The 72089-nt window shown below is 47.8% G+C and overlaps 2 protein-coding genes across 3 annotated transcripts; one reads left to right on the top strand and one right to left on the bottom strand.

The window, feature by feature from the left end:
- Nucleotides 1-27867: 27867 nt before the first annotated feature.
- Nucleotides 27868-71767, bottom strand: RTF2 (replication termination factor 2). Its single transcript, XM_075571619.1, has 9 exons — nt 71610-71767; nt 70612-70706; nt 69265-69358; nt 67007-67143; nt 65168-65246; nt 33902-34015; nt 32943-32997; nt 32710-32796; nt 27868-29379 (listed from the first exon to the last, which is right to left on the bottom strand). Exons 1-9 carry the CDS (start codon nt 71676-71678, stop codon nt 29195-29197), a joined length of 915 nt encoding a protein of 304 aa, XP_075427734.1. The 5' UTR covers nt 71679-71767; the 3' UTR covers nt 27868-29194.
- LOC142466518 (putative beta-1,3-galactosyl-O-glycosyl-glycoprotein beta-1,6-N-acetylglucosaminyltransferase 7) lies at nt 42214-49619 on the top strand. Of its 2 annotated transcripts, XM_075571617.1 has the most exons (4): nt 42214-42634; nt 46490-47513; nt 48492-48587; nt 49255-49619. In XM_075571617.1, the coding sequence occupies exons 2-4, from the start codon at nt 46538-46540 to the stop codon at nt 49482-49484; spliced, it is 1302 nt and encodes a 433-aa protein (XP_075427732.1). In that variant the 5' UTR covers nt 42214-42634; nt 46490-46537; the 3' UTR covers nt 49485-49619. The 2 variants fall into 2 exon arrangements, with proteins under 2 accessions (XP_075427732.1, XP_075427733.1); XM_075571618.1 differs by lacking the exon at nt 42214-42634 and having other exon boundaries at nt 46257-47513.
- Nucleotides 71768-72089: the final 322 nt, after the last annotated feature.

Here is a 72089-nt window from a genome sequence, read left to right as displayed (position 1 = left end):
AAAGGGGAGCGGAGGGGGGAAAGGGGAGCGGAGGGGGGGAAAGGGGAGCGGAGGGGGGGGAAAGGGGAGCGGAGGGGGGGAAAGGGGAGCGGAGGGGGGGGAAAGGGGAGCGGAGGGGGAAGGGGGGGGAGGCGGGGGGAAGGGGGGGGGAGGCGGTGGGAAGGGGGGGGGAGGCGGTGGGAAGGAGGGGGGAGGCGGTGGGAAGGAGGGGGTAGGCGGTGGGAAGGGGGGGGAGGCGGTGGGAAGGGGGTGGGGAGGCGGTGGGAAGGGGTGGGAAGGCGGTGGGAAGGGAGGCGGTGGGAAGGGAGGCGGTGGGAAGGGGCGGTGGGAAGGGGGGGGCGGTGGGAAGGGGGCGGTGGGAAGGGGGGGGGCGGTGGGAAGGGGGGGGGGCGGTGGGAAGGGGGGAGGGGAGGCGGTGGGAAGGGGGGGGGGGAGGCGGTGGGAAGGGGGGGGGGAGGCGGTGGGAAGGGGGGGGGAGGCGGTGGGAAGGGGGGGGGGAGGCGGTGGGAAGGGGGGGGGGAGGCGGTGGGAAGGGGGGAGGGGAGGCGGTGGGAAGGGGGAGGGGAGGCGGTGGGAAGGGGGAGGGGAGGCGGTGGGAAGGGGGGAGGGGGCAGTGGACAGGAAGGGGGGGCAGTGGACAGGAGGGGGGGGGCAGTGGACAGGAGGGGGGCAGTGGACAGGAGGGGGGGCAGTGGACAGGAGGGGGGGCAGTGGACAGGAGGGGGGGCAGTGGACAGGAGGGGGGGGCAGTGGACAGGAGGGGGGGGCAGTGGACAGGAGGGGGGGCAGTGGACAGGAGGGGGGGCAGTGGACAGGAGGGGGATGCAGTGGACAGGAGGGGGGGGCAGTGGACAGGAGGGGGGGGCAGTGGACAGGAGGGGGGGGCAGTGGACAGGAGGGGGGGCAGTGGACAGGAGGGGGGGGCAGTGGACAGGAGGGGGGGGGGCAGTGGACAGGAGGGGGGGGGCAGTGGACAGGAGGGGGGGGGCAGTGGACAGGAGGGGGGGCAGTGGACAGGAGGGGGGGCAGTGGACAGGAGGGGGGGGGCAGTGGACAGTGGACAGGAGGGGGTGGACAGTGGACAGGAGGGGGGGGCAGTGGACAGTGGACAGGAGGGGGTGGACAGTGGACAGGAGGGGGTGGACAGTGGACAGGAGGGGGGGGGCAGTGGACAGGAGGGGGGGGGCAGTGGACAGGAGAGGGGGGGCAGTGTACAGGAGAGGGGGGGCAGTGGACAGGAGAGGGGGGCAGTGGACAGGAGAGGGGGGGCAGTGGACAGGAGAGGGGGGGCAGTGGACAGGAGAGGGGGGGCAGTGGACAGGAGAGGGGGGCAGTGGACAGGAGGGGGGGCTGTGGACAGGAGAGGGGGGCAGTGGACAGGAGAGGGGGGGCAGTGGACAGGAGAGGGGGGGCAGTGGACAGGAGGGGTGGGGCTGTGGACAGGAGGGGGGGGGCTGTGGACAGGAGGGGGGGGGGCTGTGGACAGGAGGGGGGGGGCAGTGGACAGGAGGAGGGGGGGCAGTGGACAGGAGGGGGGGCAGTGGACAGGAGGGGGGGCAGTGGACAGGAGGGGGGGCAGTGTCACACACACACACACACACACACACACACACACACGCGCGACACCTACCTGTACTTCCGGCCGCCGCCATCTTCTCACTCGGCACCGCGAGGGAGGAAGGGGGTCCGCCATCTTACGCGCCGCGTGGCAGCCTGTTCCCACGCCGGGGAGGGAGCTGAGTGGAGCGGGAGGGAATGGAGCGGGAGGGAATGGAGCGGGAGGGAATGGAGCGGGAGGGAGGTGAGTGGAGCGGGAGGGAATGGAGCGGGAGGGAATGGAGCACGAGGGAGGAAGGGGGTCCGCCATCTTACGCGCCGCGTGGCAGCCTGTTCCCCCGCCGGGGAGGGAGGTGAGTGTAGCGGGAGGGAGTGGTGTGTAGCGGGAGGGAGTGGTGTGTAGCGGGAGGGAGTGGTGAGTGGAGCGCGAGGGAATGGAGCGGGAGGGTGGTGAGTGGAGCGGGAGGGAGTGGAGCGGGAGGGAATGGAGCGCGAGGGAGGAAGGGGGTCCGCCATCTTAGGCGCCGCGTGGCAGCCTGCCTGTTCCCCCGCCGGGGAGGGAATGGAGCGGGAGGGAGTGGTGTGTAGCGGGAGGGAGTGGTGTGTAGCGGGAGCTACACTGTGTGAGGTAGCGGGATAGGGGGAGGGACATTGGTGGCATGGTGTAGCGGGGTAGGGGGCCTCGCGGTCTGGTTGCGGTAGGGAGCTGTGTGAGGTGCAGGAGATGAGGCGTGCTGTGCGGTTCGCGGGAGCTACACTGTGTGAGGTGGCGGGATAGGGGGAGGGACATCGTTGCCATGGTGTGTGAGTGGAGGCCGCGGCCTCGCGGTCCGGTTGCGGGAGGGAGATGTGTGGCGTGGAGGGGAGGGGGGGTTTGAAGAGGCAGTCTGCAGTGTTTGGTGTTGTGTGAATGTGTGTGTGTGCTGTGTTTGTGCGTTGTGTGTAGATTCTGTACCTGATTCGGCAGTCTGTGGTAGCAGACGTGAAGGTTTTGATAGCTGTGAAGCGTGGCCCCAGAGCAGGTTGAGGATTAGAGGATTAGGTGTTGCAAAAGCAAAGCGTTCCCAAAACTCAGTGAGGGGTGGGACAGTGTGGAAGTATTAGGGCAGTGGTTCCCAAACTTTTTCGGTTCAAGGCTCCCCAAGGCAATCAGAATTTTTTCAAGGCTCCCCAAGGCGATCAGGATTTTTACGCGGCGCCCAAAGTAAAAACAAAGGTGTACATACATACATAGGTGTACAAACATACCTAACAGTTGCAGTGCGCAGTTGGTGTCTCTCTCAGACACTCTCACTCTCTCTCACACACTCTAACTCTCTCTGACCTCACTCTCTCTCTCTCTGACCTCTCTCTGACCGCACTCTCTCTCTCTGACCTCTCTCTGACCGCACTCTCTCTCCTCACTCTCTCTCTCAGAACTCTCTCTCTCTGACCTCACACTCTCTCTCTCTGACCTCACACTCTCTCTCTCTGACCTCACACTCTCTCTCTCTCTGACCTCTGACCTCACATTCTCTCTGACCTCCCTCTCTCTCTCTCTCTCTGACCTCACACTCTCTCTGACCTCACACTCTCTCTCTCTCTCTGACCTCACACTCTCTCTGACCTCACACTCTCTCTGACCTCACATTCTCTCTGACCTCCCTCTCTCTCTGACCTCACACTCTCTCTCTCTGACCTCACTCTCTCTCTCTCTGACCTCACTCTCTCTCTCTGACCTCACTCTCTCTCTCTCTGACCTCACTCTCTCTCTCTGACCTCACTCTCTCTCTCTCTCTCTCTGACCTCACTCTCTCTCTCTGACCTCACTCTCTCTCTCTCTCTCTCTGACCTCACTCTCTCTCTCTCTGACCTCACTCTCTCTCTCTCTCTCTCTGACCTCTCTCTCTCTCTCTCTCTCTCTGACCTCACTCTCTCTCTGACCTCACTCTCTCTCTCCCTGACCTCACTCTCTCTCTCTCTGACCTCACTCTCTCTCTCCCTGACCTCACTCTCTCTCTCTCTCTCTGACCTCACTCTCTCTCTCTCTCTGACCTCACTCTCTCTCTCTCTCTCTCTCTCTCTCTCTCTGACCTCACTCTCTCTCTGACCCCCCTCTCTCTCTCTCTCTCTGACCTCACTCTCTCTGACCTCACTCTCTCTCTATGACCTCACTCTCTCTCTCTCTCTGACCTCACTCTCTCTCTCTCTCTGACCTCACTCTCTCTCTCTCTCTCTCTCTCTCTGACCTCACTCTCTCTCTCAGACACACACAAATAAATACACACATAAATACACACACACACACACACACAAATACACACACACACAAATAAATACACACACACACACAAATAAATACACACAGATACACACACACTGATGCAGATACACACACACACACAAATAAATACACACAGATACGGGGGGGTGGGGGAGGGTATGGCTGAACGGCCCGGTCCCTGCACGGGGGAGGTCAGTGCTGCGGGGGCCTGTGCCACGTGGGGGGAGGGCCGGTGTGCTGCGGGGAGGGAGGGGGGGGGGGGGGTGACGCTGCAGTGCTGCTGGGAGACATCTGTCTCCCGGTGCTGCTCCTCCAGCGTGAGCGCCGGGCCTCCCTCTCTCAGCGTAGGCAGCTCAGCGTCGCTGAGCCGGGCTGAACAGATGCACAAAGCCCCAGCATCTGTAATCAACGCGGCTATAGTTCCTCCGGCCTGGGACATAGTAAGCGCTTAGGTGCTGCTGCTCGCTCTTGCTTGCTGCCGCTCGCTCTACCAGGAGCTTTTTGCTGTCCTGGCAGAGGAGACAGCAAGCGCGCTTGGGAGGCGGGTATCACTGTGTGTGTTTGTCACTTGGTAGCTGTGTGTGTGTGTGTGTGTATATTATATAATATTTTAAACATTTAAAAAAAAAAGACATGTGAGAATAAATTATTAACATTGTGCAACTTTGATAAATATATTCACACACACACACACACACATCACACATATATATATACACACACACCACACATATATACATATATATATATATATATATATATATATATATATATACACCACACATACACCACACACACACACACACACACACATTATATATATATATATATATATATATATATATATATATATATATATACACACACACCACACATATATACATATATATATATATATATATATATATACACCACACATACACCACACATACACCACACACACACACACACACACACACAATATATATATATATATATATACACCACACACACACACCACACATATATACATATATACACACACACACCACACATATATACATATATACACACACACACCCTGCAGCCCGTTTTACACACACACACACACACACACACACACACACACACACACACACACACACACACACACACACACACACACACACACACACACCCTGCAGCCCGTTTTACACACACACACACACACACACACACACACACACACACACACACACACACACACACACACACACACACACACACACACACACACACACACACACACAGAGTCTGGTGGCTTTGTAGTTGCAATGCCGGCTCTGCTTCCCCTCAGAGGGTTTTTTTTTTTAAATGAGCTAGCAGCCCTTGTTTCCCGCTGCTGGCGGCCCTGATCGCGGCGCCCCTCTAGCCAAGCCTTTGGGAAACACTGTATTAGGGCATTGGTGTTGGACGCAGGCCAATGAGAGGTGTGCGGGGGCGGGCATTGGACGCAGGCCAATGAGTCAGTGAGGGGTGGGACGCAGGCCAATGAGAGGTGTGCGGGGGCGGGCATTGGACGCAGGCCAATGAGTCAGTGAGGGGTGGGACGCAGGCCAATGAGAGGTGTGCGGGGGCGGGCATTGGACGCAGGCCAATGAGAGTCAGTGAGGGGTGGGACAGTGTGGCATTGGTGTTGGACGTAGGCCAATGAGAGGTGTGCGGGGGCGGGCATGGCCTGAGCCGGAGTGACAGGCCCAAGGTCCAATGCGATTGACCCTTGGGACGCAGACATACACTGATTTCACAAATATATAGTACATATTATACATATATCTTTTATTCTCTATTTTGATATACATTTTCTGTTTTGGTTGTTTATATTTATGTTTCATGTTTCATGTATTCACTTTGCATTTCCCTCATGTTTTATTCCTCATCCCTCCCCTATCCAGCCCTTAAGAAGTTAACCATTGTAGCAATCAATTAAAATTCAGGTGTTTTTAATGTTTTTCATCTAACACTGGCTTATATATAGCTCTTTGTCAGCAAAGCTCTATCCCCTGAGGAAGTCGCATATCGCGACGAAACGCGTAGGGAAGGAGCTAGCATTGGACATTATTATTATCTCCATCTATTTCTGAACTTTATATTGATCTGCCCGGTTTGGAGCGAGTCCGGTTATACTTTGCATGTAGCATCGGTGCAGGGAGCTCGCCTGCCCTGTCAGCATCCTGTGGTGCCGGTGGTTACGTACTCTCGCGGGATCTCGCTGCCAGGGGGAGACTGGGTGCGCGCGCGTCTTCCTGGTTTCCACGGCAGGAGTGTGATAGATCTCGCCGACGACATCCATCCACGGAGGCTCCATTGGGTGATTGTAAAGACTTGATAACACTGCCTTATTTTTATCTTGCTAAATGTAAGTGTCCGTGATCTATCTGCAGATCTATCTGCATGTACATGTTTATTATTAAAATACAGTATCATGCTATATATATATATACACACATATATATATATATATACACACACACACAGTATATATATATATTTTTTTTATGTATTTATTTATTTTTTAATATATGCAGCTTCTAATTACCTTTATTGTAAACTAATTACCTTAGCTGTCGATCGATTAGTTCTCCCGTGATCGATCAGCAAAGATCCGGCTTCCCAGGGTTCGCTAAATGGCCGCCTTTCAGTTTCAATCAATCCTTCCGTCAGTGTCACTCAGCAGCTACAATGTATCCGGACATTACTAAGGTAACATCGTCTGTTGTTCACAGTTTGCAGCTCAAACTGCTGGGAACGTTGGCAACAAAGTACCACAAACAGGAAAGGGCTGCAAAGATCTTGCACTGCTGGGGAGGTGGTATAAAACCTGCTATAGAAATCAAAGCATGCGTAGTATATTAACTCATTAAAAATGGAATCTCAAAATATTGAGAGGGGGTTCAGTCCCCCCCCATTTCTTCCTTCTCCAGTTCTTTTCTCCTTTTCCTTCTTTTTTTCCTTCTTCTTTTCCTTCTTCTTTTCCTTCTTCTTTCCCTTCTTCTTTTCCTCCTCCTTCTCTTATCTCTCCTCGTTTTGTCCTTCCTATGAGGACATCAACTAGACAACGCTACTAGAGAAGACCCTGAACCACAGGACCAGAACTGACACACCTCTGACTATACGACGAGAGCTACGATACTATATGGTGCACCGAAAAGCAACTCACTGTTTTTCTACAACCCCCCATGTCTGTATATGAAACCATTATACTGTGTATCGCTCTGTTCAATGCTCATGGATGTGATGTGCAACCCGCTGTCGCAATAAAAATATTTGTAACCCAAAAAAAAAAAACGGCATTAAAGAGTTAAATAATAATATAAAAACGCAGTAAGTATTATCTAATACTACAGAACTGATTTTATTCAAAATAAATAAAAACATGTAGGATATTGCTTTGTATGCTCCTTTTTAATGTACATGTATCCGTGCCATCCAATGCTCTTCTCCTTCCTCCTACATTGTACTGTGCCTCGGCGTATGTCGGCGCCATACATATAAAAAAGACATCATACCCTTGCAGCGGACGAGGCTGGAAATGTCGGGTGCCGGTGACATGCAGGCGCGGGGTTAGTACAATTCCTCTGGTTAAAGTCTGCTACATAGGAGGTGTAAAGAAAACTGGGCTTCACTTAAACGACTCCAAACCTTCATTAACGACCCTCACGTTTAATTAGGTAGAAAACCCTGTGTTTATAGCAGATGAAAGGGCCACATCCATCTTTTTTTTTTCCCCCTACTAACTCACCGCGGCAAGAATATAATTAATATTTTCTATTTATGCCCAATTATAAATATACACATGCATTAATGTGTGTGCATGTACACACAGTGAGCAGGGGAACACCATCTTTAGGCTGACGGGTCAAAGGGCGCAGTATAATGATAGCGTGCAGCGATGGAGCTAATACCTGATCTCCTTTCTAAAAGGTGGGTGAGCAGGATTGGGCAACTCCAGTCCTCAAGGGCCGCCGACCGGCCAGGATTTCCGGCTATCCCTGCTTCAGCATAGGTGGCTCAATCAGTGCCTGAGTCAGAATGATGGCACTACCTGTGCTGAAGCAGGGTTAGGCTGAAAATCTTACCTGTTGGTGGCCCATGAGAAGGGGAGTCGGCCTCCCCTGGTGTAGAACAATGTTCCCCTGCCACATGGAGAAGAGATTTTATTTTAAGGTGCTGGTTATGGTCCATTGTACAGAACGAAATCCACAAGTAATTATCCCACTGGCTGAATAAATTCAGACCGGCTAAATCTGCATTATTTCTCAGGGCGAACATTCTGTTACAATTTACAGCTTTGAAAGTGTTTGTATGCTGGCATCGGGGGATTTTAGTGAATGTATTCACAATATGTACTATTTATGGATTTAACTTCTTGCACAGAGACAAGTGCGTATATACGCGATGCTGCAGTGGGGTTGGAGCAGAGTTGTGTATATGTAAGGACAGTTTCTTCTATCAGTACGTTAGATGTATGCCACTTCAGATTATAATGAGATGCATCACATTCTGCGTCTCTGTCCCAGCTTGCACCTTGGGGAGAGTCAGTAGGAGGAGTTGGGGGGAGTTACATGGCGCACAGGTTATAATGAGATGTATCACATTCTGCGTCTCTGCCCCAGCTTGCACCTTGAGGAGAGTCAGTAGGAGGAGTTGGGGGGAGTTACATGATGCACAGATTATAATGAGATGTATCACATTCTGCGTCAGCTTGCACCTTGGGGAGAATCAGTAGGAGGAGTTGGGGGGAGTTACATGGTGCACAGATTATAATGAGATGTATCACATTCTGCGTCTCTGCCCCAGCTTGCGCCTTGGGGAGAGTCAGTAGGAGGAGTTGGGGGAGTTACATGGTGCACAGATTATAATGAGATGTATCACAATCTGCGTCTCTGCCCCAGCTTGCACCTTGAGGAGAGTCAGTAGGAGGAGTTGGGGGAGTTACATGGAGCACATTTAATTTTTACAGACACAGTTACTGTCCAGGTGAGCTTACAATTCATGATTTTGGTGCCTGAGGCACAGTGAGATAAAGTGACTTGCCCAAGGCCACAAGGAGCAGACACCGGGAATTGAACCAGGTTCCCCTGCTTCAAACTCAGTGTCATTGGTTACAGTCAGTGTCTTTACACGACTCCTCTGTTAAGGCCGACTGATCACCTCTCACTTCGGGTTAAAACCGATAAAGACGGGAAATGAAGCACCATTCGCTATCGAGTTTCACCTCTCGGAGCAGCTCGACCACAGGTACGAAGCAAAAGCGACACCAGGGGAGTCTAGAAATTAAAACAAAGTGCGCCAATAAACGCCAAATTAAAATGCGTCCATATTTTTTCCCCCACTAAAAACTGTTTAAAAAAAAAAAAACACCATAAAAAATAAATAAACTATGAAAAACAGAAGGTTTAAGTGGCAAATGCTGCATCAAATCCCTACCTTAGAAACGATGCATCTTGTTAACATTTATTAATACGATGCAAACATGCTACAAAGTGTCAGCTCTGGTTTACATTGGCTCCAAATGCAGGCGATGGTGGCTAGAAGCTCGGGCCTGATAAGAAGCCAACCCCTGTAAAGACAAGATGCATATGATTGATAACCTATAATGGAGAACAAGTCTGGAAAACTCCCTGGGGGGAAGGTTTGTCCTGGTAACCTCTGATCCCTTCCTCCTGACCTCTTCAATTTAGAAGATTAACCCTGCAGTGTCCATTGGTTCTTAGGGTCACAATATCAGGTCTTCTCATGACTCTCTTTAGGGTACTTAAATCCCAGCATTATTAAATCACAGGGTCATCTTGTATTCAGAGGTATATGTAAGACAAGGACACGAGATACTGTAGCTTTTTCAATTCAAGCAGCATTCCAGTTTGAAGGGGACCCTGTGATATTCTGCGCATGGACACGTTCAGTGTGCACTGAATGCTGATATTCAATATCTCTATGGAGCCTCATGGATAATAACACAATGTATAGAGAACCTGAAGGGCATCGATGTGGCTTGTCAAGGGTGCTCAACTCCTGTCCTCAAGCCCCCCCACAACAGGTCTGGTTTTCAGGATATCCCAGCTTCAGCGCAGGTGGCTCAGTCCAAGACTGAGCCTCTGATTGAGCCAACTGTGCTGAAGCTGGAATATCCTGACCTGTTGGGGGGTGGGGGGTGGGGGGGGTTGAGGATTGGAGTTGAGCACCCATGGGTTAAGCGATTGGTTTTGTATATTATCAGTCACACTGCTGTCGTGAGAGACTCCCCTCGCCCCCCAAAAGTGGGGGGTGCACTATTACTCTACTAGTGAGGGTAAACAAACAATGACAAAGTATAGGCTCCTGTGGAGAGGGAGAGAACATTTCTAGTGCTGAAAAGTAGTAGACCTTGGCTAAAATATTCGTCCCATGTCCGGATGTCTTTATGTAACGTCATAAATATAGCGCATCATTTGTTCATTAATGTTGACGCATTGCATCATGTAGATATAATGTACAGAACAAACTCCCTCTAACTGATTTGCGCCCCACCTACGGATTTCATGCTTCCATCAAAGCGCATGATATATAGGTAGGAGGAGAGCGGAGAAATAATCCTTTTTGGTAGCTGCACACCTAAATAATCCTCTACTGACCGTTCTCACCCTCACTCATACATCAGCGAGTGTAACAACGCACCACACAACCTTATACACAAAACAACTGATACATATAATACGTAATAAAGTATCAGCGAGAAAATACTAATCAGTCATTAAAAGGGTGATTGGGATTTATTTTAATAATAAACGAACATGTAAATAAAATAAAATAAAATTGTATTTTATTTACATATTCATTTATTATTAAATAAATCTTAATCACCCTTTTAATGACTGATTAGTATTTTTTCACTGATACTTCATTATGTAAATGTATCAATTGTTTTGTGTATAAGGTTGCTTGGTGTTTTACAGTCACTGATGTATACTAGGGTCAGAACTTTTAGTATAGGATTACTTACACCTACCCAAAAGGATAATTTCTCCTCTCTCCTACCTACATGTAGAATACATCATTGATAAAATGATACAGAATATAACTAGCATCCATAGATTAGTTTAATTACCCATGGTTAGTGTCACATTATTTATAATGACCATACTGTGAAAATAACACAGTTTCTTAACTTATATAATGAAACATCCGTGCTGTGTCAAATACATTTGAGATAACCTTGAGATGACCTTGCACATTAGACTAGTGACCCTTTCATACCAGACACTGAAAAGGTTAATGCATTGAACACTATAATGGGACACCCATGTGAAAACGTAGAGCGACATTGGGCAAACCGCTTCGTCTTTGTATGCCGTGTCTCGCACAAATTAGACGCAGACACATCGACCCACAATACCACATACCAGAAACTCAACAAAAAAATATATGAACAGGTATGACGATCATTCTGCCCTAAATTGAAAATATATTGCTTAAAACAGCCACTCTTGACCCTTCGCCCATTTATCTTCAGGGGTAATTTACCTGGGGACGGCCCGTCACTGATTGATGTCACGGTTCACCTTTGTCTGTACACAAAGCTTTTACTCTGTGGCCACAGTATTTTTTTTTGAGCCTGGACAGGTATCCACGGTTAAATCCCATAAAAGGACACCAGATATTGGCATGTAAATGAGAACGAACCTCAAAGGAAAACCGAATTAACATATAAATACACTATTTTCTTTTCTGACTTGATTGTTGTCTTTAAAAAAAAACAAAAAAAAACTGAGCTTTCAAGGTTTCTCAGTTTCATTATTTTGGCAGCTTTTAAAGGGATTAAGAAGTGAACAGACTTCCACAGGTACAATATGCAGCCAATCCCTCCTCTTTTCCCCTGATTGCTGGCAGTAGGGCAGTTTGCGATGATCCCAAGTGGATGAAACCTTTATGGACAAAGAAGTATTTCTTGAATTTTAGACATTCATACATTAAGACTAGCACATAAAACAATCACTTGTGGTGCATTTACATGTCTATGTAATTATAATTGTCTATGTAACCCTGTCAATTTAGACCAAAATGGTAAACTTTGCAAATTATTGCTAAACGATATCCTACATTTTCAGTGTACCTAATTTGAGAATATTTTTGGCCCAGTTCCTTCAAATTTGATTGTTTTGTGCACTTTTTTCCCCCCCTCATGATTTTCCCCATTACTTTTTAATACAAGAGAAAGAGTTTGTTTTCTGGGGAAATACATTTTGTTTTTTTTTCTTTACAAGTGTGACTTTTGATGAATTAAAAAAAAAAAAAAATGCAGCCAAACTTGTTTTTATTTGATTGCAGCACGCATTTCTCAAGGTATTTGCAGAGACGTTCATGAAATGGGAATCTTGTTCCACGATATATCATCCACCACTAATGGCTTTTTTAAGAATATTTTTTTGCTGTAAAGCCCCAGTCCTGCTTACTTAATCCCAAATGCTAATGGCTACTACTCACCCTTAAAGGAGCAATGCAAGCAGGCAAACATGTTTTAACATAGGATTGAAGCAGGGGGGTCTGCAGAGCCGAACCCCTGTATAATTTCCGTGGACCCCCTGCTTCCGGAGACACTGGTATCTCCTGCAAGTCTAAAGCTGCCGCGTCACGTGAGCCAATAGGAAGCCGCGGCGGATGACATCACCGATTCCTATTGGCACCGCAGGGTGCGGGAGCGTCGAAAACTCTGCCATTCACATGATCTCTGCTAGCCAAGCAGAGCGGCTTCCGGCCCCCCCTGCGGGGGTAAGTATCTCCGGAAGCAGGGGGTCCGCGGAGCTGAAATTAATGGGGTTCGGCTCAGGAAACCCCCCTGCTCCAACTCTATGTAAATAAAATTGCAAGAAAATCGCCTGCTCTGATTTTTTTTTTCTTTTTAAACTAACAATTTGACATTTATTTTATAATACTTAGAGTAACTATTTATATCAGGTGGTAGGGAAAAAATGAAGGTTTTAATTTTCTCCATCTGTGTATATCAAATACTTACGTTTATCGGTTTAATGATGGCGTCACCGCAGTGATGTATTTTTGAGGATTTAAAAACAGTCTTCGCATCATAAGACAGCAGATAATAACTGTAACCCCACATTTAAAGCATTTGATTACCATGAAAAAAGTCAAAGTTCAACAACAAAAAAAAATCATAATTTAAAAAAATAAACTTATTGTTGTCAGATTTTTAAGAAAAAGGGTGTCAACCGGCTCAACAAAACCCATTAAACACACCACTGCCTGTTGTTTACTTTGGTCCTAGCAGAGACTGACCCTTCAAGGGTTTCGCCTTTGACAGAACAATAGAGAATAAAAGTGCCCACAGATGGACTTGTTTGCGTCGCATCGCTCGGGGGGGACAGTGGCGTGGTAAACCTCCGATACCGTTTTCACACAGACGTCTGTGGAGATAACGCGGTCATTAACTAGTTAAAATCCTGGCTCTTATCAGCCAGAGAACATCGCCCTGCCAAATAGAACCTCTCTCATACACCCTGTAACCCTCGCAGCAAGCAAAGGCTTGAGGAATGCCATTACCTGAAGACCTTCCAAACATTTCACAGCAAGTGGATACACGCACCGTGAAACTATGTTGACAAACATACCTGCTACCCACACTGTGCTCCTCAAAGGAGCACCCACTCCAGAAACTAGTGAACACTGAGAAAATGAAAATGATAAGTGGGGTGTTATGGAGGACTTATACTAGTGCACATCCCCCCCCCCCAAAAACACACACACTGTTAAAGGTGCACCCCCTCCTACTCTGTTTTAAAATGAGAAATATGCAAAAGGATTACCATGAATCTGTTTTTTTGGGGGTGGGGGTGGGGGGGGCGGGAGACAAATTAGGGGTATTCTTGGCTGGCAAAAAAAAAAAAAAGTTATAAGCTTTCACCACAAATCGCTGATTGCCAATCAACTGTGACCCGAAACGTTTGCAAATGAAAGGATGTTCTGGTGTGTGAAAGTTGGAAGAAATGGGTGCGCATTTGGCCCAAAACGATAATCCACAGGTTTGACAAATAGCCTTCACTCCCACTTTCTAGACGCAAACAGGTACCGCACATCTCTATTAACAATGCACTTTTGTTGACAACTATTTTTTCAAATCTAAATGAAGCGTGACAGCTTGCAATCAGTACTAAGTTTAATGCACAATTTATATCCCCCACTGACATTATCATTGACTTCCCTTCTATTGCTGATTGCAGTTTTTTCCTCATATAATCCTCCAGCCACATTTAGGAACATACAGTATATTGCTTCTCATAATGCACTCAGTTGTGTTAGCGTTATAGGTTTAAAGCAGGGAAGGTCTCCAGAGCTGAACCGTGTTAATTTCAGGTCCGGGACACCCTGCTTCCCGAGATATTTATCTCCGGGGGGAGGAGGGGGTGGGGGTAGCTCTGGCTGGGCTATGTGTGGGGCTATCAAAATGGCCGATTTAAAGCTCCCGCTTCACGTGGGCCAATAGCAAGTTGTGATGTCATCCCTTGTGGCTTCCTATTGGCTCACCTGACCGAGGAGCATTAAAGCTGCAGAGTTGCTACCGGCGTCCCCTACAGAGGAACATATATCTCAGGGAGCAGGGGGTCACCGGAGCTGAAATTAACACGGTTTAGCTCCAAAGACCCTCTGCTACAAATCTATTTTTTTTTAAAAACACACATTCTGTTGCGTAAAAAGCATTGCCTGAAAAGTTTAACTCTACAACAACTAATTCTATGAAATATACAACACAATATTTTTTTTTTTGCAAATTAAAGGCTCAGTGATTTGGCAGCAATAACCACCCCATCCAAAATGTCACGTTTTGCACAAACGTATCTTGCAACATGTTTTCCGTGATTGAAAACTGCTGGGGTTGTTTGACAAGGAACGGAGTAATTAGAACGGAAAACAAAATAAATAAAAAAAAGCTCAAGGCAGTTGATATAGAAAAAGTATTTTTTTTAGTCATTTTCAACAACAACTGGGTTAAAATGAAGGCTTTTTTTTTTTTTTTGGTAACGTACGTTTACATCCAGGTGTTACAAATTATCGTAGAAAGAAATTAAAAGGAAAAAATATATATATTATCGCCCGAGTTACTGTATGTAAACTGCAACCAAAACACAACAGCGGTTTAATCCTCAGAGTCGAGTTGCAGGATACGCGACATTCCTGACTCCACCGAGAGATATAAAACAGAGTTATGTTTGCCTGGAGGACTCCTGTGATAAATTAATGTCATATTCAGTTTTGCAACTCGAACAGGTTTGCGTGTTTTGAAGATGAAGCGTCACCCAAAAAAAAAGATTTCTTCTGGAACAAATTGCTTTTCCGTTGCTGATTGCATTGCTTTTTTTGGAGGGGGTGTGGGGGGCAGAGGGGGGGGGGGGAGAGAATATTCTATTGTGTTTTTACTCTAGAAAGCGAGAAATTGGTTCACTTAATCTGTCCGTCAACATGAGTAACATTGGATGAAAGTCGTCCAAGGTCGACATCGATTCAGACTTCGGCTGGTTAAATGACGGGGAAACTTGCGAGAAGGTAGACCGCAGGAAAAGTAGAAAGTGGTTCATACAGTTTAAACGTCCCGTGTACTCCCTGCTGTGTTCTGTATTGGCCTTTTGTTGCAAAAAACATTTGCTGGGTTAGAAGGCCAAAATATGCACGGTCACGCCAGCAAGTAAAAAAATGGCTAAATGTCACCATTTTCACTACATTTTGGCCCAAAAGGTGACATTTCGCCTATTTGAGAGCTGTAGCTTTTGTAAACATTTAGAATTTGTGTTTCAAATTTCCATAAAATTCAACATTGTCAATATTTACACATCTCTGCTTCTTATGTTAATGGTAAGGCACACAGTGTCTAAACTGTAACATACCCTCTATGCTCATTCACCTCAATTATAGCTTGAGTTTGATACATAACTTGCACATTCTTAACCATTTTCTGTCAAAGTATCATTGTCTCAAGATTACTAGTTGGATTGTGGTTTAGTGATGAGTGTGCTAGAGTTGAGTGCAACAGATTGTGAGTTTCATTGAATCCTCTATAGCAGTGGTTTTCAACAGAGGTTCCTAGCAACGGTCTAGGGACTTTGGCCGCGAGAAAACCGCCGCCGTAAACACTGGCTTGGCTTGTTGGGTTGGGCACACGGCAGGTGGTCAGAGGCAGGAGTGCACATCGAGGTGAAATATCAAGTGGCGAGCCCCCCCCCCCCCCCCCCCCCCCCACGGCAAAGTGTCCCGGCGACGTTTTGGATGCGGGCAAATGTCCCATTCTGCCTAGGAACCCCTGGGTGTCCCGGGCATCTCTAAAGGGTTAATGTCATTTGAAAATTGGAAATAATACAGAAGAATTAACAATGCATCTGATCTCAGACGCGCTATTAGAGAGAGTTGGGGTTCCTTACAATGCATCTGATCTCAGACGCGCTATTAGAGAGGGTCGGGGTTCCTTACAATGCATCTGATCTCAGACGCGCTATTAGAGAGGGTCGGGGTTCCTTACAATGCATCTGATCTCAGACGCGCTATTAGAGAGGGTTGGGGTTCCTTACAATGCATCTGATCTCAGACGCGCTATTAGAGAGGGTTGGGGTTCCTTACAATGCATCTGATCTCAGACGCGCTATTAGAGAGGGTTGGGGTTCCTTACAATGCATCTGATCTCAGACGCGCTATTAGAGAGGGTTGGGGTTCCTTACAATGCATCTGATCTCAGACGCACTATTAGAGAGGATTGGGGTTCCTTACAATGCATATGATCTCAGACGCGCTATTAGAGAGGGTTGGGGTTCCTTACAATGCATCTGATCTCAGACACACTATTAGAGAGGATTGGGGTTCCTTACAATGCATCTGATCTCAGACACGCTATTAGAGAGGGTCGGGGTTCCACAGAATGTCCCAATATATTTATAGGGTTCCTTAACCAAAAAAAGTTTGGAAATCCCTGCTCTGTAGAACTGAAACTTGATGCAGTTCTTTATAATATAACGAGAAACGTATTGTTTAAAATACTATCTCAATAAATGTATTTTTATTATCCGTTCTTGGGTAAGGGATCTATTGTCTACCACGTATACTAATATTTATACAGCACAGCATAAATATACATGGATGTGTTCCCAGGCCATTCAGCACAGAAATGTTTAATTGTATATACCATACTTAAAAGGTGCAATGATGATGATACTGTGATTTTCTTTTAAAATATTTTTGTCAACTTTCTCGTGCTCCATCTTCTCTTACAGATCTCGTTTTTTTTTAAATTTATTTTAGGGTGCAAAACTCCAGATCCATTCAATGTTCACAGCTTTGGGGAGAGGAAAATATATTGCGGGACAGAGAAATATGGCCGCCCAAAGAGCTCCATGGAGAAAGTAGTAAAAAGCGCTCATGGATATTCTTCGTTCCTGTATTGCTGAAAAGCTCCATGCATCATGAGTGTTCAAACTAATATATATATATATTTTGTAACATCGCCGGAAGAAGAGATCAGTGTATCTCGAAAGCTCGCACAAATAAAAGCATTTCGTTAGCCACAGAACGGTATCATCTATTTATTTTTTGATTATTGAAGCTCGGCTAACACGGTACTGATACCACTACATGTATGTATGTATGTATGTATATATATATATATATATATATATATATATATATATATATATATATATATATATATAGTGGGTGACTGTAGAAGGTGCAGCAGAGAACAAGAAAGAGAACATAAAACACTAATAATAAGGTAACACGAAACAAGTTTAAGTGTTGCTGCAAAGATAAACACTGCTGTTTACAATAGACCATTCGGGAAGGCCTCAGGGCAAAGCAGTATACAATTTATCTCTCTCGGGAATGGGGGGGGGGGGGGGGGTTTGAAAATGAGTTTTGGAACACGCATAGCGTGAGCGCCTTCCGAACAATGGGAAGAGTCAACAGAACCTGTGAATATATTAGCAGTAAAGTAACACACCTGTATTGTGCAGGAACGGTTTCCAATATGGTGCAATGACGTATAGCCAAGCAGATGGGAATTTATGAATTTTCTGTTGGCAAGGTCACGAAAACATAAATCGTCTTTATATATATATATATATATATATATATATATATATATTTTTAAGCCGATTTGTTTTATGTTTGGCGAGGGGCACAAGGAAGGCAACTTAGAAATAAGCATGCTGCAGTGTACACTAACAGAGTATCTCAATGCTGTCCTACTGTTCTCTTCCCTCACAAGAGACACACAGAATGGACACGTCATGCTTAATTCCATTAGCTGTACGTGTTTGTGGGACCAGGTATTGGTTGTCCTTTTCCGTGAAAAGGGTTAAAGATGAGAAAATATACTACCCCTGGTTACATTCCCCAGAGGGGGCTGATGTCCCGCTGATAGTTAAATGGAATAAATTGACGTTAGTGACACTCCCTGCACATTATATGGTTATTGCTTGAGAACGGTGCTAATCACTGCTGAGGTGGCTTGCAGAGGAGAGAAGGTCAGCTCTTTAATTCAGGGAAGCTAGGCGAGGGTTGAAGGTTCTCTGGTTTCTGGAATAGAGCTCACGTGGGCACTCATGCCAAATTACCTGTAGCACACCCAATCCTACATCGCCAACCTATATTGAATTTACAATTGAGCCCTTGATCATTTGTAGCAAATTGACAATTGTAACTCTTTATCCCACACCCACGACGACTGCCATCCACTTATTCCCTCCCCTGCTGTCTCTGCACGTCTCCCATTATACCACTTAGATTGTAAGCTCTCCGGGGCAGGGATTTCCTATTGTCTGAACTTCGTGTCCTATAATTCCCTGTACTGTATTGTCTCTTGTGAAGTGCTAAGTACAGCTGTGGGCGTTAACTAAAGATATACATACCAGTTATGTTACCACTTAAGATATGTCTATTTGCTTTACACCTGTATAGACAAAAGCCTTACAAAAAAAGGACACGACATGCTTATAGGGCAACATCTAAGGGAGGTGACAATGCTGCATTTACGTATTTCAGCTGCGAACGAATATTAAAAAAAAACAGGTAGTTCGAAAATTCTTGAATGATAAAAGGTGACTATTTACTAGGTCCTGGAAACATTACTTCAACATTCCTCTGCAATATACATTTTGGGAGGATTCAATAATGCTATGAAGGAAAAAAAAGAGGACAATTTCTAAATGAAGTGTTTAAGAGTTTAGGGGTGCATGGCAATTTTTTAACAAGGGGTAGCCAACTCCAGTCCTTAAGGGCCACCAACAGGTCTGGCTCTCACGATATCTCTGCTTCAGCACAGGTGGCTCAATCGTTCAGTCTACAACTGATTGAACCACCAGTGCCGAAGCAGAGATATCCTGAGAGCCTAACATGTTGGTGACCCTTGAAAACTGGAGTTGGCTACTACTGGTTTAAACCAACGAGTACGGTAACAGTGATCAAAAAACAGTAGGCCTGATCATATACAACACCGTATTTTTAACACAACTTCCAACAGAGCATCAATGTATAGCGTGTCTGAGATCAGATGCATTGTAAGGAACCCCACCGCTCTCTAATAGCACGTCTGAGATCAGATGCATTGTAAGGAACCCCAACCCTCTCTAATAGCATGTCTGAGATCAGATGCATTGTAAGGAACCCCAACCCTCTCTAATAGCGCGTCTGAGATCAGATGCATTGTAAGGAACCCAACCCTCTCTAATAGTGCGTCTGAGATCAGATACATTGTAAGGAATCCCAACCCTCTCTAATAGCGCGCCTGAGATCAGATGCATTGTAAGGAACCGCAACCCTCTCTAATAGCGCGTCTGAGATCAGATGCATTGTAAGGAACCCCAACCCTCTCTAATAGCGCGCCTGAGATCAGATGCATTGTAAGGAACCCCAACCCTCTCTAATAGTGCGTCTGAGATCCGATGCATTGTAAGGAACCCCAACCCTCTCTAATAGCGTGTCTGAGATCAGATGCATTGTAAGGAACCCCAACCCTCTCTAATAGTGCGTCTGAGATCAGTTGCATTGTAAGGAACTCCAACCCTCTCTAATTGCGTGTCTGAGATCAGATGCATTGTAAGGAACCCCAACCCTCTCTAATAGTGCGTCTGAGATCAGATACATTGTAAGGAATCCCAACCCTCTCTAATAGCGCGCCTGAGATCAGATGCATTGTAAGGAACCCCAACCCTCTCTAATAGCGCGCCTGAGATCAGATGCATTGTAAGGAACCCCAACCCTCTCTAATAGCATGTCTGAGATCAGATGCATTGTAAGGAACCCCAACCCTCTCTAATAGCGCGCCTGAGATCAAATGCATTGTAAGGAACCCCAACCCTCTCTAATAGCGCGTCTGAGATCAGATGCTTTGTCAAGTCTTATGGGTTTTTTTTGGTACAACTTTCAAATGACCTGAAAAGTGCAGGCGTTGGGGATGCCAGTGGCCCCTGTAAAAAAACAAAACACTGGGGTAGGTACTGCACGTGTCACTGCCGACTTAACTTCAGTGCCAGCCCTGAGAAGCAAGCTACTGATTTCCAGGTGCTCAAACCACACTGTTTTCCTGTTGGCTTCAATCAAGTTATTTTAAATGGTGCCATCTGATGCCAAGGAATGTGCAGCGAGGGAGCATTGATATAAAACCAACATCCTCCTGTCCAGGGCGCCTGCTGGAGGGAGACCGAGCCATTAAGTGACAAAGCGTGCACACAAGGGGGCAGTGTCTTCAAGCCCCCTTACATGTGACCTTGGGCAAGCCATTTAACGCACGTTGCTGCAAGGACACTAGGAACATATTGCCCCCCCTGTGCCCAAGGAAATGAACATGTCTTGGTGCATCCAGCCACAACTCCCATCTCCGAAAGACAACATATAACTCAACCATCCCAACCACAAGCAAAGCGACAGAGCTACCATGTTCAGCTTAGGCGGCGTCCACCTCGTTTACCCTACTACAAAGAGACACCGCCAAACAGGAGGCCGTTCCTCTTCCAGTAGGTGTTTCCTTGCTGGGGTTAGACGATAGTTGGAGGCCACAAGACTACAACTCTATTAAAAAGAAAAGATAAACACCTCTCGTATAAGCAGCCTAAAGGGCTTAGAGCGAGATTGTAAGGTCACTGTAGCAGGTATTCACGCTGCCTCTTAACACGGATAAGGCTGCGATCACATGGCAGCAATTCTGGGAACACACTACTTTGCAACCTTAGAAAAATATATATTAGGTTATTTAAGATTGTTGTGGCTTAAGCTGTTATTTTATTTTGCCTACAGCAGCATTTTGCTGTGCGTCTGACTATTGGTGTATGCAAAGCAACACCTTGGGAAACGGTAACCTTCACTAATGAATGCATCTCTAAACAGGTTTGTCTGTGAAGATACATCATTAAGGCGTGGTCTCCGCACTAGGTATCAATCACAGGTGACAGTAGATCAGCGATGTTCAACTCGTCCTCAAGCACACACCCCACCCCCCCCCCATCCCCAAACAGATCAGGTTTTTAGGATATCCCTGCTTCAGCACAGGTGGCTCAATCAGTCCCTGCTTCAGCCCAGATGGTACAATCAGTCCCTGATTCAGCACAGGTGGCTCAATCAGAAGCCCAGTAAGATGGAGTTGAGCACCCCTGCAGTAGGTGACCAGTGGTAGTAAATACAAACGAGTGTGTAAGGTCTGGGTTGATACTTTGTTGTGGTGGGGAATATGTGAATGGCTAACTAAACTCCAGGAAGGGAAAAAACAAACAGAATTGCTGTGAATGGCTTAGAAATATTCAACGTAACCTTCATCACATCTGGTAGAACCCAGGGAGTTAGAGGCGGAACCCAGGAAGGGAGAGGCGGAACCCAGGGAGGGAGAGGCGGAACCCCAGGGAGGGAGAGGCGGAACCCCAGGGAGGGAGAGGCGGAACCCAGAAGGGAATAGGCGGAACCCAAGGGAGGGAGAGGCGGAACCCCAGGGAGGGAGAGGCGGAACCCCAGGAAGGGAGAGGCGGAACCCAAGGAAGGGAGAGGCGGAACCCAAGGAAGGGAGAGGCGGAACCCAAGGAAGGGAGAGGCGGAACCCCAGGGAGGGAGAGGCAGAACCCCAGGGAGGGAGAGGCGGAACCCCAAGGAGGGAGAGGCGGAACCCCAGGGAGGGAGAGGCGGAACCCCAGGGAGGGAGAGGTGGAACCCCAAGGAGGGAGAGTCAGAACCCAGGGAGGGAGAGGCGGAACCCCAGGGAGGGAGAGGCGGAACCCCAGGGAGGGAGAGACGGACCCCAGGGAGGGAGAGACGGAACCCCAGGGAGGGAGAGACAGAACCCCATGGAGGGAGAGGCGGAACCCCAGGGAGGGAGAGGCGGAACCCCAAGGAGGGAGAGGCGGAACCCCAGGGAGGGAGAGGCGGAACCCCAGGGAGGGAGAGGCGGAACCCCAGGGAGGGAGAGGCGGAACCCAGAAGGGAATAGGCGGAACCGAGGAAGGGAGAGGCGGAACCCAAGGGAGGAGAGGCGGAACCCCAGAAGGGAGAGGCGGAACCCAAGGAAGGGAGAGGCGGAACCCAAGGAAGGGAGAGGCGGAACCCAAGGAAGGGAGAGGCGGAACCCCAGGGAGGGAGAGGCAGAACCCAGGGAGGGAGAGGCGGAACCCCAGGGAGGGAGAGGCGGAACCCCAGGGAGGGAGAGGCGGAACCCCAGGGAGGGAGAGGTGGAACCCCAAGGAGGGAGAGTCAGAACCCAGGGAGGGAGAGGCGGAACCCGAGGGAGGGAGAGACGGAACCCCAGGGAGGGAGAGGCGGAACCCCATGGAGGGAGAGGCGGAACCCAGGGAGGGAGAGGCGGAACCCAGGGAGGGAGAGGCGGAACCCCAGGGAGGGAGAGGCGGAACCCAGGGAGGGAGAGACGGAACCCCAGGGAGGGAGAGACGGAACCCCAGGGAGGGAGAGACGGAACCCAGGGAGGGAGAGGTGGAACCCCAGGGAGGGAGAGGCGGAACCCCAGGGAGGGAGAGGCGGAACCCCAAGGAGGGAGAGGCGGAACCCAGGAATGGAGAGAGGCAGAACCAGGAATGGAGAGGCAGAACCCAGGAATGGAGAGGCAAAACCCAGGAATGGAGAGGCAGAACCCAGGGAGGGAGAGGCGGAACCTAGGAAGGGAGAGGTAGAACCCAGGGAGGGAGAGGCAGAAACCCAGGAAGGGAGAGGCGGAACCCCAGGAAGGGCGAGGCGGAACCCCAGGAAGGAGAGGCGGAACCCAAGGAGGGAGAGTCAGAACCAGGGAGGGAGAGGCGGAACCCGAGGGAGGGAGAGACGGAACCCCAGGGAGGGAGAGGCGGAACCCCATGGAGGGAGAGGCGGAACCCAGGGAGGGAGAGGCGGAACCCCAGGGAGGGAGAGGCGGAACCCCAGGGAGGGAGAGGCGGAACCCCAGGGAGGGAGAGGCGGAACCCCAGGGAGGGAGAGACGGAACCCCAGGGAGGAGAGACGGAACCCCAGGGAGGGAGAGACGGAACTCCAGGGAGGGAGAGGTGGAACCCCAGGGAGGGAGAGGCGGAACCCCAGGAGGGAGAGGCGGAACCCCAAGGAGGGAGAGGCGGAACCCAGGAATGGAGAGAGGCAGAACCCAGGAATGGAGAGGCAGAACCCAGGAATGGAGAGCAAAACCCAGGAATGGAGGGCAGAACCCAGGGAGGGAGAGGCGGAACCTAGGAAGGGAGAGGTAGAACCCAGGGAGGGAGAGGCAGAAACCCAGGAAGGGAGAGGCGGAACCCCAGGAAGGGCGAGGCGGAACCCCAGGAAGGGAGAGGCGGAACCCCAGGGAGGGAGAGGCGGAACCCCAGGGAGGGAGAGGCGGAACCCAAGGAAGGAGAGGCGGAACCCCAGGGAGGGAGAGGCGGAACCCAAGGAAGGGAGAGGCGGAACCCAGGAAGGGAGAGAGGAAGAACCCAGAAGGGAGAGAGGTGGAACCGAGGGAGAGGCAGAACCCAGGGAGGGAGAGGCGGAACCCAAGGAAGGGAGAGGCAGAACCCAGGAATGGAGAGAGGCGGAACCCAGGGAGGGAGAGGCGGAATCCCGACACAAATTCTCACACTGTAACATGGAGAAATATCTGCCAACACATCAGCCAATATACAGCTCTCTGCTTGTTTAGTTGCTTTTAAGGATTTCAGTGGACAATAATGCATTAAAGATGGATGCTCCCGCATATGAACAGTTACAATAAAAAAAATATATAACTGCAATTCCATTTGTTTTTCAAAAACAATTGTTTGTAATAATAATAATAATAACATGTTCTTGAATAGCGCTGCTAGTTTTACGTAGCGCTTTACAGAGACATTTTGCCGGCACAGGTCCCTGCCCTGTGGAGCTTACAATCTATGTTTATGGTGCCTGAGGCACAGGAGATAAAGTGACTTGCAGTGAGGTCACAAGGAGCCGACACCGGGAATTGAACCAGGTTCCCCTGCTTCAAACTCAGTGCCAGTCAGTGTCGTTACTCACTGAGCTGCTCCTCCTCCCAGGTTCCCCTGCTTCACACTCAGTGCCAGTCAGTGTCTTTACTCACTGAGCCACTCCTTCTCCAGGCTCCCCTGCTTCACACTCAGTGCCAGTCAGTGTCGTTACTCACTGAGCCGCTCCTTCTCCCAGGCTCCCCTGCTTCACACTCAGTGCCAGTCACTGTCTTTACTCACTGAGCCGCTCCTTCTCCCAGGCTCCCCTGCTTCACACTCAGTGCCAGTCAGTGCCTTTACTCACTGAGCCGCTGCTTCTCCCAGGCTCCCCTGCTTCACATTCAGTGCCACTCAGTGTCTTTACTCACTGAGCCGCTCCTTCTCCCAGGTTCCCCTGTTCACACTCAGTGCCAGTCAGTGTCTTTACTCACTGAGCCGCTCCTTCTCCCAGGTTCCCCTGCTTCACACTCAGTGCCAGTCAGTGTCTTTACTCACTGAGCCGCTCCTTCTCCCAGGTTCCCCTGCTTCACACTCAGTGCCAGTCAGTGTCTTTACTCACTGAGCCGCTCCTTCTCCCAGGCTCCCCTGCTTCACACTCAGTGCCAGTCAGTGTCTTTACTCACTGAGCCGCTCCTTCTCCCAGGTTCCCCTGCTTCCCACTCAGTGTCTTTACTCACTGAGCCGCTGCTTCTCCCAGGTTCCCCTGCTTCACACTCAGTGCCAGTCACTGTCTTTACTCACTGAGCCGCTCCTTCTCCCAGGCTCCCCTGCTTCACACTCAGTGCCAGTCAGTGCCTTTACTCACTGAGCCGCTGCTTCTCCCAGGCTCCCCTGCTTCACACTCAGTGCCAGTCAGTGCCTTTACTCACTGAGCCGCTCCTTCTCCCAGGTTCCCCTGCTTCACACTCAGTGCCAGTCAGTGTCGTTACTCACTGAGCCGCTCCTTCTCCCAGGTTCCCCTGCTTCACACTCAGTGCGTCAGTGTCTTTACTCACTGAGCCGCTCCTTCTCCCAGGTTCCCCTGCTTCACACTCAGTGCCAGTCAGTGTCTTTACTCACTGAGCCGCTCCTTCTCCCAGGTTCCCCTGCTTCACACTCAGTGCCAGTCATTGGGGCCTATGCAGAGAGCAGCGAATTTTCGAAATTCGCCATTTTTTGGAGATAATCGCGCAGAAAACAGCAGAAAATGGAGATTTCCGAAAAACGCGCCAATTTTTCTTTTCTATTTGTAAAACTCGCCTCGCGGCTGGCGAAAACCTCAATCTCGCCAGTTTTACAAATATCCTAATGCAGAGAGCCGCGAACGGCATCTAGCGGCTGTTCGCGCCAATAAAATGGCGCTATTGTCTCCTTTTTCCCTCGCCAGAAAAAATTGGCAAGAAGCTGCCGCTCGCGGCCATTGCAAAGGGAAAAAAAAAGGCGCGCATTTGTTTTTACAAGTTTCTGAAGCGCGCATCTCGCCAATGTAAACTCGCCAGACGCATCCATGTTAAACATAGCAGAATTCGCACTTTTCTGCATATGGAGAATAAAACTCTCCAAAAAAACTACTTTTTAATAAATTCGCCAATTTTAAAATTCGCTGCTCTCTGCATGAGGCCCATTGTCTTTACTCACTGAGCCGCTCCTTCTCCCAGGCTCCCCTGCTTCACACTCAGTGCCAGTCAGTGTCTTTACTCACTGAGCCGCTCCTTCTCCCAGGTTCCCCTGCTTCACACTCAGTGCCAGTCAGTGTCTTTACTCACTGAGCCGCTCCTTCTCCCAGGCTCCCCTGCTTCACACTCAGTGCCAGTCACTGTCTTTACTCACTGAGCCGCTCCTTCTCCCAGGTTCCCCTGCTTCACACTCAGTGCCAGTCAGTGTCTTTACTCACTGAGCCGCTCCTTCTCCCAGGCTCCCCTGCTTCACACTCAGTGCCAGTCACTGTCTTTACTCACTGAGCCGCTGCTTCTCCCAGGTTCCCCTGCTTCACACTCAGTGCCAGTCAGTGTCTTTACTCACTAAGCTGCTCCTTCTCCCAGGTTCCCCTGCTTCACACTCAGTGCCAGTCAGTGTCTTTACTCACTAAGCTGCTCCTTCTCCCAGGTTCCCCTGCTTCACACTCAGTGCCAGTCAGTGTCTTTACTCACTAAGCTGCTCCTTCTCCCAGGTTCCCCTGCTTCACACTCAGTGCCAGTCAGTGTCTTTACTCACTGAGCTGCTCCTTCTCCCAGGTTCCCCTGCTTCACACTCAGTGCGAGTCCGTGCCATTACTCACTGAGCCGCTCCTCCCTTTTGGCTTTATCAGGAGAATGTGCTAAAAGGATTTTTTTTTTAAAAGTATATCCCTGCTTCAGCACAAGTGGCTCAACGACTGAGCCACTGACTTAGCTACCTGTGCTGAAGCAGGGTATCCTTAAAACCAGACATGTTGGCGGCCCTTCAGGAGGGCTAACTCCAGTCCTCATAAGCCACCAACAGTTTAAGTTTGAATGATATCCCTGCTTCAGCACAGGTGGCTCATTCAGTGGCTCACTCGTTCTGCCACCTGTGCTGAAGCAGGGATACCCTTAAAACCTGACCTGTTATGGGGCCCTTGAGGGCGGGCGTTGGCCACCCCCTGCACACGAGCGTTTTACTAGATCGCTGCCAGTCTGACCCATGTGTTTTGATGGTGCATCCAATAGTAATCCTTTGCTGCCACCTGGTGGAAACAGGGAGTAACTAGCCACATCTTACACAATATTCTCAGGTATTTTCCCGTAATGATTCAGTGCTATAAATCAGGTGTGTCATGTGACGTGGAAAGGATGCAGCTGGGCTCTGCTTCCCTAAAATTGTATTTCAGTTGGTCCAAACACGTTACTTCAATGATCGGCCTGAAAAACACAGCCATTAAATCTCTATCCAACTTTAAAACCCACCTCCTTAAGGTTGCGGTTCCAGTCAGCACTGGAGCACGCGTGGCGGGGGGGGGGGGGGGCGTGTGCACAGCGCTCTTTGGTCCAGAGAGAGATGGAGAGTTTGCGACAGGAGGGGGGTTTGCAAGGGCGTGGCCATGATCTCACGCGGCTGGTGCGCACTCATTGGCTAAAATGCCGGCGGGGGCGTGGCCACGCCTCCGTCGCAAGCTCTAAACTCAATTTCACGGAATTTTAAAAAAATCTGGCAGCACGGCGTGGCTGCACCTTTAGCAGCAAGGTGCGTACTGGGCCCAGCCCCATTGAGGGGCGGTGCTTATACGCACAGAGCACGCCTCGCAGTCACAGGGACTGCAGCCTAAGGAAGCATATGAGTAGCTCCGTGGCTGATACTATACACATGATACATAAAGCTTTGCTCCCTGCAGACGCACTTACCAGAATGCCCTCCTACTCTCTGCACGTTCTTCCTACCTCCCAATTAGATTGTAAGCTCTTCGGAGCAGGGACACCTCTTCCTAAACGTTACTTTTATGTGTGAAGCGCTTCTTCCCATCATGTGTTATTTATATTATTTGTTATTTATATGATTGTCACTTGTATTACTACTGTGAAACGCTATGTACATTAATGGCGCTATATAGACATACATACAATAATGCAGCAACAAATGTATGTTTCAGTGGAGTTCAAGAAGTTAAAAATCAAAAGTGATCAAAAGTTTTAATGAATTAAACCCACTTAAGAGACAGTACACAACACAATGTATCATCTTACAATACATCAAACGCTGGGATAAAATGGATTTCTAACTCAAGTTTTATGCATCTGGCGGAATCCTGGGTTTTAAATGTTACTTCAATAATAATTCATTGGAAGTTCAAAGCAGGATGGTAAATTTAAATCGGGTATTGATACTGCATGTGAGGGGCTGTGTTCAATAACAGTTTTAATGCATTCATCTGTCAAGATAGTGGAAATGAGAGATCAAAGATGAAATAATGACCTGCACTTGCCGTGGCAAATCTCAAAGCTGCAGTCTTCGCTGATATTCGGTTTCATTTGTTTTACTTGGAGAGAGATTTCTTGGGATCTCCATCAGAAGATGTAAGCGTTTACAAACAGGAGTGGCCAACTCCCGCCTTCAAGGGCCAGCAACAGGTCTGGTTTTAAGGATATCCCTGCTTCGGCATAGGTGACTCAGCCATTCTGACGGAGCCACTTGTGCTGGAGCAGGGATTGCCTTAAAACCTGACCTGCTGGTGGACTGGAGTTGGCCACCTTGAGGACTGGAGTTGGCCACTCCTGGTTTAAAATATGAAGTCTCTCGGAGGTGAAAATGAACCTCTCCCCAGAGTAGATAAAAGAAAATCTCGATTTCAATGGAGTGGAATTCTGGATGGAAATGTCCCATGTTGCAGACAGCGCTGAACAGGTAGGACTTCCCCATCTCATGATAATGTCTCATCTGCATGAAACGGACTTCAAACGATAATGTCGCAACAGTAAAAACATTACTAAATTGTGCAAAGGGGAAACAGCGATTTCATTTTATTACCCAAGCTCTTCGCTGTCAGAGGCACAAGATCGAACAAGGTGTTTCCAGCCAAGACGGCAGCAGGTGGGTTTGGCCAAAATCCTCCAGACATCTCTATTCTCCAATCCTGAAGCTAGAATAATATTTTAGTGGCAATGGGTCCCTATGGAGACTGAACACAGCAAGAGTCAAACAAGACTTTGGTTGCCACTTCCTTTAATGAAGGTAACGCAGGCCAATAACACAACTTTTTTGCCTTTTAACGAACCAATATCACTAATTAGATTAAGGTGTCTATCAACAAAACCTTTCTGGGATATGTTCTTATCATTCAGAACAACCCGCAACATTTGAATCTTGGTGGAAAAAATGGTGTCCTCCATTGTATAGAATGTATGTGAATTGGCCAGGTCACGCTCGCATGAAGGATTCGATTGATTTAAGGGGAATGTGTGTGTGTGTGTGTGTGTAAACCCATCTGTAACCCTGCTCTGTATTAGAAGTAGTACGCGGTGTGGGTGACCCAGTTAGAAGACTGGTCCTTTGTGCGCTTAGCAGAGCTGTGGGATGTGAAGATGGATTTGTATGCCTCCGATTTCTCGTCGCTGCATGGCATGGGTCTCTTGACGATGGCCGATGAAGAGGTCGTGGCTCTCTCGAATGACGCTGAACTTGCATCAGCTGTTTGACGAGAAGATATATTGAGACAGTGATGGTAGACATGAAGTTCAGGAGCTTCAAAGTCGGAGGCTCTTCTTACTCACAGCTTAACTTTCCCATTGCATGTTATGGCGACTGACTCTTTGACAAGGTAAGACATATTGCAGATCCAAAGTGCGGGGGAACAGTTCCAGACGAGGAGAATCCCGCTTGTGCAGCCAACACAACAGAAGACAAAAGTCTTCAAAGTGCCGGTCTTCTCTGGGACAGATACACAAGGTAGAGCTCTACACACAAGTTCATGATGCAATTCTCCATTTAATGTGACAGCCAACAACAGTGGAAAGACACAGTTTTAGGTCCACGTTTCATCATGGATGAAAGGTCTATATGGGACCTGAACCGTTGTCACATTACATGGAGAATTGCATCATGAACTTGTGAGTCGTGTTCTACTTTGGATCTCTGTCCCCGAGGAGACCTGCACTTTGGATCTCTGTCCCCGAGGAGACCTGCACTTTGGATCTCTGTCCCCGAGGAGACCTGCACTTTGGATCTCTGTCCCCGAGGAGACCTGCACTGTGTATCTCTGTCCCATAGGAGACCTGCACTTTGTATCTCTGTCCCAGAGGAGACCTGCACTTTGTATCTCTGTCCCAGAGGAGACCTGCACTTTGTATCTCTGTCCCAGAGGAGACCTGCACTTTGTATCTCTGTCCCAGAGGAGACCTGCACTTTGACGAAAACATATTGCAGGAAATACAAGGTCACCTTATTAAAAAGGGATCCCAAAATGGCTCATACTACGATCTCTGAAAGTCTCCCACTAAACTGAAATGGTACGGTCCTCAGATGAAGCCGTCACGTCTCTTCTCACACCCGTATCTCAAGGTCTGGTACATTAAATTATTTTCATTATATTTGTTTAACAATATAATTGTCAGTCCAAATAAAAAAAGGCATCGCCCAATACTGAAGTACTCCTCCTCTCTGCACTATGACAAGGAGAGCAAGAATACAACAGCTGAAACTGAAAAGTAAAGATGAGTTTAAAGAGCTACTTTTAATTTTACGTTTAAACACCATTTCAATCTGCACCAACATTTCACTGAAACAGTCGGGTGACAGAGAGAAGCCAGTTGACAGATCTAGCACCAACTTATGTTGCTGTATTCCTTTCAGTGCTTCCTCCTATGCACGTTTATTGCTGCTCTGCTCGTTGAGTGCGATGAAAAATAGCACTGACTTACGATGCAAAAAAACTTGTCTTCTTGTGGTGCTGCGATCAGCCAGATACATTGGCACATTACATAGTTACACAGTAGATGAGGTTGAATAAAAGACATCCGTCCATCAAGTTCAACCTATACTAAATTTAGACGACAGATACTTTATCCTATATCCGTACTTACAGTATATTGATAAAGAGAAGTAAAAAAAAAACCCCAGTGACGTTATCTAATGATATCTCATAAGGGGAAAATAAATTCCTTCCTGACTCCAAATATCAGGTTACTCCCTGGATCAACATCCTTCCCATGTTTACTTATTTGGTATATCCCTGTATACCTTTCTTTTCTAAAAGATGTCCAACTTTTTTTTTTAACATATCTATTTTATTTGCCATCCCAGGCTCCATGGGTAATGAATTCCACACTGTAACTGCCCTTACTGTAAAGAACCCTTTCCTTTGTTGCTGGTGAAATCTCCTTTCCTCCAACCTTATGGGATGGCCCCGAGTCCTTTGTACTGCCCGTGGGATGAATAGCTCTTTTGAAAGCTCCTTGTATTGTCCCAGAATATATTTGTATATAGTTATCATATCCCCTCTTAGACGCCTCTTTTCTAATGTAAATAAATCTAATTTAGCTAGCATCTCCTTACAAATCAGATTATCCATCCCCTTTATTAATTTGGTGGCTCTTCTCTGCACTCTCTCTTATTCCATAATGTATTTTCTAAGGATTGGTGCCCGCAATTGTACTCCATATTCAAGGTGTGGTCTTACGAATGCTTTATAATTGATTTCGTGTGTTATATACACATATACAGCAGGTATCTGGCAGACTCTTTTTTTGCTCAACCTACTGCTTAAATATTCAGGGAAGTACCACAGTTCTCCTTATATACGGTAATGGGGCCAGAAGAGCCATGCAAGCTCGAAAGCGTATGCCCCCCTGCACCATACTTTGTGGTAGATATGTCTATATCTGCATAGCAGAGTGATTACAGATAAGTACTTTTCGCTGTGTGCTGACCATTCTCCTGCAGATATACAGTACATCTACGCTCACTGTATATATGTTGCACTCCGTGCTCTTGCTCTGTACATAGTTTCTTAGCTGCTCCGCTCTCCTCCTGCGCCTCTGTCAGCTGCACAAGTTTGACTTGGAGACTACCAAGGTTTTCAGAATTTAGTGAGATCTTTCGGATGCTCAGAATATCAGCAGTTACGATCCCATCTCATATCGTGTTCAGATGGAATGTATTGCATATGACTGTATATAAAACTTATGCATATGACTGTATATATAACTTATGCATATGACTGTATATAAAACTTATGCATATGACTGTATATAAAACTTATGCATATGACTGTATATAAAACTTATGCATATGACTGTATATAACTTATGCATATGACTGTATATAACTTATGCATATGACTGTATATAACTTATGCATATGACTGTATATAACTTATGCATATGACTGTATATAACTTATGCATATGACTGTATATAACTTATGCATATGACTGTATATAACTTATGCATATGACTGTATATAACTTATGCATATGACTGTATATAACTTATGCATATGACTGTATATAACTTATGCATATGACTGTATATAACTTATGCATATGACTGTATATAACTTATGCATATGACTGTATATATCTTATGCATATGACTGTATATAATTAATGCATATGACCAGTGTTCGACAAACCTATACATTTGCTCGCCCCGGGCGAGTGGATTTAACCCCCGGGCGAGTAAATATTGGCCCAAGCAGCACACGTTTGGTACTAGGTGGCGAGTAGATTTTTTTGTGTGGCGAGTAGATTTTTTGGTGATTTGTCAACCACTGCATATGACTGTATATAACTTATGCATTTAACTCACTTCTTGATTTTTGTCAGAATTCTTGTATTTTCTCTTCATTTTGAGTGCTGGGGTTATCTGCATATAGCTATTTTGTATTTGGGCCTCTTGGGGTGGTCCTTTCCCCGTGCACCAGTGAAACACACACACACAATGTCCCGTTTACAAAGTGCTGCCCGACGTGTATATATCGATTCCCCAATTCCCCAACGTGACCCGGTAAGGGTGTACCAACCTGTGGCTTTGGAGCTGGAAACAAAATTGATCTTGTCTCTGGGCTGATTGTTCTTTGCATCAGGGGCTTCTGAGGATGCAAGAGAATCTGGGGGGGGGGGGGAGGAGGGGAGGGGGAGAACCCCAAAAATATGTAAGTACCCAAAAAACATAAAAATAAAATAAATAAATAAGAGTACAAGCAACAAAGTGTTCTTGTTGCAATCACAAAGCTGGTATACAGAAAACGGCTACCTTCTACTTGATCGGGCTGTGAAACAGACACCGCTGCTTTGGGCTTCTTTGATTTCTAGAAGGAAACAGAGAATAAATCAGTAACGGGGGGAGAGGGGGAAGAGGAGGAACGGGGGAGGTGAGGAGGAACGGGGGAGGTGAGGAGGAACGGGGGAGGTGAGGAGGAACGGGGGAGGGGAGGAGGAACCGGGGAGGGAAGGGGGAGGGGAGTTGCATTTTAGATTTAGAATAAATGTCAAGTTTAAATATTGCCGTTTTCATAAGAGGATTCAGATGCGCCCACAGAGCAAATCTGGCAAATCATCCTGTTTCCACGAGTAACAGTTCCTATCTTTGCTCTTACATCTATAACAAATAAAAATACCACGTGTGCATTCGCACATCTCAGACGGGTCTGAACCCCGGTCTTTCCCCGTTAGTGCTTAGCAAACAGGGCTTCCGCTTCAGCCAGGGATTCTGGGTAATGACATGCAAATGAGCACTCGCAGGGAGTCGCTCTTCACTTCTTATCAGAAGCCCCTATATGCTTATGCCTGCCGTATTAAACAGCTTTTCAGCACAACCTGGATTAAAGTGAGGAGTCCTGCCTATGCACTTCTGTAACCCAGGCTGTGCTAAAAAGCTGTGCAGGCATAAGCCAATAGCGATCCATGTTAAAATGGATAGGGAGTAGACTGACTCCCTGCGAGTGCTCATGAGCATGTCATTACCCAGAATCCCTTGCTGCAGTGGAAGCACTCTCTGCAAAGCAATAACGGGGAAAGGCCGGGTTGCAGACCTGTACGAGACGTGCAAATGCACCACAAGTGGGTATTTTATTTGCTGTACGGTGGAGAGTTTGTCACTTACTTTTACCCACCATAACTTTTTTCATGTCTGGTTATTACCCCGCCATATTTCGGTGGCCTTTCTATGAAACGTCCGCCCTGCAGATTTTCCGGCTCATGTACAGATCTCACCTTTTCCATCTTGGCCTTCAGTCTCCGCTCGTCCATTTTTCTCCTCAACCCCTCCACTTCCTGCTTGTCGCCGTTTAAGAGAATGAGGTCGTCTTCGTGGAACGCTGCGGCGCACTAAGTGTGCAAACGGGAGAGGAATGCATACATTAACGGAGAAGGAAAACCCCACTGGTGACAGTTTCACACAAGGAAGCCAAGCGCCCAAACAAATGACGTCTCTTCCATTACCGACATCATGAGATTCCCCACACATGCGCATATTTAGCTGGGGGTACACAAACGCTCTCCCAGCTAAGACTTCCAACGCATTGGAAACCGTGACTATGAATGATTCATCTTGTATAGAAGGTGGATACCCCAGAAATAGGCTACTCTGAGTTTCTGACAGGTCCACGTTGTAAACCTAAATTCACAGGGGCTAGGAAATCAGAATAAATATGCAGGGGACACTTCCATGTTATACTCTACGTATAAATCACATTTATGCATGCAGCAGCTCTGAGAAATGATTTAAAGCAGTACAACATGCTGACACTAAATAGTTGTGAAGAAGGGTGTCTCTGGAGCAGAACCTCGTTAATTTCCACTCTGGGGACCCCCTGCTTCACCTCTGTGCTGACAGCAGCTTAGACGTGGCGGTGTGGGGCTATCTAAATGGTTTTTTTTTAATGTGATGCAGGCCAATAGGAAGCCGTTACGTCATCCCTTGTGGCTTCCTATTGGACAGCGTGACATTTAAATCTGCAGAGAGATACCGGCACCCCCTTACGGAGGTATCTCTCGAGAAGCAGGGGGTCCCCAGAGCTGAAATCAACACGGTTCAGCTTCGGAGACTCCCCTGCTTCCATCCTAGAACTGCAAAAAATGAAATACAATTAAAAGAAAAGCCGGATTGCTGCTTTAACAGCAGGTATTCCCAACCATTCTGAAAAATGTTACAACGCACAGGGATTCCATGTTACCGATTTATACATCGCTCTTTGTTGCGGTGCTGAGCAGCACTGCGGTAAGGCATCAGCTCATTGAAAACCATCGTTGTGGCTTTGCATAGCAGCCAACACATAATAGCCCTTGCATCCAAAGCCTCAAGGCTCTCCTAGCTGTATGCAAACCTGCTTTAAGGGAAACCAACTGCGAATAATCCGGCTCACTGCCTACCATCCCTGTACAAATAAAAAGGTAGTGTCTCTTCAGGTCAATGCTTCTTATTTATGGTAAGGTATGGCCCGGTAATCATGCAACTGTATGGTATCTGCATCTCTGTATACTGCACACTGAAAAAAAGTCATGCATTTACGTGGCCGACAGTTTCCAAAAATAAAATAATACAATCGGGCTTTAAAGCTGCAGTTCCAGTTGTCGTTTTAATTTTTTTTTTTCATTCAATATGTGCATCAATACAATCTGCGCACTAACAAGTGATTGGCTAAACTGCAGATCGATCCGTTCTCCTGTAATTGATCGGCCAAGATTCGGCTGGGTGGGGGGATCACTAAATGCATCTTGGATCCTCTTCTGCTGCTCTGACAGCCAAAGTTCTGTGAGGAAGATCATGTGACCAGGCAGGCACTACATTCAATTGGTTCACTGCTAGAGGGCAGGGCACAAAAGGTGGTGCTGTTTCAGAAGGGGAAGGTGGTGTGACTTTGTAAATTGTTGCTATAGGATCAAAAATGCTTGTTACATTAGAATACATTCAAAATGTCTTTTAAAATAGTTTTTTATTATTATTTAAAGCTACAAGTATTTTCTCATAGTACAGAACTGATTTATTTAAAAAAAAAAAACACACACACAAGGTATTACTTGAACTGCAGCTTTAAAACAAAAAATAATATATATATATATATATCCTGTACATAATATATATATTTTTTTTTTAACGGTGCAGACTTTGAATAGCTTTGCTTGTGAATTCCACAGAGTTTAATGCTGCATCTACAAATGTAATGGAACGAGTTTGGAATGAATTCACCGACCTTAAACATTATTAAAAACCTTCTGACATTTTAACATTTCATAACTAAACTTTAGCTTGTTCAATTTGTTCTTCTACTGGCGCAGTGGCAAATACCACTACACATAATATTACAATGAAGTCATGCTTCACCGCAGGTATGTCGGCCACCGCTGCGACAGCACCTGGCGCGACATCAGTGCAGGATGAGGCGCGCTGTGAACGGTCTGGCAGAGCTGCAACGCTTAGGTCGCGTACCCAGTGGTCACGACGCAAGCGCCACACTCCAAACACCCACCTCTAGTCAGGCAGGCCCCAGCAGTTCCTTGTGTATACGCTCCCCTCTCACGATGGCGCGTCCGCCGGCAGGGAAGACAAAATTCTTGTCTTCCCGTGCCGTGACGCTGTCACGTGCTCAGCGGGCGGCCAATGGATGGGCAGAGATGCCCCCACCTTGGCCGCTAGCCCCTGACATGGCCGCGCCCGCACATCGCTGCCCTACAGACCGCAGATCACGGCTGTAATCTGTGCATGCACCGCCAGACACGCGTGCAGCAGTGAGCACTGGCACCGTAGCCTTAGTGCGGAGAGCAGACAGGAGCGAGGCGGAGAGCAGGCAGGAGCGAGGCGGAGAGCAGGCAGGAGCGAGGCGGAGAGCAGGCAGGAGCGAGGCGGACAACAGGCAGGAGCAAGGCGAAGAGCAGGCAGGAGCGAGGCGGAGAGCAGGCAGGAGTGAGGCGAAGAGCAGGCAGGAGCGAGGCGGAGAGCGGGCAGGAGCGAGGCGGAGAGCAGGCCGGAGCGAGGCAGAGAGCAGGCAGGAGCGAGGCGGACAACAGGCAGGAGCGAGGCGAAGAGCAGGCAGGAGCGAGGCGGACAACAGGCAGGAGCGAGGCGAAGAGCAGGCAGGAGCGAGGCGGAGAGCGGGCAGGAGCGAGGCGGAGAGCGGGCCGGAGCGAGGCAGAGAGCAGGCAGGAGCGAGGCGGAGAGCAGGCAGGAGCGAGGCGGAGAGCAGGCAGGAGCGAGGCGGAGAGCAGGCAGGAGCGAGGCGGACAACAGGCAGGAGCGAGGCGAAGAGCAGGCAGGAGCGAGGCGGAGAGCAGGCAGGAGCGAGGCGGAGTGCAGGCAGGAGCGAGGCGGAGAGCAGGCAGGAGCGAGGCGGAGAGCAGGCAGGAGCGAGGCGGAGAGCAGGCAGGAGCGAGGCGGGGAGCAGGCAGGAGCGAGGCGGAGAGCAGGCAGGAGCGAGGCGGAGAGCGGGCAGGAGCGAGGCGGAGAGCGGGCAGGAGCGAGGCGGAGAGCGGGCAGGAGCGAGGCGGAGAGCGGGCAGGAGCGAGGCGGAGAGCGGGCAGGAGCGAGGCGGAGAGCGGGCAGGAGCGAGGCGGAGAGCGGGCAGGAGCGAGGCGGAGAGCGGGCAGGAGCGAGGCGGAGAGCGGGCAGGAGCGAGGCGGAGAGCGGGCAGGAGCGAGGCGGAGAGCGGGCAGGAGCGAGGCGGAGAGCGGGCAGGAGCGAGGCGGAGAGCGGGCAGGAGCGAGGCGGAGAGCGGGCAGGAGCGAGGCGGAGAGCGGGAAGGAGCGAGGCGGAGAGCGGGCAGGAGCGAGGCGGAGAGCGGGCAGGAGCGAGGCGGAGAGCGGGCAGGAGCGAGGCGGAGTGCAGGCAGGAGCGAGGCGGAGAGCAGGCAGGAGCGAGGCGGAGAGCAGGCAGGAGCGAGGCGGAGAGCAGGCAGGAGCGAGGCGGAGAGCAGGCAGGAGCGAGGCGGAGTGCAGGCAGGAGCGAGGCGGACAGCAGGCAGGAGCGAGGTGGAGAGCAGGCAGGAGCGAGGCGGAGAGCAGGCAGGAGCGAGGCGGACAACAGGCAGGAGCGAGGCGGAGAGCAGGCAGGAGCGAGGCGGAGAGCAGGCAGGAGCGAGGCGGAGAGCAGGCATGAGCGAGGCGGAGAGCAGGCAGGAGCGAGGCGGAGAGCAGGCAGGAGCGAGGCGGAGAGCAGGCAGGAAAGAGGCGGAAAGCAGGCAGGAGCGAGGCGGAGAGCGGGCAGGAGCGAGGCGGAGAGCGGTGCAGGAGAGAGGCGGAGAGCGGGCAGGAGCGAGGCGGAGAGCGGGCAGGAGCGAGGCGGAGAGCGGGCAGGAGCGAGGCGGAGAGCGGGCAGGAGCGAGGCGGAGAGCGGGCAGGAGCGAGGCGGAGAGCGGGCAGGAGCGAGGCGGAGAGCGGGCAGGAGCGAGGCGGAGAGCGGGCAGGAGCGAGGCGGAGAGCGGGCAGGAGCGAGGCGGAGAGCGGGCAGGAGCGAGGCGGAAAGCAGGCAGGAGCGAGGCGGAGAGCAGGCAGGAGCGAAGCGGAGAGCAGGCAGGAGCGAGGTGTGAGGGAGCGAGGCGGAGAGCCGGGTCACAGATACGCACACTGACATACAGAGGGGAGAGCAGAACAAGGGAGACCAGAACAGGGGTGGGAGCCCTCCACTCCCCCCCCAAATTTTGAAATTCTCTGTCGCTCCGACGTTTTTCACATTTTTGGTGACCCCTCACTGTATACAGGGATTTTCAGGCACATGGTTCCTACCATGTAGAGTTTGCACACTAATTTTTGGTGCGTGAAACACCTGGAGGAAAAAGAAATGACCAAAAGGTATCTAGAGGTTGCCACTGGAACTCGAACTTGGGTTTCCTTGCATGGTAACGTTACCCCATGGCCACCGCCCTTCTCCCTGCTATAAAAGTGGCAGCAATTCCAATGATGCAGTGATACGCTAAAATCCCACTCAGAAATAGGACTGATGCACGTTCAAAATACAACATAGGTGGCTTCCACGTCGTCAGCTCAGGAGTGCATCCAAATTTTGCATAGGTAATAAGGCATTTAGCATAGCAGCATAGCTTGTTGCTATAAGCGTTGACATTTATCCAAATACATCAACACCACAAACAAACGAAGGTACTACAGTTTATAATACACATGCCAGGAAGCAGACTTTACCCTCTGGGTCCACGCAACGAAGGAGGAACGGCGGTTCACAGCACAAAAATATCCCACGCTGAACGGTGAGAAGTAGGCTAAAACATACTTTATTGGCACATAAAAAAAAGCTACGAGGGTGAAACCACCAACGCGTTTCGCACCTAGTACGACGCTTCGTTATAAAGTAGATGGACACACTCCTGTTCAGTTTTTGATGCAGTGATGTTGGGTTGAACCTATTTTCTGCGGTCCCCTGGTAGTTCAACACTGAAGAAACGTGCATTTCACAAACCAGACTAAAAGAAGTCTCATTTAGAAACGAGGTAAGTCTTCATGACAACAAAGCCCATGACCCTATTTTATTTGAGTTGTATGGTTTCGGTGTTCTACATTGTGTGTTTATTGTGCGGCAATGAAACCATAGTCATGTGCAGAACAAATAGGTTCTTCGTTTTGGTTTGTAACATCGTGCGTTGGAGCAAGGTTTCCAAAGGTGAAATGAGGCAGATCTCAGGAAAAACGAGTCACTGCTAAAAAATGGAAGTGGCACATCCAAGTTTCAATTTGACTAAATGCAATATTCAGTAGTTATGTGGATCTTCTTTGGTACCAATGACGTATACACATAGTATATAGAGCAGTGGTTTCCAACCTTTTTTTTGGTTAAGGAACCCTATAAATATGTGACATTCTGCAGAACCCCAATCCTCTCTAATAGCGTGTCTGAGATCAGATGCATTGTAAGGAACCCCAACCCTCTCTAATAGCGTGTCTGAGATCAGATGCATTGCAAGGAACCCCAACCCTCTCTAATAGCGCGTCTGAGATCAGATGCATTGTAAGGAACCCCAACCCTCTCTAATAGCACGTCTGCGATCAGATACATTGTAAGGAACCCCAACCCTCTCTAATAGCGCGTCTGAGATCAGATACATTGTAAGGAACCCCAACCCTCTCTAATAGCGCGTCTGCGATCAGATACATTGTAAGGAACCCCAACCCTCTCTAATAGCGTGTCTGAGATCAGATACATTGTAAGGAACCCCAACCCTCTCTAATAGCGCGTCTGAGATCAGATGCATTGTACATTCTTCTGTATTTGATAACATTTTCAAATAACCTGAACATTGCAGGGCACCCTTCAGGGATGCCCGCGGAATCCAAGGGTTCCTAGTAACCCTGATCTAGAGTAAGACACAAAACGTATACAGTGAAGGTAAGGAATACAGTGATCCATTATGTTCGCAATCTATTTTGTATTGAGAGAGACTGCCAAGTACACTAGGGATTTCAGAATGTACAGGAGAGGTGAAAACATGATCTTATTCAGGGGGTAACTGAAAGTAGCTTTGAAAACCTAACTACAACATAGGGGACCTTGTGAACCCAGTGAAGAAATTCATTTAGAAAGATATGTGGCTCTGAGTTACGTTTGCAATGTGAGAAGTGCAAAAAAAGCCTTAGAAATAACCTCGCTGATTTAAAATATGTAAGAATGCACTTGTATGAATCAGAGAAATGATATCAGGGGAGGCGCTGGTGGATTTCCTGGATAAATGGCCACACTGTACAAAAAACAAACTACATTCCAGGATTTCGCTGCAAACACACGGAAAGCTGCACAGAAGTTTTCACTGCAATAAAATAAATACAAATTGCAGAAGCAGGGTATAAATGTACGTATCCCAAGCCCTAGGACAGGGGTAGCCGCAATGTGGCATGCGCCCTTCAGTGCTTCCTGTGCAGTCCCTGAAGGGAAGAACAAGAACAAGGTCTCTAACTGCAGAGAGACCATAGAGACATGGAAGAGAAGCCAGAGCGCCCCCTAACCAGCTCCTCTCCTGAGCGCCGATGGACCATCGACCCCTGGTGGGCTCCCAAGTAGCATAGGGTACAGTGAGCATACCCCCTGTCTGCCGACCGCTCCATATGGTGCTGGCTGTGGAGACTGGAGAGCGAGGAAGGGACAATCGCCCCACTTCCTCACCCCACACTGCCTCCTTCACCACCCCAACTGCCTCCATCTCCCCCACGTCACGCTCTCCATGTGTTACTACCTCCACATGCCGCCCCTTCTGCCTCTCCCGCCCTCTCCATATCCCATGTGAAGAAAGAGGAGTGATGAAAATAGGAGGGACAGACTACGGATTTATAATCCGAGAAATGAAAGCTGCAAATTATCTCTTTGTACTTACTTCTGGGTTCCAATCTATTAAGTAATAAACCCCATATTAAAAAAAAAAAAAAAAAATCTAAAATAAAACACCTACTCCACTGCCTGTAATGTAGCACGAGGCAGCGACATTGTGAAGGGGAAATGCATGTGTATAGAATTGCATCTCTCCCTGAATACCCTGCATGGGACACCGAACACCTTGCAACGCCATTCTATTTATCATCAGTGGCACAGATATCGGGACCCGCCCATAAATCACAAACAATGTGGCACTGGGTCCCAAATTTAGTCTCAAGACAGAAGCACGAAGATAGGTCAGCCAATTGTTTTTTTTGTTTTGTTTTTTGTGATGGTGAACAATTAGGGCACGTGAAAGGGGGAGAGGTGTCACCCCGGCTTAACACATGAAGGGGGTCAGCTGCACGGTAATGCCCCCGACCCCGAGTAATCTACCACTGACCAATAGCCGTTAATGCCTTCGTAAACCTCCCCTCTCTGCCATTGGTATCTAGGAGGAACTGCACTTTGAAAGGATGCAAAAGAAGCTCTCAAAAGATGGGGCCATATTTACTAAGTGGTGCCACCACAGAAGCGCCTCTTACAGTACAAGGGATCTTTGCTTAGCGCATCGGTGATATACCCGCTGCCCCTCCTCATCCCCAATGGAACAAAATAATATTGTATAGGACATGTTTGTACTTGATGGACATATGTCTTATTTCAACCTCATCTACTATGTAGCGATGTATGCAGGACGCCGGGTTTGCAGGACGCCGGGTTTGCATACCACCGCTGAACCCTTGATGAAACGAACATACATTTTCATAGATGTGGTAATGTGCGACGGCAAAATCTGTATTTCAAAAAGGCCTGATTCTTACATATAATAATAATAATAAAAAATAAAAAAACGTCTGCAAAGAAATCTGCATCCCACACAGCTTACCCCAACCTGCAGTAAACAAGCTTATATAAAAAGGATACAATTTTTAGTATGCAGCTCGTTGCAAGTACTAAGTACGCCGAAAATCTTAAAGGCCTTATTAATAATGGCACTATTCGTGCTTTAACAACAAATAAATAAATTCATGTAATGGTGAAATATTTAGTCACTGGAGGAAAGGGAAGTTGGTTAGTTGTAGCTGGCACAAGGGATTGCTCTTCCCACAAGAGCCGTTTAACAGAGCGCTGCCGTTCACAGCAGATAATCCATCCCCAACCACACGCACTTTGTCAGCTCTCAGTAGAATGGGCGTCTTCTCTCATACATGGCAGCGTTCACTCTGCAAGAAAGCTGAAGGCTGCAGAACAAGTCCACAACGCAGTCTCCAATGGAAGAGATGTCACAGAGACTTGTTTTTCTGTGTTAAAAGTCTCCTACAGATCTACACCGATTTTAATGAAACCCTGAAGGACGTCGGTCCCGTGAGGCCAGGAGAAGGCTGCAGATACGGCAGGGAAACCTTGGTTTCATCAACAGAATCTGTCGATGTTTCGTTTACATGCAACTTGGGTTTCATGCATTAGAAAGCAGGAGAAAAGGTATTAGGCACTTTATCTTCTTACGGCCTAAAGGAGAATGGATTACATACGGGCTGTGTGTTATTTTTGCATCCTATGCTGCTGAAAAGGACATATCCAACTGGGATTTCTGCAAGGTACGTCTTATAGCAAAACTTTGAGCTGCAATTTGTCAATTTGTTTTAGCAGTATCATAAGGTTAAAGGGGGAAATCCCTCCTAGTAACAAAGGGGACTAGTTTAAGGGGTCTCATATGGGTAATTGACACTGTTTTACCCAAATATGACACCTATAAGTATATTCATTAAAATCAGAGGGGTTTGATTCCCTCTGACTGCTCCCTTGTGTGTGATGTCACTGTGTGATGTCACTATGATCAGCAAGCGTTTGTACAGCCCGAGTCCCTCCTCCCCATCCCTTTATTGGCTCTCTGATAAGGACCGGGCAAGAGATAAGGGGAAATAAAACACTTTATTGACAAACACTCCCCCCATTCTGACTATGCAGCTTTAAATACTGTGTCTAGGTCTCTAGGATATCATTTTCTATTTCCTTTGGAGCAGTGTCTCAATTAAAATGACATAATTGGGGCGTTCAAAAAAAAACAAAAAAACGACGTACCTCAGAAATACACATATTTATTAACGGTAAGGACTACATCATTTGTTCTCTATGGGAAACGCATGGTTCGTAGGACGCATCTTTGGGTAACCCAGTACCCGGGTTGAGAAACATTGGGATAAAAAGAAAATCATTTCTGATAAATGGAGGAACACTTCCTCCTAAGGCCGAGGCCACGCTGCATCCGACAGCGCGCCCGCACTGCATACAGGCGGCGCGTGGAGAGTCACTTCACCGCTATCCGCGCTCTGTAGGGAACATTTTTTAAGGCGCGGGGGGGAGGGGGCGTCACCGCTTGGGATCGCAATCCTCTCGCATCCCCTGCCGGCTGACGCGTTACAGCGCGTAGTGAGCCTGGCAGCGAGGGGGGGCTGGGGCCGACTCGGGAGGAAGTCGTGAGCAGGCAAGTGACGCGCAGGCTACCGCGCGCGCCCCGTCGGACGCAGCGGGACCGCAGCCTAAGAGTAGCTTTGGAATTTGGAGTGCTGAAAAAACAACATGGTAATAACATTGTGGCTTAAATGTAGCCAGTACTGCAGCCCCAATTAATATGGACGTGAAACAGTTATTTTAGGTGCTATAAACAAGGAAAGAAGCTTGTGCAAAGGTGGTTGAAATGAAATAATACTGAATTACAAAATGTTAATGTTTTATATTATTTCATTGTTACAGGAAAAAAAAAAATAATGGAGTGATGGTCTGCACTCAATTTGAAAAACTCACTGTTTCTACGATGATCCTTACAAGGAAGCTGCAGATGATGCAACGTGTTTAGCCCTGACGAAGGGCCCTAACGTCTGGGCAGAAACCCATCACCTGCATGGTTTCCTGACAAAATAAAACGCAGCAGCTGCTTTTGAAAAAACGACCTGTGTGAGCGGTTTCCTTGTGAGGATCATCGTAGAAACAGTGAGTTTCTCATATTGAGTGCAGAGCCTCGCTATTTTTTCCTGCTGTCACACATTGAGGGGCAGGCACCTAACAGATTGAGCAGTTTCTTCATGGTTGAGCTTGTTGCAGGACCCCCATGACTTCCTCTCGTCAATGCAAGGTGGCACAAATGTGATAAGAGAAAAAAAAAAAATCATTATTTGCTGGCTGTTGTAACGTCAACCTTAATTAGCATCATGCACCTTTACATGAAATTATGGACACAGCATTTGCTGCCCTTTTGCAAACAAAATCTATGCATATTATCCATGTTGGTTCAATATTGCAAAAATGTATCCCTCACCTAATTCACACATTAAATTAGATTAAGTGCAATCCTTACGTTTGCCAGGTGAGACTCTTAAAAAAATATACGGTTCAACCCCCTTATAACGCTGTGCTTGGGGTCCAAAGAATCACATCACGTTATAAGCGGATCGCGTTAGAAATAATGTACAATTGTATGCATTGTACAATAAAGTATTGAAAACCCCAATAATTGTGTTGTAAAGTATTCATAATTACGAAAATTGGGAGCCACCCTTGCATCGCGTTATAAGCGGATTCGCGTTGTAGCGGATCGCGTTATAACGGGGCTGAGCTGTATATGTACATCCTTATTTATACAGTAGCCACAGTGGACTCAGCTATTTACAAAAGAGACCATACAGCAAATTATAATACAAGTGCAAACAAACAAAATCTGACAATAGGAAAAGAAATCCCTGCCCCGGAGAGCTTACAATCTAAGTGGTAAGAAGCAGCAGGTGAGGGTATAAGTCCAGCAGATGGCAGTGCTTTGAGGAGCGACTGAGTGTGGGACAGAAGTCATGAAACCAGGCTAATGAGATTCTCCGTTTAAGAGGTGAGTTTTAAGGTTTGATTTAAAGATGGGGACAGAGGGTGCTTGGCGTGTACCGTGTGAAGGAGTTCCACAGGTAAGGGAACAAGGTTTAAGGTGAGAGAGCTGTAGAGGACGGGGTGGAGAGTTATGAGCAAAGAAGTTATATCTTTTGCCCACCATACATGACTTCTTTTGGGATCACATCAAAGGAGAAGTGCAGATATTTTTCGATCTCATGACGGGAGTGTGTAACAAGCAAGTCCCATTTTGCTTTATACTTTCTCAGGCAGTTCAATTTATAATCATTTTGAAAGTCAGTTTTTATTAACTCTTTACACCAGATTTTCACCTTTAGGTGTTTTCATCAACAAGGAGATTGAAACAAGTGTGGGAAAACCTTTATCACATTTGGAAAAACCCTCGTTTTAGTTTTCTTCCCCGATCAGATAATACCTCTGCCCTTTACACAAGTTTCTCAACACCCCGCCCGCCAACATCCTGTTAATCTTTCAATATGATCTTCTCTGAAGACTACCACTGAAATACCAAACTCTTTGATGTTCGACTGTTTTCCTAGTAGGCCTAGCACATTATTCTAAAAGCCACACATTGAAAATAACTTGATATGCGTATGTACTATAAAGCATCAATTACCTTTACACTACCTACCATTGGCAATATTCAAAAGTTATCTAAATCATCTATATACTGTAAAACAAGGAAACCTACCAATTGTAGAACAGGAGGAAAATTAATGTTGCATAAAGGACAACTTGCCCAGTAAGGCGTATTGATAGCCACACAGGTTACATTCGGCCTATTTTAATGTTATTTGTGGGAATGCAGAAGGTTGTCAGATCCACAGCTACCAAAGCAATTAGCTGTAAATGGCACCCAACTTATCATGAGGGACATTGCCGTAGAACAGTACATGAATATGGAGTATCTTCTTTGAAGAGCATACAATGTAACGTTGGGCCCTATCAATTTTTATCATAAAATACCTGGAGACAATCCTAGACTAATTTTCTTGGGACAAAAGTAGTGATAGCCCTTTAGATGATAACAGGTAAAGATAATTGTTTATAATGCACGCTACTCCAAAACTAAACACGGAATTGTAATGGAACGGCCAGAATATTTTCTTCCTGTAGCTGACAAGACTAACAAGTGCGGCCAACACGCTTAACTATTACAGGCGGTCCTCGGTTATCCAACGGAATCCGTTCTGGAAGTAGCGTTGGGTAGTGAAACCGTTGTAAAGCGAGTCCCATGTTAATCAGTGGCGGTGAGCGTCGGATAACAAATTCCGTTGTCGAAAAAAACGGCCCATAGGGTTGCATTGTAAAGCGTTGGATATGCCATTCGTTAAGTGAAACGTTGGATAACGAGGACTACCTGTATTCAAATGGTTCCATTGAATCCAACACAGGAATTTAGCAGGACAGTGCACCATTCTTCATACAAAGATAACACAATAAAGGTGTATAAAGTATGCATAATTTAGGCCATCCCACAAATTGTTATAGGCAAAAAGGCTTTTCAGTTTGAGTTGAGGTGGTCCAAAAACCTTGTTTTGTTTTTCTATTTGATGCAGAATTTAAAAGCAAGGATGCTCAGGAACAAACCAAGGTAGAGCAGAAAAATGTCCAGGTTTGGCATTACCAAGTCTGGATTTATATTATGCGTAGGGGTCGGCGTTTTCCTATTTGCGTTCATTGATAAGAATTCTGATGGGCGAGGGGGAGAAAAGTTTGTCCCGGAAATCAAGGAATGTGGTTTCTACCCGGAAGAGTTATGTACAGCTCTTTTTAAAGGCAAGTCTGCTGCCCCAAGTATAGGAAACGTCTGTCAAGCGTCAATCCCTCCACCGAGAGGTGAGGGGCCTGTGTGTTTACAACACCCGACAAACTGCTCCAAGATAATAATGGATCTGCACTTTATAACAAAGCCACTGTCTGCAGAGGAAGCAAACTTTTCTTTGGCGTACATATTGACAATCCATAAGGACCTGGATATGTTTGTCAAACTTATTACTGCCATTTACGCTCCGCAAAATATTTACTGCATACACATTGACGAAAAATCCCCCAAAGCCTTCGAACGTGCCGTCAGGAAACTAGCCAGCTGCTTCCAGAACATGTTTATTTCTTCCAAACAAGTCAGTGTGGTGTACGCCGGATTTTCCCGCCTGCAAGCCGATCTTAATTGCATGGAGGACTTGGTCCGCTCAAATGCTCAGTGGAGCTACGTTCTCAATCTGTGCGGGCAGGATTTCCCCATTAAAACAAACAAGGAGATTATTCAATACCTGAAAAGCAAATGGAATGGAAAAAACCTAACTCCTGGAGTTACTCAGCCACCCCATATACAGTACAGGACGCGGGTCAGTTATAAAGAGTTTGTCCATTTGGAGAAGTCTTACGTGTACCCAACAACAACAGAGAAACACAGCCCCCCTCATAATATCACTCTGTACTTTGGAACAGCTTACTACGCCCTCACACTCGAGTTCGTAAACTTTGTGTTGTCAGATACGCGTGCACGAGACCTTCTTCAGTGGTCAAGAGACACGTACAGTCCCGATGAACACTACTGGGTGACTCTTAATCGTTTGAAAGGTAAGAATGCAAGGAAATCAGACAAACGTTTTCTAGACTCGTCACATTTTCAGTGTAACTCAGAGGGCGTGCAGCCCTAATGTAAAAGGGTGCACCCAGGTTACCATAGTGTGGACTCTTGGCTTGGAGAGGAAGGTTATTCAACATGTTTATAATTAACATGAATGGAGATCAAATGCAGAAAGCATCACCAGGCTAATTTTTTTTTTTGCACACTTGGACGAAACATTTCAGCCTGTAGTTGTGTAAACATGGCATTAATAAAAGGTATATTGCAACTGAATACCAGCAGCTTCTTGCATAGCCCCTGCATTTGCAGCGTGTGTGTGTAGATAGGTGGTTTGTACCATCTTTTAGCCTTGCAGATATCTGTACACAGACGGTGGAGTTGCTCCAATCGACTGAAGATGTGAACTAATTTGATGTTTTTAGTACTGAATATGAGAAAAGTTATTGGGTCTGAAGCTGGGAGGTGTTGTATAGCAGGGGTGCTCAACTACAGTCCTCAAGACTCCCCCTTGCCCCCCAACAGGTCAGGTGTTAAGGATTTCCCAAGCTTCAGCACAGATGGGTCAGTCAAAGACTGAGCCACTAATTGAGTCACCTGTGCTGAAGCTGGGAAATCCTTAACACCTGACCTGTTGGCAGGGGGCGGAGGGGGAAAGATCGTTGAAAACTGGAGTTGAGCACCTTGTTGTATAGAAACGATCACAATACCAACTGTATCTGGGCTCTTTGGTATTTGTTCCTCTACATCTGCTCTATTTATATGGCAGGTGACCAAGGAATCATATTTGGATGGATCGGATATAGCCAAATTGTGCATTGGGCCCATATTCAACCAAACTAAAACATAAAAAAATACAAGGAATTAATAAGCTGGTATCTCCATTACAAATGATTATTTATCATGCTATCCTAATTTACATTTAATTAACCAACAAACTACAAGTGCTCGGCCTGATTTGTGTGTTTCAGACGCTCCGGGCGCCACGCCTGATGCGCAGTGGGAGGGAAACATACGAGCTATTAAATGGAAAGACCAGGAAGGCAGTTCTCACAGCGGCTGCCATGGTACGTGATAACGAAACATCTTATACCACACATTGCCAAACCTTTTTAAGGAATACTTCCGCCTAGTAGATGTACTGTTCATTGAGAGACAACTAGATATGTAACAGGTTTTGCTTTCTCCCATTGACCAAACAAGAACATTCTTCATATGAGTAATGAGACTGTAGACGCCGTCTGTTATTACAGAGATTTCAGAAGGCGCGTCTGACCATTATTATCCATTAACCATTCATGCAGAATGTTACACGTGCAGGGCCTGCATTTGTAAAACGTCACTAAATAATGCGTTTATTAATTCACAACAGGATAGCACACACCGCCAGCGCTATGCCCCACACTCTACACGGTGCTGAGTGATTCAGTGATTTAACAGCACATGCAATTTACAATGTCCACAACGTAATATGTTACTGGTGTTCAAAGTTTCACCTCTGTATTAAGGTCCTGCAGCCTGGAAGTCCCCCGGATTGTCCAAATCCCGGACATTTACTCATTCACATTTGAACGCAACGAATGTCATTTTGTTTCCTACTGATAACCTAAATTCATTACCAATTGTAGGAAATATGCTGGTGTGCTTTCAGCGCTGGCAGGGTTAATGAAGTCATTTGCTAACCAAACCTATCCTCTCTTTCCCTCTCTCCCCCCACCCCCCACCCCCCCGCAGGTCACTATGTCCGAAACATCTGTGTGTATGGACTTGGGGATTTGCAATGGCTAACCAAGTCTCCTCATTTATTTGCCAACAAATTTGACCTGGGACGGTACCCACTTGTGTTGGATTGTTTGGAAAGACACTACAGGCTTAAAGTTCTCAAGCAGGCCGAGGTAGTCCTGGAACCTCACTGGTATTTCCAAGCAGATCAGCATTTCAACATGAATAAGGTATATGTCTGAAAACAGAAGTCCAAAACATACACGCACAGAGGCATTGAACGAACTCAAGAGTCCATTCCAATGTGTCATGCAGCTTCTATTATAAAAGGAACACAAGCCAAGCCCTCCGCTGAATCTTCTATTGCTAACACGACCACCTACAGGCATACCCCGGTTTAAGGACACTCACTTTAAGTACACTCGCGAGTAAGGACATATCGCCCAATAGGCAAACGCCAGCGCGCGCATGCGCCTGTCAGCACGTCCTGAACAGCAATACCGGCTCCCTACCTGTACTGAAGCTGTGCGCAAGCGGGGAGACTGTAGAGCCTGTTACAAATGCGTTATTTACATCAGTTATGTACGTATATGATGATTGCCGTAAAGTACATGCATCAATAAGTGGGGAAAAGGGAGTGCTTCACTTTAAGTTTATTTTCGCTTTACATACATGCTCCGGTCCCATTGCGTACATTAATGCGGAATATGCCTGTACTTCTCTTGTTGTATTTAGACTTCCATAGTCCAACGTGTTCGCTGCACATTTGCAGCCATTGGTCAAGTCTAACGGCACAAATTCAATTGCTGGTTCACGCAACCGCCACGCCAGACTTTAAAACGTACGGCCGTGTTTTTATTAAGACTAAATCTGGCGAGACATGCAAACGAGCGCGCGGGGAAGTCCGTTTTAACGCTCTCCCATTTACAAGGCTTGCTAACTACAGGAGTTGCCGAATCAGTCACTTGGGACTATTCAGTCTGAAGATGAAAGTAGCCAGATAGTCAGACTTGTATAATGTGAAAAAGAAAAAATGTGCACAAGCGCTAAAGACTAAAACACCAGTGTGACAATTGCAAAATATATATATATAAAGGCTGCCTAGTAATACTGTCAGTACTGACAGAGAAAGTGAAAGTGAAAACAAAGAAAAACCTGGCGCCAAAAGTTCATTGGATAATCCTGTACTCCTCAGGGGATCAGCACACTTGCTTGACAGGCCATATAGGGGAAAAAACACAAACAGACACAGATCATAGTGCAACACTGTAGGGTTAAAACAGGTCTACACTAATACACACACTGCACATATAACATAGAGACTCCTAGTGACTATAAAAACTATTTATTAAATAAAAAGAACTATGCCATAAAATGGTTTGGACAAATGAGAACACCGCTGGTCATCCAGATATGAAAAATCAGAGCCCTACTTACAAGCAGCAAGGCAAATACAGGCAATGCAACAAAGAGTCTTCCGGCTGCTGCTGATGTCTTTGCAGAGATGTGATTCCTGCTGCACCGTGACTCTCGTGCTGACTCTCCCTCCAGGGGTTAACAGGAACAGTGGCAGTGTTGGAGGCCTGCTTGTGGGGCTCACAGCTCTCCTCCACGTGAGGCTGCTCTCCTCACTTCCTCCTCCGGTTACACAGGCTGTCTCAGCGTGCCTGCACGCGAGTGTGCACGTGCCCTTAAAGGGACAGTACAAACGTCCTGTATGCCAAGAACTAACGGCTGCAATGGGGCTCAAATGTGACCAAGTGTCCCAAAAAGTCCAATACCAAGCTCAAAGTGACTGTGTCACCTGCCCTACGCGTTTCGTGGATGTTACTCCACTTCCTCAGGGGCTACAAAGACTGACACTGAATGACATGTACATATACCCTAACCAATTAAAAATTAATTGCCCAATTAGGCTGTATAGCCTGCATGTCATTAATATCAAATCACTACGTCTCTAACAACATAATACACATACAATACATTAAACAACATTAAAAACATTCAGATATCAACTGATAACCATATATCCCAAAATTGAGGCCAGATGTAATATCATAATAGGCATTGATATATACCAAAATGCCAAATTGTGGCCAAAGGATAAACAAACCTGCTTAAGCCACTTAGTATGCTACTGCTGGTACAGAGTCAAATGGATAAGGTGTCATCCATTAAGTAATGGTTGCATTTAACTAATGTTTGTTTGAGCCATTTCATCTACCTAAGATCCATTGGATCTATGAACTTAAGACTCTATCCCCATATGGGCTCAATATTGATTTTGAATTGGGCTCCTTTTTAGGTAGATGAAATGGCTCAAACAAACATTAGTTAAATGCAACCATTACTTAATGGATGACACCTTATCCATTTGACTCTGTACCAGCAGTAGCATACTAAGTGGCTTAAGCAGGTTTGTTTATCCTTTGGCCACAATTTGGCATTTTGGTATATATCAATGCCTATTATGATATTACATCTGGCCTCAATTTTGGGATATATGGTTATCAGTTGATATCTGAATGTTTTTAATGTTGTTTAATGTATTGTATGTGTATTATGTTGTTAGAGACGTAGTGATTTGATATTAATGACATGCAGGCTATACAGCCTAATTGGGCAATTAATTTTTAATTGGTTAGGGTATATGTACATGTCATTCAGTGTCAGTCTTTGTAGCCCCTGAGGAAGTGGAGTAACATCCACGAAACGCGTAGGGCAGGTGACACAGTCACTTTGAGCTTGGTATTGGACTTTTTGGGACACTTGGTCACATTTGAGCCCCATTGCAGCCGTTAGTTCTTGGCATACAGGACGTTTGTACTGTCCCTTTAAGGGCACGTGCACACTCGCGTGCAGGCACGCTGAGACAGCCTGTGTAACCGGAGGAGGAAGTGAGGAGAGCAGCCTCACGTGGAGGAGAGCTGTGAGCCCCACAAGCAGGCCTCCAACACTGCCACTGTTCCTGTTAACCCCTGGAGGGAGAGTCAGCACGAGAGTCACGGTGCAGCAGGAATCACATCTCTGCAAAGACATCAGCAGCAGCCGGAAGACTCTTTGTTGCATTGCCTGTATTTGCCTTGCTGCTTGTAAGTAGGGCTCTGATTTTTCATATCTGGATGACCAGCGGTGTTCTCATTTGTCCAAACCATTTTATGGCATAGTTCTTTTTATTTAATAAATAGTTTTTATAGTCACTAGGAGTCTCTATGTTATATGTGCAGTGTGTGTATTAGTGTAGACCTGTTTTAACCCTACAGTGTTGCACTATGATCTGTGTCTGTTTGTGTTTTTTCCACTTGTATAATGTGTAACTTTTAACATAGCGACAAGCAATAGTTGTGTTATTTTTTGCAAGGACAACGAAGGCTGAAGGAAAAAAAAACACAATGAAGAATGAGTGATTACCAAAAATACCTGCACCCTGACAGATATTTAAGTGAAGGGACCACTGGTTATTAAGACTGTTTTTGGCAAACGTTGGGCAACATTCGACTACCACCCGCCCGTACTCTGAGTCTCGTTTATGTATATAAGGGCCACGGGTTCTGCGAAGGGTGCTCTGTCATCCTAACCCATCGTATACACCGTATCAGCCTTGTTACGGGTAGCCCTTATTTACTGTATTTATTACTTTAATGCAGGGGTGCTCAATTCCAGTCCTCAAGACCCCCCCCCCCCCAAAGCAGCAGGTTTTCAGGATATCCCTGCTTCAGCAGTGGTGGCTCAATCAAAGAGCCTGCTTCAGCACAGGTGGCTCAGACAGCCACCTATGCTGAAGCAAGGATATTCTGAAAACCTTACCTGTTGGGGGTGTGTGGGGGGAGGGGATCTTGAGGACTGCTTTAATGTATGTTTTTAGGGTGCTCCTTGCATGCTGCTATTGTGATCACCCGTGGCTTAGCTTACTATTAATAATATCTTAGTTTGATACATACATTTTAGTAACATGGGGCCGCTGCAATGCACAGATGTGGCAGGGGTTATTGCAAGGGGGCTCAACTCCAGTCCGCAAGCCCCCCACTACACGTCAGGTTTTCATGATATCCCAGCTTCAGCACAGGTGGCTTAATCAGAGACTCAGTCGAAGACTGTGCTAAAGCAGTGACTGATTGAGCCACCTGTGCTGAAGCTGGGATTTCCTGAAAACCTGACCTGTTGGGGGGGGGGGGGGGGGGGCTTGAGAACTGGAGTTGAGCCCCCCTGGGTTAATGCTCCCGCTGGTGAGATATTGTGCGATATGCTGCATTCTCACTACCAATACATGAAAACTTTAGGTGAAATAAAATGGACATTGCATATATCTATACATTTTACTGCATTTTTTGTAAACTTATGCAGTTAACAGAATCTATTGTATTTTTCACAAACTTTACTTGTAGTCATATGCCAGTATATTTGTGTTTTTAAATCAATAAAGCATTTTAAATAAAAATAAATTACATAAATATATAGGTCTTTTAATTCAGGGGGGAAAAAAACGCTTATTGGTCGTGTTCACGTCCTACAAATATTTTCTATAAAAGTGCAAATTAAACGTCACTGGGTTTAGTTTTTATTACAATTCTACCTGCGCTGCCAAAACCGCCATTGGTTTGACATTCAGTTACAAAAGTGATGTTATGAAAGCATTATTTGAAAAGGGCTTCCCCTTAATTACATTTACCAACATTTTCCACCTGTGCTGAAGCAGGAACGGATTGAGCCACCTGTGCTGAAGCGGAGATATCCTGAAAGCCTGACCTGCTGGTGGCCCTTGAGGACTGGGGTTGGTCACCCCTGTATTAAACGAATCACTCAAAATTGTATCCAACACGTTTACTATGGCAATAACAAAAAAGGCATCAGGGCCTTCCTTTTCAGCATGTTTAGGGGTACCGCCCACCACTCCCCTAAATATATCTTACACCTCAATACCCAGTTGCGTTTCATCAGATGCAATTTACTTACAATGGAAAACCGGCTTCTCTAACCTGCAAAATAATATACAGGATTTTCTCTCTGCGAGTTAAGAAAGCCAGTGCAGTTCTCATTACCGTGAAGCCCGTTCTGTTCGTGCAAGACGTGGGATTATTGCATCATTGTAAAGGCAAAGAAATGTATTAAACATGGTTTCCTGGTGAATGTTCGGAGAAAAGGTTCCAGAGGGAATGGGCCTCGTGTGACCCGGGTGATTCTAAACAAATCGTTTACTAACCTAGCAACGCTCACACTTGGGACATTCCCTTCTAAACGGCGACTAACGTGCTCTGTGTGTTCTAACACGGGGTGGCAAAGTCCAGTCCTCAAGGGCCACCAACAGGCCAGGTATTCAGATATCCCTGCTTCTGCACAGGTGGCTCAATCAGTGGCTCAGTCTTTGACCCGAAGCTGCTCCTGGTACTGGCCCGTTGAGGATGAATAACACGGGAGCTTCAAAGTGCCTGCGTCACGCGCGCCAATAGCGAGCAGTGACATCACCCTCAGTTTCAGCAAGAAAAATACGACATTTAAAAAAAAAAAATTGGGAACGTTCCGCAAGAAATTTGTGCTCCAAAAGTTCTGGGGAAATATTTGTGGCTTTTGCGAGCTTTTCGGAAGTTCGCTTGGAGCTGGAGAAGCGAATCTCAGCAGATCAGCACAGAGAGATGCGATACCCCACGTGTACGCTACGGATTGAAATGCCTGTGTGGCACAATATGTTGGTCAGTCAAAAAAAACCCCGTAAAGGAAAGGGTTATATAAAACACAGGAGCGGTGGAAGTAACACGAATGGGACCTCAACAGTGCGCAAAAACATTTCCGAGCGGTGGGACGCTGTTTTCGAGTTGAAATTTTGTCGCACATGACAAGGGAAAGGAGAGTTAAGCAGTTACTAAGGGATCGGCGCTGGATACATCTGCTAGAGTATACCCCCAAGGGCCTCAATGAAGCGTGCAGCCTCGAGCGGTTTCTGTAAATTAGACTCGTGTCTGATCTCGCACCTCTGAAGTGCGTGTTCCTATGGATGGCTTTGTACAGGACACACTGTTTTCGGCACATCATGCGGAAACAGGTCTCGACTCCCCAATTAAATCACAGTAATGCGCATATCGCCAATATATCAAATTACGCCAGTGTTTTTCAACCGGGGTTCCAAGGAACCCTTGGGTTCCCTGGGCATCCCTTAAGGGTTCCCTGTAATTTTCAGGTCATTGAAAATTGTACCAAATACAGAATAATTTACAATGCATCTGATCTCAGATGCGCTATTAGAGAGGGTTGGGGTTCCTTACAATGCATCTGATCTCAGACACGCTATTAGAGAGGGTTGGGGTTCCTTACAATGCATCAGATCTCAGCCGCGCTATTAGAGAGGGTTGGGGTTCCTTACAATGCATCTGATCTTAGACGCGCTATTAGAGAGGGTTGGGGTTCCTTACAATGCATCTGATCTCAGCCGCGCTATTAGAGAGGGTTGGGGTTCCTTACAATGCATCTGATCTCAGGCGCGCTATTAGAGAGGGTTGGGGTTCCTTACAATGCATCTGACCTCAGACGCACTATTGGAGAGGGTTGGGGTTCCTTACAATGCATCAGATCTCAGCCGCGCTATTAGAGAGGGTTGGGGTTCCTTACAATGCATCTGATCTCAGACGCGCTATTAGAGAGGGTTGGGGTTCCTTACAATGCATCTGATCTCAGACGCGCTATTAGAGAGGGTTGGGGTTCCTTACAATGCATCTGACCTCAGACGCACTATTGGAGAGGGTTGGGGATCCTTACAATGCATCTGATCCCAGAAATCATCTGAAAACCCAACCCATATTTATTTTGGTCTGTTTGCCCTTGTTCCTTTAATAAAGGGGCTTGTCAATCTCAACACATGCTGTATTGCAGGTACTAATTGTACCCACACCAAGAAACACGTTGATGTATCCAATATTACAGTGCCCCAGTCTAGAAACCGCTCTGTGAGCAGTTATCACTCGCACGAATCTTTTTCCCGGATGGGTTCCTGCTTCTCTATGCCTCATGAACAATAGAAATGTAACAGACAGAGAAGACATTGACATACCATTAATTACATATCTATTTTAAGGTCCTTTATTATGCTGTAATAACAGAATTGTTATGGGTTACAGCTTTGTCTGCAGATCTTGACTTAAATATAATTACTTCACCACTAAAAGTGCACCACGGTGTCATTTTAATTATAGTATTTATCCTAATTTCCATGTAGAAACCCATATACCATAGGGACATTTCTTTATGTACGTTTAGTGCGCAATGAGTTGGCCCACGCTCCTTTTGTATCTCGCCCTGTCCAATAATTACGCCAGGATATTTCAGGTGTCGGCACGCGCTACTGTACCCTCACCCACCCGTGAACTAGCATTAAAATCAATGATCGGCCAAAAACCCCATTTAAAGTTAATTAGAATGACTTCATCCACTTTTATAGATTTGCGCCCAAACCATGCCGTCTCAGTGACTATTTATTTATAACAACATTTATTGCTGCTTCAGCACAGGTGGCTCAATCAGAGGCCCTTAAGAACTGGAGTTGGCCACTCCTGGCATAGAGTAATTGTGAATATATCGTGGTTGGTGGGCAGGGGGGGGACATTATGGTCGGGTTATGGGTTAGGTGCATTGAGAGCTTGCTTGGTTGGTAGGCAGGGGGGGACATTATGGTCGGGTTATGGGTTAGGTGCCTTGAGAGCTTGCTTGGTTGGTGGGCAGGGGGGGACATTATGGTCGGGTTATGGGTTAGGTGCATTAAGAGCTTGCTTGGTTGGTAGGCAGGGGGGGACATTATGGTCGGGTTATGGGTTAGGTGCATTGAGAGCTTGCTTGGTTGGTGGGCAGGGGGGGGACATTATGGTCGGGTTATGGGTTAGGTGCATTGAGAGCTTGCTTGGTTGGTGGGCAGGGGGGGACATTATGGTCGGGTTATGGGTTAGGTGCATTAAGAGCTTGCTTGGTTGGTAGGCAGGGGGGGGAACATTATGGTCGGGTTATGGGTTAGGTGCATTGAGAGCTTGCTTGGTTGGTGGGCCGGGGGGGGACATTATGGTCGGGTTATGGGTTAGGTGCATTGAGAGCTTGCTTGGTTGGTGGGCAGGGGGGGGACATTATGGTCGGGTTATGGGTTAGGTGCATTGAGAGCTTGCTTGGTTGGTGGGCAGGGGGGGGACATTATGGTCAGGTTATGGGTTAGATGCATTGAGAGCTTGCTTGGTTGGTAGGCAGGGGGGGACATTATGGTCGGGTTATGGGTTAGATGCATTGAGAGCTTGCTTGGTTGGTGGGCAGAGGGGGGGAGCATTATGGTCGGGTTATGGGTTAGATGCATTGAGAGCTTGCTTGGTTGGTGGGCAGAGGGGGGGAGCATTATGGTCGGGTTATGGGTTAGATGCATTGAGAGCTTGCTTGGTTGGTGGGCAGAGGGGGGGAGCATTATGGTCGGGTTATGGGTTAGGCGCATTGAGAGCTTGGTTGGTTGGTAGGCAGAGGGGGGGAACATTACGGTCGGGTTATGGGTTAGATGCATTGAGAGCTTGCTTGGTTGGTGGGCAGGGGGGGACATTATGGTCGGGTTATGGGTTAGGTGCATTGAGAGCTTGCTTGGTTGGTAGGCAGAGGGGGGGAACATTACGGTCGGGTTATGGGTTAGGTGCATTGAGAGCTTGCTTGGTTGATGGGCAGGGGGGGAACATTATGGTCGGGTTATGGGTTAGGTGCATTGAGAGCTTGCTTGGTTGATGGGCAGGGGGGGAACATTATGGTCGGGTTATGGGTTAGGTGCATTGAGAGCTTGCTTGGTTGGTGGGCAGGGGGGGGAACATTATGGTCGGGTTATGGGTTAGGTGCATTAAGAGCTTGCTTGGTTGGTGGGCAGGGGGGGGGACATTATGGTCGGGTTATGGGTTAGATGCATTGAGAGCTTGCTTGGTTGGTGGGCAGGGGGGGAACATTATGGTCGGGTTATGGGTTAGGTGCATTGAGAGCTTGCTTGGTTGGTGGGCAGGGGGGGGAACATTATGGTCGGGTTATGGGTTAGGTGCATTAAGAGCTTGCTTGGTTGGTGGGCAGGGGGGGGACATTATGGTCGGGTTATGGGTTAGATGCATTGAGAGCTTGCTTGGTTGGTGGGCAGGGGGGAACATTATGGTCGGGTTATGGGTTAGATGCATTGAGAGCTTGCTTGGTTGGTGGGCAGGGGGGGAACATTACGGTCGGGTTATGGGTTAGGTGCATTGAGAGCTTGCTTGGTTGGTGGGCAGGGGGGGGAACATTATGGTCGGGTTATGGGTTAGATGCATTGAGAGCTTGCTTGGTTGGTGGGCAGGGTGGGAGCATTACGGTCGGGTTATGGGTTAGGTGCATTAAGAGCTTGCTTGGTTGGTAGGCAGGGGGGGACATTATGGTCGGGTTATGGGTTAGGTGCATTGAGAGCTTGCTTGGTTGGTGGGCAGGGGGGGGACATTATGGTCGGGTTATGGGTTAGGTGCATTGAGAGCTTGCTTGGTTGGTGGGCAGGGGGGGGACATTATGGTCGGGTTATGGGTTAGGTGCATTGAGAGCTTGCTTGGTTGGTGGGCAGGGGGGGGACATTATGGTCGGGTTATGGGTTAGGTGCATTGAGAGCTTGCTTGGTTGGTGGGCAGGGGGGGAACATTACGGTCGGGTTATGGGTTAGGTGCATTGAGAGCTTGCTTGGTTGGTGGGCAGGGGGGGGACATTATGGTCGGGTTATGGGTTAGATGCATTGAGAGCTTGCTTGGTTGGTGGGCAGGGGGGGGAACATTATGGTCGGGTTATGGGTTAGATGCATTGAGAGCTTGCTTGGTTGGTGGGCAGGGGGGGGAACATTATGGTCGGGTTATGGGTTAGATGCATTGAGAGCTTGCTTGGTTGGTGGGCAGGGGGGAACATTATGGTCGGGTTATGGGTTAGATGCATTGAGAGCTTGCTTGGTTGGTGGGCAGGGGGGGAACATTACGGTCGGGTTATGGGTTAGGTGCATTGAGAGCTTGCTTGGTTGGTGGGCAGGGGGGGGACATTATGGTCGGGTTATGGGTTAGATGCATTGAGAGCTTGCTTGGTTGGTGGGCAGGGGGGGAACATTACGGTCGGGTTATGGGTTAGGTGCATTGAGAGCTTGCTTGGTTGGTGGGCAGGGGGGAACATTATGGTCGGGTTATGGGTTAGATGCATTGAGAGCTTGCTTGGTTGGTGGGCAGGGGGGGGAACATTATGGTCGGGTTATGGGTTAGGTGCATTGAGAGCTTGCTTGGTTGGTGGGCAGGGGGGGGACATTATGGTCGGGTTATGGGTTAGGTGCATTGAGAGCTTGCTTGGTTGGTGGGCAGGGGGGGGACATTATGGTCGGGTTATGGGTTAGGTGCATTGAGAGCTTGCTTGGTTGGTGGGCAGGGGGGGAACATTACGGTCGGGTTATGGGTTAGGTGCATTGAGAGCTTGCTTGGTTGGTAGGCAGGGGGGGACATTATGGTCGGGTTATGGGTTAGGTGCATTGAGAGCTTGCTTGGTTGGTGGGCAGGGGGGGGACATTATGGTCGGGTTATGGGTTAGGTGCATTGAGAGCTTGCTTGGTTGGTGGGCAGGGGGGGGACATTATGGTCGGGTTATGGGTTAGGTGCATTGAGAGCTTGCTTGGTTGGTGGGCAGGGGGGGGACATTATGGTCGGGTTATGGGTTAGGTGCATTGAGAGCTTGCTTGGTTGGTGGGCAGGGGGGGAACATTACGGTCGGGTTATGGGTTAGGTGCATTGAGAGCTTGCTTGGTTGGTGGGCAGGGGGGGGAACATTATGGTCGGGTTATGGGTTAGATGCATTGAGAGCTTGCTTGGTTGGTGGGCAGGGTGGGAGCATTATGGTCGGGTTATGGGTTAGGTGCATTGAGAGCTTGCTTGGTTGGTGGGCAGGGGGGGGACATTATGGTCGGGTTATGGGTTAGGTGCATTGAGAGCTTGCTTGGTTGGTGGGCAGGGGGGGGACATTATGGTCGGGTTATGGGTTAGGTGCATTGAGAGCTTGCTTGGTTGGTGGGCAGGGGGGGACATTATGGTCGGGTTATGGGTTAGGTGCATTAAGAGCTTGCTTGGTTGGTAGGCAGGGGGGGGAACATTATGGTCGGGTTATGGGTTAGGTGCATTGAGAGCTTGCTTGGTTGGTGGGCCGGGGGGGGACATTATGGTCGGGTTATGGGTTAGGTGCATTGAGAGCTTGCTTGGTTGGTGGGCAGGGGGGGGACATTATGGTCGGGTTATGGGTTAGGTGCATTGAGAGCTTGCTTGGTTGGTGGGCAGGGGGGGGACATTATGGTCAGGTTATGGGTTAGATGCATTGAGAGCTTGCTTGGTTGGTAGGCAGGGGGGGACATTATGGTCGGGTTATGGGTTAGATGCATTGAGAGCTTGCTTGGTTGGTGGGCAGAGGGGGGGAGCATTATGGTCGGGTTATGGGTTAGATGCATTGAGAGCTTGCTTGGTTGGTGGGCAGAGGGGGGGAGCATTATGGTCGGGTTATGGGTTAGATGCATTGAGAGCTTGCTTGGTTGGTGGGCAGAGGGGGGGAGCATTATGGTCGGGTTATGGGTTAGGCGCATTGAGAGCTTGGTTGGTTGGTAGGCAGAGGGGGGGAACATTACGGTCGGGTTATGGGTTAGATGCATTGAGAGCTTGCTTGGTTGGTGGGCAGGGGGGGACATTATGGTCGGGTTATGGGTTAGGTGCATTGAGAGCTTGCTTGGTTGGTAGGCAGAGGGGGGGAACATTACGGTCGGGTTATGGGTTAGGTGCATTGAGAGCTTGCTTGGTTGATGGGCAGGGGGGGAACATTATGGTCGGGTTATGGGTTAGGTGCATTGAGAGCTTGCTTGGTTGGTGGGCAGAGGGGGGGAACATTACGGTCGGGTTATGGGTTAGATGCATTGAGAGCTTGCTTGGTTGGTGGGCAGGGATGGGAACATTACGGTCGGGTTATGGGTTAGGTGCATTGAGAGCTTGCTTGGTTGGTGGGCAGGGGGGGGAACATTATGGTCGGGTTATGGGTTAGGTGCATTAAGAGCTTGCTTGGTTGGTGGGCAGGGGGGGGGACATTATGGTCGGGTTATGGGTTAGATGCATTGAGAGCTTGCTTGGTTGGTGGGCAGGGGGGGAACATTATGGTCGGGTTATGGGTTAGGTGCATTGAGAGCTTGCTTGGTTGGTGGGCAGGGGGGGGAACATTATGGTCGGGTTATGGGTTAGGTGCATTAAGAGCTTGCTTGGTTGGTGGGCAGGGGGGGGACATTATGGTCGGGTTATGGGTTAGATGCATTGAGAGCTTGCTTGGTTGGTGGGCAGGGGGGAACATTATGGTCGGGTTATGGGTTAGGTGCATTGAGAGCTTGCTTGGTTGGTGGGCAGGGGGGGGAACATTATGGTCGGGTTATGGGTTAGATGCATTGAGAGCTTGCTTGGTTGGTGGGCAGGGGGGGAACATTACGGTCGGGTTATGGGTTAGGTGCATTGAGAGCTTGCTTGGTTGGTGGGCAGGGGGGGGAGCATTACGGTCGGGTTATGGGTTAGATGCATTGAGAGCTTGCTTGGTTGGTGGGCAGGGGGGGGACATTATGGTCGGGTTATGGGTTAGGTGCATTGAGAGCTTGCTTGGTTGGTGGGCAGGGTGGGAGCATTACGGTCGGGTTATGGGTTAGGTGCATTAAGAGCTTGCTTGGTTGGTGGGCAGAGGGGGGGAACATTACGGTCGGGTTATGGGTTAGGTGCATTGAGAGCTTGCTTGGTTGGTGGGCAGGGGGGGGACATTATGGTCGGGTTATGGGTTAGGTGCATTGAGAGCTTGCTTGGTTGGTGGGCAGGGGGGGGACATTATGGTCGGGTTATGGGTTAGGTGCATTAAGAGCTTGCTTGGTTGGTGGGCAGGGGGGGAACATTACGGTCGGGTTATGGGTTAGGTGCATTGAGAGCTTGCTTGGTTGGTGGGCAGGGGGGGGACATTATGGTCGGGTTATGGGTTAGGTGCATTGAGAGCTTGCTTGGTTGGTGGGCAGGGGGGGGACATTATGGTCGGGTTATGGGTTAGGTGCATTGAGAGCTTGCTTGGTTGGTGGGCAGGGGGGGGACATTATGGTCGGGTTATGGGTTAGGTGCATTGAGAGCTTGCTTGGTTGGTGGGCAGGGGGGGAACATTACGGTCGGGTTATGGGTTAGGTGCATTGAGAGCTTGCTTGGTTGGTGGGCAGGGGGGGGAACATTATGGTCGGGTTATGGGTTAGATGCATTGAGAGCTTGCTTGGTTGGTGGGCAGGGGTGGGACATTATGGTCGGGTTATGGGTTAGGTGCATTGAGAGCTTGCTTGGTTGGTGGGCAGGGGGGGGACATTATGGTCGGGTTATGGGTTAGGTGCATTGAGAGCTTGCTTGGTTGGTGGGCAGGGGGGGGACATTATGGTCAGGTTATGGGTTAGATGCATTGAGAGCTTGCTTGGTTGGTAGGCAGGGGGGGACATTATGGTCGGGTTATGGGTTAGATGCATTGAGAGCTTGCTTGGTTGGTGGGCAGGGGGGGACATTATGGTCGGGTTATGGGTTAGGTGCATTGAGAGCTTGCTTGGTTGGTAGGCAGAGGGGGGGAACATTACGGTCGGGTTATGGGTTAGGTGCATTGAGAGCTTGCTTGGTTGGTGGGCAGGGGGGGACATTATGGTCGGGTTATGGGTTAGGTGCATTGAGAGCTTGCTTGGTTGGTAGGCAGAGGGGGGGAACATTACGGTCGGGTTATGGGTTAGGTGCATTGAGAGCTTGCTTGGTTGGTAGGCAGGGGGGGACATTATGGTCGGGTTATGGGTTAGATGCATTGAGAGCTTGCTTGGTTGGTGGGCAGGGGGGGACATTATGGTCGGGTTATGGGTTAGGTGCATTGAGAGCTTGCTTGGTTGGTGGGCAGGGGGGAACATTATGGTCGGGTTATGGGTTAGGTGCATTGAGAGCTTGCTTGGTTGATGGGCAGGGGGGGAACATTATGGTCGGGTTATGGGTTAGGTGCATTGAGAGCTTGCTTGGTTGATGGGCAGGGGGGGAACATTACGGTCGGGTTATGGGTTAGGTGCATTGAGAGCTTGCTTGGTTGATGGGCAGGGGGGAACATTATGGTCGGGTTATGGGTTAGGTGCATTAAGAGCTTGCTTGGTTGGTGGGCAGGGGGGGGACATTATGGTCGGGTTATGGGTTAGGTGCATTGAGAGCTTGCTTGGTTGATGGGCAGGGGGGGAACATTATGGTCGGGTTATGGGTTAGGTGCATTGAGAGCTTGCTTGGTTGATGGGCAGGGGGGGAACATTACGGTCGGGTTATGGGTTAGGTGCATTGAGAGCTTGCTTGGTTGATGGGCAGGGGGGGAACATTACGGTCGGGTTATGGGTTAGGTGCATTGAGAGCTTGCTTGGTTGGTGGGCAGGGGGGGGAACATTATGGTCGGGTTATGGGTTAGGTGCATTAAGAGCTTGCTTGGTTGGTGGGCAGGGGGGGGACATTATGGTCGGGTTATGGGTTAGGTGCATTGAGAGCTTGCTTGGTTGGTGGGCAGGGGGGAACATTATGGTCGGGTTATGGGTTAGGTGCATTGAGAGCTTGCTTGGTTGATGGGCAGGGGGGGAACATTACGGTCGGGTTATGGGTTAGGTGCATTGAGAGCTTGCTTGGTTGATGGGCAGGGGGGGAACATTACGGTCGGGTTATGGGTTAGGTGCATTGAGAGCTTGCTTGGTTGGTGGGCAGGGGGGGGAACATTATGGTCGGGTTATGGGTTAGGTGCATTAAGAGCTTGCTTGGTTGGTGGGCAGGGGGGGGACATTATGGTCGGGTTATGGGTTAGATGCATTGAGAGCTTGCTTGGTTGGTGGGCAGGGGTGGGAACATTACGGTCGGGTTATGGGTTAGGTGCATTGAGAGCTTGCTTGGTTGGTGGGCAGGGGGGGGAACATTATGGTCGGGTTATGGGTTAGGTGCATTAAGAGCTTGCTTGGTTGGTGGGCAGGGGGGGGACATTATGGTCGGGTTATGGGTTAGATGCATTGAGAGCTTGCTTGGTTGGTGGGCAGGGGGGAACATTATGGTCGGGTTATGGGTTAGATGCATTGAGAGCTTGCTTGGTTGGTGGGCAGGGGGGGGGACATTATGGTCGGGTTATGGGTTAGATGCATTGAGAGCTTGCTTGGTTGGTGGGCAGGGGGGGAACATTACGGTCGGGTTATGGGTTAGGTGCATTGAGAGCTTGCTTGGTTGGTGGGCAGGGGGGGGAACATTATGGTCGGGTTATGGGTTAGATGCATTGAGAGCTTGCTTGGTTGGTGGGCAGGGGGGGAACATTATGGTCGGGTTATGGGTTAGGTGCATTGAGAGCTTGCTTGGTTGGTGGGCAGTGGTGGGAACATTACGGTCGGGTTATGGGTTAGGTGCATTGAGAGCTTGCTTGGTTGGTGGGCAGGGGGGGGAACATTATGGTCGGGTTATGGGTTAGGTGCATTGAGAGCTTGCTTGGTTGGTGGGCAGGGGGGGGAACATTAGGGTCGGGTTATGGGTTAGATGCATTGAGAGCTTGCTTGGTTGGTGGGCCGGGGGCAGGTCTGTGGATTAACTCTTCTTGGTGGCATGGTGATGGGTCTGACAGTGGGGAAAGTGGAGACGATCAGTGAGGTGGGTGACCAAGAAGGTTTAGGAGGTGGTGAGGGTCAGAGAGACCTATTACACCTGAGAAAGGGGGTCAAGTTCCCCAACCGTGCCCCCTGCATTGTGAGAGGTTGTACATCCAATATCTAGTTTATTTATACACATCAAGACCTCGTGAGTGCAACTTCTGACCCTGATGTACGCGCCTCTGGCAGCAAAAAGGCTAAAAAAAGAAGACGAGTTTGAGAATCAATCCAACCTACCTTGTGACACACGTCCGTTTTGATTTCCTTAAGGGCCCGCTCAGAAAACACGCAGCCACAACGCCTCAGCACGCAGAACCTGCAGAAATGGAAAGGTTCTTAAGCAATCGATGCCCTGCATATAAAACAAGTTTCTACGTCATTGTGCGTTTTTACAATCTTACACTGTGCTATTAACCGTCCACGTAACGGTGCACTCACGGAACCAAATGCAGACCCCCACTGGGTGCTCAGCAAAAGTCTTCCCTCTACTCACGGAACCTAATGCAGACCCCCACTGGGTGCTCAGCAAAAGTCTTCCCTCTACTCACGGAACCTAATGCAGGCCCCCACTGGGTGCTCAGCAAAAGTCTTCCCTCTACTCACGGAACCTAATGCAGACCCCCACTGGGTGCTCAGCAAAAGTCTTCCCTCTACTCACGGAACCTAATGCAGACCCCCACTGGGTGCTCAGCAAAAGTCTTCCCTCTACTCACGGAACCTAATGCAGACCCCCACTGGGTGCTCAGCAAAAGTCTTCCCTCTACTCACGGAACCAAATGCAGACCCCCACTGGGTGCTCAGCAAAAGTCTTCCCTCTACTCACGGAACCAAATGCAGACCCCCACTGGGTGCTCAGCAAAAGTCTTCCCTCTACTCACGGAACCTAATGCAGGCCCCCACTGGGTGCTCAGCAAAAGTGTTCCCTCTACTCACGGAACCTAATGCAGGCCCCCACTGGGTGCTCAGCAAAAGTCTTCCCTCTACTCACGGAACCTAATGCAGACCCCCACTGGGTGCTCAGCAAAAGTCTTCCCTCTACTCACGGAACCAAATGCAGACCCCCACTGGGTGCTCAGCAAAAGTCTTCCCTCTACTCACGGAACCACCGAAGATAGAGAGTGAAGAGACAGGATCTTGATCGCACTGTAATACATTTTCTATTTTCGAAAGACCATTGGCGTGCCTGTCTCTCCACTCTCTGTACCCTTGTTATTAATGGGCATTGTGCCCTGAATATTTCCAACTACAGAATTTTCCTGGAATGGGTTAAAAAAAATAATTCTCGTCTGCCAAGAGAAATATTAGCAACGAAATAGCGGCGTTGCGGTTACGAAATCAGGACGCGTCTCCCTCCTTTTTAGAAACGTATTTTTCTCCCACTGAAGAATGGTGGATTTTTCCAGTTACAACAGTGTTCTAGAAAATATAAGCGTAAAAAAAAAAAACACAAAATGCAGCCAAATTAGCTACTTTAAAATAACTTGCACCTGGCATCTGAGACGTTAAAAAACAAGCCACGTCGTATAGGAATAACACCTGTTCTGTGTCATTCTTGGATATAGCTTCTCTACCTACAGGAAAGATTAAAGCAGCAGGAAATATGCCTTCTTTTCTTATTTAATACAGTAGAGTCCTGGTTATCCTGCAGTGCCGCTGGTAAGTGAGAAGGGTGGGAGGAGGAGGAGGAGGAGGAGGAGGAGGAGGAGGAGGAGGAGGAGAGCATATCGGATAAAACGGAGTGTCGGTTAACCGAAAGTCGGTTAAGAGAGACTTTACTGTACTTGCTTCTTAAAGGAGCATTTCCTGTTCAGGTCATCGTCCCCCTCTTATAGATGGCAAGCAGGGGGTCTCCGGAGCTGAACCGCGATCATTTCAGCAGGGGTTTCAAGCCTCCATATTGTTTTCCCAAATGGGCATGCTACCCTGCTCCCGGAGATACTTATCTCCGTAGGGGGTGCCGGTAGCATGACCCAGCTGGGGGAAAAACAATATGGAGGCTTGAAAGCCCTGATGCTTTAACCTGTGGCTTCTTCTCTACACATAGAAGGGCTTTAGTTTCACCGTTAATATACTAACCTGTGTCTCCCATTCATTTCCAAGCCGACCACTGGGCAGATAAACTGGGAGCACTGGTCGTCATATTTGTCCCCTTTTGTGTTTCCTTTGTCCCCTGCCCAAGCTGGGTTGTCACTTAGGTTCATTTCAATCACATTCTGCAGAGAAGAGAATGATTCATTCATTAATAATAATATAAATGAGAATAATATCTGTATTAGGTTCATTTCAATCACATTCTGCAGAGAATGATTAATTAATAATAATATAAATGAGAATAATATCTGTATTAGGTTCATTGCAATCACATTCTGCAGAGAAGAGAATGATTAATTCATTATTATTAATAATAATATCTGTATTAGGTTCATTTCAATCACATTCTGCAGAGAAGAGAATGATTAATTAATTATAATATAAATGAGAATAATATCTGTATTAGGTTCATTTCAATCCCATTCTGCAGAGAAGAGAATTAATTAATTAATTATAATAATATCTGTATTGGGTTCATCGAGCAAGGTCAGAAGTTACAAGTTAGTAACCATGTTAATTTGCCTCCGGGTGATGAAATTCCTGTCTGGATTCACAGGCTCTACATCTCAAACCTCACTTTTTGCATCATGAGAAAAGAAGATTAACCTTACAGCATCAGCACCTATCAACACTGAACCTACTATACTGCTTTGTGCAGCAAATACAAACCCCACGTGTGAGCACATTCACACGTCTGCAACCCTGCCCATCCCCATTATCTCTTAGTATACAGTGCTTCCACTGCAGCCAGGGATTCTGGGTAATGACATGCAAATGAGCACAGTGTGTCACGGTTTACTAGCAGTGTTTGCTAAGCAAAACACAGGGTTGCAGGCCTGTCGGACATATACCCGCTGTAACTTTAAATGTCTGGTTACACCCACGTACCAGCTTCACGTGGCACAGCCAGCAACCAGCCTCGCACTGAGGATACGCAGAGGGTCGGAAACAACTGTCCGTGAGTAGGTTTACAGGCTCTGCACTTCTGTAACCCAGGCTGTGCTGATAAACTGTGTAACACAGCAGGCATAAACTCATAGGGATCCAATGTTAAAGTGGATAGGAAGGAGAGAGTGAATCCCTGCGAGTGCTCATTTGCGCGTCATTACCCAGAATCCCTAGCAACAGTGGAAGCATTGTATGCCAAGAGATCATCGGGAAAGACAGGCTTGCAAACACACCACGGGAGGTATGTGTATTTGCTGTACACTGTACTGTGGGGGGTTTGACACTTTTTTTTACCCATCATAACTTCTTTTAATGTAATTTTTTGTATAACTGACTGCAACTGAATGCATTATAGCAGCAATCCAGCCTACTCAACCCCTTTTGTTTAACAAGGTGGGAACTGGGTGTTCCCGAGGCTAATGAGGGTTAATTTCAGCTACGGTTCCCCCCCCCATTCCCCCTCTATTGCCACAGGTGACATGGGAGATTTAAAGGGCCATTTTGTTTCCCCTGCAGGGGAAGAGACATTGGTAACTATCTTGGGAACCATCAGATCCCCAATAGTCCCTGAAAATAGTGCGATTCAGCTGTGGAGAACCTGCCGGTTCCCATCCCAAAAAGGGCCCAAAAATATATCAAGTGAGTAGGGAGGATTGCTGCGTTAAATGTGCAATCCCGCATATGCCCAGGTACACAGGAGGGGGTTAAAGCTGCAGTTCAAGCTTTTTCATTCAATATGTGCATCAATACAATCTGCACACTGACAAGTGATTAGCCAAGTTGCTGATCGATCCGTTCTCCTGTAATCGATCACTAAAGATTCGGCTGGGGGGTTCACTAAATGCATCTTGGGTCCTCTTCTGCTGCACTGACAGCCAAAGTACTGTGAGGAAGATCATGTGACCAGGCAGGCACTAGATTCAATTGGTTCAGCGCTAGAGGGCGGGGCTCAAAAAGGTGATGCTGTTTCATAAGGGGAAGGGGATGTGACTTTGTAAATGGTTGCTATAGGAACAAAAATGCTGGTTACATTAGAATTCATTAAAAATGTCTTTAAAAATCGATCAGAAATTGTATTTCTGCAGGCAGCCAAATTTTGATTAAGTGTTGATTAAACAAAACATGACATTCATCGCACCATTTCTACATTATCGGTAGAATTTCACAAGCCTTTGAGATGTCCTACGAGTGAAAACTAAACGGTCACATAGGTGATCATAATTCTATATTTACCATATCATCTTAAAAAGATACCAAGACATTCTTCCTACCCGACGTCAGATACTTTGTTATACCTTCATGCTCTTGATATGAGCTGCAGAATCCGCATGCGGCTTCTCAGGAGATTTGTCCAATAAGAATTCAATGACTGCATCTTTGTTGTAGAGTCTGAAAAAATATATATCAGTTAAAGCAATGGCCCAGTTAACTTTATTTTCAAAATGCACCTTGTCCCCGGAGTTGCCTCCAAGTTCCCAAGAGTGCTGTAGTTTTTTGTGCCGTGTGTTTGACGCAAAAAAAAACCTACAAATATGGGAGTGGGGTCACCAGTACCTGTTGTGGCTTTCTATTGGATGCTGGAGCAAAGCTGCCCCCCCCACTTCCATTATATGTACATCAGGACATCTTAAGGAGATTGTGGGGGCCACCAGTCCAGGCACAATTGGGATGCATTATAACAAATTAAAGCAAAGCTATATACATACAAACGACACTGTGTTCCCCCTTAAGGTTGGAGGAAAGGAGATTTCACCAGCAACAAAGGAAAGGGTTCTTTACAGTAACGGCAGTTACAATGTGGGATTCATTACCCATGGAGACTGTGATGGCAGATACAATAGATATGTTCAAAAAAAGGTTGGACATCATTTTAGAAAGGAAAGGTATACAGGGATATACCAAATAAGTGAACATGGGAAGGATGTTGATCCAGGGAGATATCTGATTGCCAATATTTGGAGTTGGGAAGGAATTTATTTATCCCTATATGGTTCTACAAAAGTATCTGGCCCCTCCTCTTACCGTGCACCTCACAACTGGAACAGTCTACTGGAGGCTGCCACCAGTCTAAATTCAAGACTAAAGCGGTCTCACATTTTAATCTGGTCTGTAACTGTTCTGGTCTGTAACAGTGCGACACGTTTCTATTCTCATCTATTTCCAGACAATCTCAGTATTAATGCAAATATTAACAACAATATGCACAGCATACCCTTTACCGGTGTACAACCAACAACTATTACTAGATGTCTCCCCGATCTTTATCCCACAGAATCTCCACGTAAATTTTAATACTAATTACCTTTTCCATGATCATGATTTGTGTTTTAGTTAATGTAATTCTCACCCCAGTATATGGTCTCACACATTTCTGTGTTTCCATTTGTGACAGGACCCAGACTTGGAATACTGAGCAACAGCTGAGTAACAGGACCAGCACCAACCCAATATACACCATTAGAAATATTGGTGTGCCACTATTAACCCTTTACAGGGCGCAGAATACGTTTGCCTTCCTCAGGATTACATATAAAGATTGGATGAGCTTCTTCGTCGACTAAATTTAACGTGGGTTGAAGATATTTCTTAACCGTATCCCCCTTGTAATTAGAAAGGAAATAAATGTTCCATTTAAATCATACCTGCCCAGTTCACATGCTACAATCGGCTTGGTCAATTTCTCCTGGCTCAATGTGCAGTAATACCAGCGGGCAACTATCTCTGCATTTTTGTCAACCTGCAAAAGAGAATATCAAAGTTAGTGGGGGAGTATTAATTAGCACATGTAAAATGGGGGCGTTTCTACACTTCTGAAATGCAGCGGTGTTGATTTTCATTACAGCTTGGTACGCCTGTTGCCAGAAAATGACAGCAACAATATTTACTCTCTAGGAGCACATAGTATACATAATATACATAGTATGCCGTGAAGTGGATTCCCGGTGCTGGAGATCAGCTGCACTGACATAAATAGAACTGCTATAGTCTAGCCTAGGGGTGCGCAAACTGGGGGGCACGAGATTTTTCAGGAGGGGGGTGTGGCGGTTGCAGAGGACACGCGCTCTTCCCCGAGGCATTTAAAGTAAATGCAGAGGGATCGCGTGAGGCCTCTTCAACTTCACATATTTTGTCTCCAGCAACACGTCACCATGGCAACGCAGAGTCAAATCATGCCGCGGGGTGACGTCACATGGCCCCCGCGGCATCATCTGACGCAGAGACATGGTAAGGAGGGAGATGCGGGGGGAGCATGCAGACATGGAGGCGCAGCGAGGAAAGTTTGCGCGTCCCTGGTCTAGACGAGCAAGGAGAAGGGGACTTCACCGCATATTAAATACGTATAGAATACTTTTTACCATTACACATAAGCTTCTGGGTACTCAAGATGGCATTGTATCTGTGTACAGTTACACACACAGTGTTGCGCACACACACAGACACACACACACACACACACAGACAGACAGACAGACACACAGACAGACACACAGACAGACAGACACACAGACAGACACACAGACAGACACACAGACAGACACACAGACAGACACACAGACAGACAGACACACAGACAGACAGACACACACACAGACACACACACAGACACACACACAGACACACACACAGACACACTTCTCACCTTCTCCACTTTCTTGGGCCCCTTCACCAGTTCGTGCCGCTTAGGGATAGTTCCGCCGTCGCACCCCATGTTATCCCCCCAAACAAACACCTTTCGACACAAATGACAACTTCCGCTTCCGGCAACAAAGATCCCTGCGTCATCTAACCTACTGACTACTTCCGCGCGGCCATCTTACTACACCCGGGAGAGCGCGGCCATTTTACTACACCCGGGAGAGCGCGGCCATCTTACTACACCCGGGAGAGCGCGGCCATCTTACTACACCTGGGAGAGCGCGGCCATCTTACTACACCCGGGAGAGCGCGGTCATCTTAGTGCTCCCGTGGTATGCAGCTGTGTTGATCTGTTCGATTGATACAATGTCACGAACGTGAATAGCTACAGTTGTTTAAATTAAATCATCGTTTTGTGAGGAAATCAAGAGTGAGGTCACTGGCATCTAAAGCTTAGATACTACTGTCATATATTTATTCTTTT

This window comes from Ascaphus truei, chromosome 15, assembly GCF_040206685.1.
Source record: "Ascaphus truei isolate aAscTru1 chromosome 15, aAscTru1.hap1, whole genome shotgun sequence".
In the NCBI taxonomy this organism is placed as follows: Eukaryota; Metazoa; Chordata; class Amphibia; order Anura; family Ascaphidae; genus Ascaphus; species Ascaphus truei.
This window is presented reverse-complemented; position numbering and strand designations above follow the sequence as displayed.

Excerpts from the sequence above, each read along its gene's own strand:
- LOC142466518 (XM_075571617.1), top strand. The coding sequence starts at position 46,538 with ATGTCCAGGTTTGGCATTACCAAGTCTGGATTTATATTATGCGTAGGG. Across the intron at positions 47,514-48,491 it reads GACTCTTAATCGTTTGAAAG|ACGCTCCGGGCGCCACGCCT; the intron begins GTAAGAATGCAA and ends TGTGTGTTTCAG. Across the intron at positions 48,588-49,254 it reads TTCTCACAGCGGCTGCCATG|GTCACTATGTCCGAAACATC; the intron begins GTACGTGATAAC and ends ACCCCCCCGCAG.
- RTF2 (XM_075571619.1), bottom strand. The coding sequence starts at position 71,678 with ATGGGGTGCGACGGCGGAACTATCCCTAAGCGGCACGAACTGGTGAAG. Across the intron at positions 65,247-67,006 it reads GAAATGAATGGGAGACACAG|GTTCTGCGTGCTGAGGCGTT; the intron begins GTTAGTATATTA and ends CCATTTCTGCAG. Across the intron at positions 34,016-65,167 it reads AAACGGACGTGTGTCACAAG|TGCGCCGCAGCGTTCCACGA; the intron begins GTAGGTTGGATT and ends TTGCACACTTAG.